Consider the following 54,589-nt stretch of genomic DNA (forward strand, 5'->3'; position numbering starts at 1 on the left):
ACTTGCTGGAAGTTTTTTTTTTATGAAAACCGCTCTAGAGTAGATATGAGGCCATTCTATGTGAGGAACAAAAAAGAAAAAAAATTATAGGTCAAAATCTAGCCAACACTAAGTGTCCTCTCCTACCAAGAAAACAGCAATTCTTCTTCCTTTTTCAGAAACATCACACATGGAATGTGTGCAGTCACACACGCACACGCTCACATAAACAAACGTTTATTCATTTCAATTCCCCTCCCCCCGCGCATTTTGCACAAAAATAAGTTCTTCTAGCAGCGGCATAATTTCAAATATGCCCACACACTTTTTCTCAACAAAAAAAGTAAAATGAACATATTTTTTTTTTTTTTTTTTTTTACACAGTGATCACCACTTATCAAGGCCCGAAAGCCACTCAGGGATAAGGGTTATTGCAAGTACATTACATTAGTGTGGAGATTTGATGAAGTGTTTAATTAAGGGGGCGGTTCATTAGGAATTTGTTAACATTGGACTTGAAGACATCCAAGTTGTAGTCCGGTGGGAAGCAGGCAGACAGAACAGAGTTCCACAGGTGTGCAGTTCTAAGAAAGAAGCCTTGTTCATGGAATCCGCGTTTTGATTTAGGCACAGATATAGAGTGGGGGAAATTTTTCACAGTGGATTCAGCTAGATGGGTGTTTTTCGTGAAAGATTGGCGAGGGGAGGGGGACCAGAGATTGGAGTTCAGACGAGCACCTGCCATGGAAATAACGATAAAACAAGGATAGGCTCGCAACGTCTCTTCTGTGGGAGAGAGGTTACAGGGTAGAGAAAAGGGCACCCCCACTAAGCCACAAAGTCTATTTTGTACTCTGTCAAGGCAGGATAGGCTGTTTTTAGCAGCTCCTGCCCAGATATGGCAACAGTATTCCATCCTTGGATGTACTTGGCTTTTATATAGAAAGAGAATTGCATCAGTAGTGAGATATCTTCTTGAGCGGTAGAAGGATCCCACCATCTTTCCAGCGACCTTGGCAACAGACTTGATGTACGTGTTCCATTTCAGATCAGGAGTAAAGGTCAAAACCAGAAGCTTGTCAAAACACGGGGCCTCACCCAGACGAGAGCCATCCATCACAATTGATGCCAGATGGGGATCAGAGCGTTGATGATGTAAAGATAGGAGTTTGGTTTTGGATGCATTAAAGGTAACCAACCACATCTTCCCCCACTGAACCATGCGCTCGAGATCAGAGGAGAGAGAATCAGAGAGAACTTTGTCGTTTACAGCCTTTGATGTGTTGCCGTACATGGTCGTGTCATCAGCATAGATGCCAACGAATGATTTAAGTATGTGTTTAGGGAGGTCATTGATGTAGATCAGGAAGAGAGTTGGGCCCAGGATTGACCCCTGAGGGACTCCAGCATTTATATTGCCGGCCTCCGATTTTTGTCCATCTACCACTACTCTTATGAGCCTATCGGAGAGAAATGATTTAATGATTGAGAAAACATTTCCAGTTATACCGTAGCTGGAAATCTTGTGAAGTAGACCATTATGCCATACCTTGCCGAAGGCCTTTGATATGTCAAGAGCAATTGCCCTAGAAAGGAAGCCTTCACTAATCCTGTGGGATATAACCGTCAGCACATCTGCGGTAGATCTTGCAGAGCGGAGACCATATTGTGTGTCAATAAAAAAGTTATTCCTGCTGAGGTGGTTGACTATTTCTCTATCTAATATGAATTCCAGGCGGACATAGTTGATGACAGTATCACGTGACACAAGCGACCAAGGAGAAAATTTAGAAGATTTTCTTTTTAACGCTTTTCCAAAAACCAAAATATCAGCAGTAGCAATCTTGTTTTGGAGCTGGTCCAAAATGTATAAAATCACATCAAACATTCATTCTTCCCGTCTCGCTTTGACGTCACACGAGAATATGCCTCTCGTTTTCATAACGTCGTCGCTGTCAAAACCATGATTACACATGTCACGTGGGCACTCAAAAATTACACTTATACACACTCATACCCATTCTGTGCATTTTCTAATTAATAATAACGAATTACTTTACTCACAATTTACTTTCCTCGTAGGACTTTTAAATAAGGCAAACTTCGCTAGTTAAAACACCAATGGATAAGGACATTATTCTCATTATTTTCACACAAGACTTTTACCTTCTAATCTTATTAATTCCACGAAGGACTTTCATCTAACATTCTAATCATAATGACTTCACAAGAACTTTCACTGATCGGACCGTTACTTATTCATCTTGTTTTTGTTAAAAAATAAATGCGGTGCATTTTAAACCAGGAGGTGTCATTTTATTTTATTCCTTTTTTTATATTATTTTGTTTGGGGCAAACAGATTTAATTTCACTTAAACTTCTTTTCCCCAACAAATGTGAGGACTGTTTCATTTTTGGAAAAGTGATATGACATTAGCGAAAAGGGAGGACAATCCAAAATTAATGTTTTTTTTTGTCCTAAATATCTTACAATGACTAAAAGTGCATATACCATATACTGGATAGGGCAGGCAAAGCCAGAGCTGTAGCCCTTGATATATCCAAGGCCTTTGACACAAAGTCTGGCACAAAGGGCTGCTAATGAAAATTAAATTGTATGGTATAAACTGGATGAATACTGAATATAATTAGAAACTTCTTAAACAATAGGAACATCCAGGTTCTCATTGATGGACATACACCCATAATAATGCAGGAGTCGATCTATGGACCACTATTATTCCTGATATTCAGAAACGACCTCCCTGATAATATTGTGTCCATGATGGGTATATTTGCTGATGATACAACAATCTATAACATGTATGAAGGAAGAACGTATGTACATAAATCCAAAACAATGGCTGAATCCTTAGAAAATGAACGTAGTGGAATGGGGCCACAAATGGATGGTAACATTTAATGCTAGTAAGACCAAGCTGAACTCCTTTTACAATTACCAGATGCTTTTCAAACCACAAATATCCATGACAAATAACCTGAGAATTCTTCCTTCAAACTCCTCAGCTTCGCATTCACAGGCAATATGAACTGGAACAAATATATTGAGGACATTGTGAAGGCTGCTGCACAGAAAGTGAGTTCCCTCTATCGAGCTAGAAGACAACTCACACCTAAGAGTATTCTGTACCTCTACAAGGCCACCATTTACCCATTCCTGGAGTATTGTTGCCACATCTGGGCTGGTGCATCTACCACTAGCAGAAGAGCAAGAAGAATGTTAGTACTGGCCAAATATGAATAACATTAGAGACTGTTTCAAAATGCCCTAGATGTAGAAAATAACAGGTAGCCAATTTGGCAGAGCCCTTACTGGTCTATGAGATTCCTTCGAGACCTTGAGCAAAAGTAGAAGTAGATCTCTTCTAGTTTGCAGATAGGGACTATCTTTGCACAGTTGCTTACATGAGCAACTTCTGGGAAATTGATCATCATCCAACTACACAGGCAAAGATGTTGATCACTAAACTTTCACACCATTTTGCACAACATAAGATACCAGATCAGGTGGTCACTGATAATTGACCCCAGTTCAGTAGCTAGAGATTTCCCATCTTTGCAAGAAAATGGTGTTTTACACACACGTTAGTCCTTACAATAGCAAGGCAAATAGAAAAGTGGAATCGGCAGTAAAAATGGCAAAATAACCTCTTCTGGAAAGCGACGGATGATAAGGTTGATCCATACCTAGTGATGCTGGATTACAGAAATATGCTAGCTAGAGGTCTCTTATCACCAGCACAGAAACTGATGTCCAGAAGAACAAAAACACTACTTCAAACCAGAGTATCTATTTAAACTCAAATTACCCTAACATTTAAACAAGATGGTTAAATGAGGGAGAAGAAAGCAAGCGCATTACTTCAATTACAAAGTAAAAACACTTTCACCATTGTACTCTGGAGATGTGTTTTTTTTTTTTACACAATGGTCACCACTTATCAAGGCCCGGAAGCCACTCAGGGATAAGGGTTATTGCAAGTACATTACGTTAGTGTGGAGATTTGATGAAGTGTTTACTTAAGGGGGCGGTTCATTAGGAATTTGTTAACGTTGGACTTGAACACATCCAAGTTGTAGTCCGGTGGGAAGCAGGCAGATGGGACAGAGTTCCACAGGCGTGTATTTCTAAGAAAGAAGCTTTGTTCATGGAATCCACGTTTTGATTTAGGCACAGATAAACAGTGGGGGAAATTTTTCACAGTGGATTCAGCTAGACGGGTGTTTTTTGTGAAAGATTGGCGAGGGGGGGGGACCAGAGATTGGAGTTCAGACGAGCACCTGCCATGGAAATAACGATAAAACAAGGATAGGCCCGCAACATCTCTTCTGTGGGAGAGAGATTGCAGGGTAGAGAAAAGGGCATCCCCCACTAAGCCACAAAGTCTATTTTGTACTCTGTCAAGGCAGGATAGGCTATTTTTAGCAGCTCCTGCCCAGATATGGCAGCAGTATTCTATCCTTGTTGCAGATGAAAGTATACATAAAAGGTCAGAAAAAGTGGAAGTAAACCATTGTTTGGCAGAGACTGGATGAGAGATCATACCATATCAAAGTTAATAATGGAGAGCTGCATCAACAGAATACGGTGAAGTTGAAAAAAAAAAAAACAGAAACACCTACATTACCATAACTACCAGCTATATAAATTGCATAGTGAATGTGAGACTAGGTACAGAAGAAACTTGTAACTTTCAAATGTCTCAAGGAAGTGATAGAAAAGAGTGAACCGAAAACCATCTCCAACAAAACTAAACCCAGAAAATATGATGACACAATCAAGAAGACTAGTAAGAAATCCTGCTAGATTCAAGGACTATACATCTTAAATGGGATCAAAAGTGAAAAGTGCAGAATAATTCCTGTTAAGCAAGAAGGTAGTTCAGCTCTATGAATGCAAAGATCATTATTTTATTTTTGTGTGTTGCCTTTTATTAGATTTTTTTTCTTACTTTTGTTTTTTCAGAAAAGGGAAGATGTTGCATGAGGAACTAATTAGGGTTTATATCACCTTTAGCAGTATCACTGTATTTTCCTTGCCATGTGTTGTCTTATCCATTGCCATCCACGTATAAGTGTTAATGAAACATTGGGTTGAGGATGTTGATTTTTTTTTTTAGGAATGGGTCTTAATGCTTATAAATCTGATTACTTTTAAAAACCTTCTTTATGTCATTTTTATAGTTTGTATGTTTCTTTCTACAAGTCTGTTTGCTTGTGGCTGATTCAGACTCGTAATATGCTTACAATCCCATTCTTTGATAAATTGCTTGAATTTTGAAGCAATTATCACAAATTACTATTTGTGGAACATCCAGCCAAGGGAAAATGTTTTATTTTGTTAATCAATGTGTGTGATTCAAGATTATCCAGTTTATCGATATCAAAATATCTGGGTGTGTATAATTATTACATATGCCTTATGATACAGATGAAATATATCTGTTACCTTAGTTCAGTGTTTTGGTTTCGATGGTCGATGCAATATCCGCATGTGAATATCATTTCTTTGATCCATTTGTCTTTATTAGGCCAATGTCTTCTTTTGGACTGGCAATGCATTTTTCTATCTGTAAATGTCTATTGTGGATTTTTTGTAGAACCGCTTTTAAGTTTTGAATCACTATTTGTATGACTTAGTAGTCCTTTCACAACTGAGAACTAATCATGATTGCAATTGAGGGTGGAAAGCCTTCATTGTTTTCTGGCCAATTTTGATGCTGCATACTTAATGTTGGGCTTCTTGTTTTTTTTTTTCTTGTATATGTCGAGTTTGTAGTCACTCATTGGATACTACTTCAAAATTATATGGATATATTTGTCTATTTATGCATCTGATATCTCTTGTATATTATCTGTTAGATATGCACATGATACTATATCTGCAGTTACTGACTCGTGACCTGGGATATATGTCATTTCAAACTCCTTTTTTTTGCAGTGCTAATAAGAATCTGTATTCTTATGGGAGGCTTTTCATAATTGATTTTTTGAAAATTTGTCTGAAGGGATCATAATCATTTTCAATAAGAAAATGTCTACCATAAATGAATTGGTGAAATGTAGTACAAGCGAATACAATACTGACCATTTTCAATTCAACTGGACAAGAATTTTGCTCTGCAAAAGTTGCTGAATGCGATACATACGATACAGGTAATCACATACAAAAATCATTATTACAAAAAGAAAGCATTTATGATTAAAAATAACAATAAATGAAAAGCAAGAGGTTTATTTTTTATTCATTTCATATTTTACAAAACTGACTTTATAAAAACGAGTCATTATATTGAAAATGAAGATGTTTTGAAATAAAAGTTTGTTACATATCATTTTAATGATGGAAAAATGTTTTAGTTGTCAGTGATGTGACTTTTAACGAATATTAATAAGACAACATAATAAATTCAAAAGTTCAGACACCCAAAAATGTTTTAAAAGAATTTAAGAAACAATGAAAAAAAAAAAAAAAAAATTAGAGCCTATTTATGTGTTAAATATTGTATGGGAATTCATTAAAAAGGTTTAAAATTTTCTATCTTAGAATAAATCCAAAAAATCTTTATCATAGTAAGTTTTAAATTTTCATTTAATTCATTTAGATAATTCAGATAATATTCAAAAATAATGTTCACTGAAAAATAGTATGAGAAACATCAATTATGATCCTCTCATACCTACAGAATTTAATAATTTACACGTAGTAAGCTGCTAGATAGATACATATTTCTATCAAGAACAATTAATACAATTAAGAATACTCTCCTAGAACTTATATATTAGAACCCTATGTAAGTAAGTAGAAATTATTGGCATGAATTTCAGCAAAAGATTACATAAATACATGTCAGAATAACCTAGTGGCAAACAAAAAGACCCACCCGCTGCTGGCATGATAGAAGGAGCTTAAGGGTTACCTCCCTAGACAAAACATGCTAGAAATGCAGGTGTTGAACATTGTTACATAGAAATGATGTAACATGTTCAGGGGACAAAACAGTTTCTAGTCAGTCGAAGTTAGGAAGTGAGAAAGGTGACATGCATCTGAAAAATTTTTAACAGCAGTCATATAACACATGCACATGATCAAGCCGGTGTGTGATGTGACGTCACAGCAGAGGAAGAGAAAAAAAGGTGGAGAAAAAATGCATCACATTGCAATGGCGAGAACAAAGTATGTGCTGATATGAGATGGACATGAAGGTTTTGTTAACTATGTAGCAGATGAGATGAACAAAAAAAACTTTTAAAGCAAGAGGCAATATGTTAATTTTTGTTTGATTCCTTATGACAGACTCAGACACGTTGGTTCAGAGTGTTCAAATGTAACAACTATGTCACAAAAGTAAGAAGGAATCAATTTTAGCCTAGGGTGTGTCTCCCTCTCGTGAAAAAATTTTCTCTCTCCAATAAAACCTTTAAAATATCTGCAAGTCTCCATTGTGTTTCCATGCATAAGTAGATTTATCTTGAGATAAAAAGAAAATCACAACTCAAGGGGATCACGGCTCACACGTGGAAAAGCAATGATCAGTACCTGCACAATGTATGTATCAATGATTGTTTTGTTTTGTAGTCTTTTGATCGCTCATGGGTGAAAATATGTGCAAACAGTTTGCGTAATGTTAAAATGTTACAAAACATTTTGAAAATATAATTTATTACCAAATTAAAAAGAAAATTTTTTTTTTTAATTTCTTTATCATTCTTGCAAAACAGCAGAATATGGGAATCAACACGGACTTAAAAAAAAAAACGAACTTGAAATCTCATGGTCGAGAAAAGTATCTGGTTGTTTTCACAGAACAGGAAATACAAAAAAAAACCCAAAAAAACAAAAAGAAAAGAAAAAAAAAATTCTTGTGAAATATGTTTCTCTTTGTTAAAGAAATCAGATTTACTGTAGCACATAATAAGAGGTCATGCAATCAAGAGGCAAAGTGAATTTTGGATATAGACCTAAGTAATGAAATCAAGCAAGAGAATGATAAAAGGATGATACCAGAAAGAACAGCCGAACTAAGTCATACACCATCCACAATGACTGCGTAATTCCTACAGCTACAATATAGGAAACGGGGCTATTAAACCTTAGCGACCCTAATTGAAGTCAGTGTGCCTAATGATGATGCCTTAAACAGAGCTGAGAGGGAGAAAACAAAATACCATAATTCCAGTAATTATGAGCAACCAAATTAAATAAACATTTCTAAACTACCTGAGATATATATACCTGGTGAACCAAGTGCAGAAGAAATGCAAACAATTGGATGGTTATAATTTTAAACAGCTATCTTGGTTTGAGTGTCTGAAATAGTGCATCACCGTTTGGCACCAAATAGGATGTCCCTACCACAGCAAAACAAAAGAAAATTAAAAAAACAAAACGAAACATGGCATTGACAATGTCTATAATTTCTGGATAAAGCAATTGACTGAACTACATAACCATGACAATGACTGTTAAAGGGTAGTATAGACACACTTGCATAATTCACCAAAAGGGGACATAAGCCTCATTCCAAAGCCCAAATATATCGAATGTTGTTTCAGTACCATCTACAAACTCTTTACTGGACTGATAGTTGGCAGCTCTATGAACTACTGAAAAAAAAAAAAAGCAATGTTTCACTATCAGAAACGTGAAAATAGCATGAACTGATTATAAAGCCTATGATAGCATATCCTAACTCATAGCTACTGCAATGTTTTGAGCTCTATAAAATCAATCCAATAATAAGACCAATGTTCATATACAAATGTGGATGAGGAATAATGATGGCCGAGTTCCTTAACCTTCTGACGGCATAGGAGTACTGTATGCATCTCGTTTTAACAGAACTCAAGGGAACTATGAAAGAGAATAAAAATAGTACTTGGAAAATATTCCTGGAGAATCAAGTCCCGAAGAAATCCAAATTATTGGACTTTAAAGCACAACAAGAATCCTCAGTTGGAGACTGTTTGGCATTTGAAGTAATGTTTAATCCATGTACCAATGAAAAAAGAAACAAGAAAATTTCTAGAAAAGAGAGAAATCATATTCTGGTAAAGTTTGTGGTTCTTCTACACAGAAGTCGCATTTGTTGTAGCATATTCAAACACATATGTGGAAGCTATATTTGTGAAGTATGTGGCTCTTCTTTTTTCAACAAAACATACCAAAGTTGCCATGATGAGCAAATGTTGGGTGAAATTTTAATTAATATTTATAATTGATTGTAATTAGACTATTTTACTGTTACCCATACTTGTATTTCAATAAATATTTATTGATTATGGGAAGTTTTTCTTGTTTTGGGGTTGCTAACAGAAAAAACCTTTTATCTAAGTTTCTGGAATAGCTGTATCAACACAGCAGATCTTCAACATAACATGAACATGGAATAATGGAACATCTAGTTGGAATGTGTGCGATCCTCATAGCATATTTAATGCAGAGTAACACAGAAAAAATACTGGGTGATTCTTCATACTTTTCAAACACATAAGGAAACAAAATGTGTTGCAACATATGCGAACTCATACGTAAAATAAAACATGAACACAGATGAGAAAAGATATTTTTTGTGAAGTATGCAATTCTTTTTAAGGAACCCAAATTTGTTGTGTCATATGCGAACACATATGAGAAAGAATATTCTTGGGAAATATGCAGCTCTTTGTTAACAAAACAAAACCGGTTGTGACATATGTGAACACAAGAATTTTAAAAATATTTTTGTGACCTATGTGGCTCTTTTGTAAAGAAGCAAAATGTGTTGCAGCATATGCGAAAATATGCAAGAAAGAATAGGCTTGTGAAGCAACTCCTTTTCAAAGAAACAATATGTTGCAACATGTAAAAATAGATTCTAGCAAAGTATGTTCTTTTTCAAGTAAACAAAAAATATTGCAACATATATGAACATGTTTGAGAAATGCTTTTGTGACTTTTTAAGGAAGTGAAATTTGTTGCATCATATGCAAACACATGAGGAAGAACATTTTTTGTGAAATATGGCAATCTTTTTTGAGAAAATAAAACTTGTGAACACATGAGAAAAAGTATTAAAAATAATCTTGCAATGTATGTGGCTTTTTGTAAGGAAGCAAAATGCATTGTGGCATATGCAAAAACCAATTGTGATGTACGTGGTTGCTTTTGTAAAAAGCACTACATATTACGACATATGCGAATACATGAGAAAATATTCTTGAAATATTTTTTTTTAAATAAAGCTGCGAACACATATGAGAAAAGTTATCAAAAATATTCTTGCAACGTATGTGGCTTTTTGTAAGGAAGCAAAAGGGGTGAACACATGAGAAAAAAATCTTGAAAATATTCTTGCGATGCAAGAAAGTAAAAGGTGTTGCGGCATATGCCACAAACAAATTGTAAAGTATGTGGCTGCTTTTTTAAGAAAGCACAACATGTTGCGACATATGCGAACACATGAGAAAATATGTTACTCTTTCTCAAGTAAATGAAACATGTTGCAAGATACGAGCAAATACAAGAAAAATTATTTCTTGCTAAATATGTAACATTTTTAAAGAAGCAAAATTTGTAACGTCATCTGCAAGGACATAAAAAAAAAATTATTAAAAATATTCTTGTAAAGTATGTGACTCTTCTCCAAGCAAAATATGTGACATGCAGACTCATATAAGAAAGAGTATTTCTACAAAGTATGTAGCTCAAGTTTTCAAGGAAGCAAAATATATGTATGTGAACGCATAGGGAAACGAAACCATATTCTTGTGTTCATTTTCAGAAATAAAATTTGCTATTTATATATTATTTAATTAGAATTCATTTATTGAGATGAGTATTATTTATTAATTTATTATCCTCATCTTTTTAGTTGTTGTTTCATGACATCATGAAATAACTAAAAAAAAAGATGAGGATAATAGTCCGCAATAAATATATTAATAAAATTTTTGATATGAAATATGAAAACATACTAGCGATAAATAAGATTTCAGATGAGATATAAGACAAAGTATGAAGTTGACAATATTAAAAACCAAAATATGAAAATCTAGTTTTAAATATAACTAAAATAAATACATGTTGCAGAACATTTCATTTAAAAAGTAGACTTAAAAATTTATAGTCTTTAATTATAAATAAAATTTGATTACTACTATTAGTAATTAACATTAGATATAAATATATCGGCCCTAAAAATACATAACATGGAAGTTGCAGCTTTTGCTAATAAATTAATTTGTTACATGATAAGGGCTGTCCCCTTTTCATGTAAGTATAAGAATAGAGAGATTTAGTTAAAATGAAAATGAAATAGCATAGACGAAATTCGAACCTCGTAATTTAGGTTAAGAAATAGATTACGAGAGAGAATTAGCAATAGAATGTGAAAACAAACCATTGTTTAGCTTAGAGATAAAATAGTTTCAAGAAAAGAATGTGCGATGTCAATTCTGTTATCAAAAATTCAATTGAGGAATGCAACTACAAGATAATTTAATAAACATGTTTTTAACATATTGGTAATATAGGTTACTGGGAATATAGGTTAAAATTCCTTTTGTAAACAAAGGAAAAAGTTTTGGACACACATTTCCAGAACACGTGAAAGAAGACACATGTTTTAACATGTGTATGGCGTCATGGAAAATGGGAAGTTCTCGATATAGTTAGAAACTTTAGAGAACTGGGGGAGAGACGGAGAGGAAGTTTGAGGATGACAGATGATAGTCTGCAGTTGGGATTCGAATGTCTAGGAGCGAGACGGTCACTTTTGAAAATTAGAATGTGAAGCTTTGAATTCTTGATGATGAAAACCACGGCTGGTCAGGAGAAGAAATAAACCCATCATGTGTTTTTATAAACGTCGTCTTTGTGTTGTATTTCTACCAAAAGGTAAAGTGAAAATTGTTATATATGTCTTATATATATGATGTGGTTTAAAATGTCTTTACATACATATCTTACATACACAATATGAACACTAAGACTGTCTCAATACTATCTCCTCACTCAAAGAGCTTCTACACTTCTAAGTATGAACTTTTATAAATATGAATCTCATTATAACACGAACAATCTCTCTTACAACAACATCCCTCTTAATAAAACTCTCTCTCAATAAGACTCTCTAACATGCACTTATAATAACAACAACAAGAAAAGAATAATCATAATAATAATGAAATATAACAAATTTGCATATTTAGTTTCATACCAATATGCATTTAATATTGGTTGAAAATTAATTTGCATATTGACAGTGAATGTATAACAAGTATTTTCTGTTACTTTAATATGGAAAGTTAGAAAAAATTAACACATAATTTCCTAAGAAAGAAATATTTTTTGTTACAAATAGTTGTTTGTAATTTTATAACTCAAAAATGTTATTCCTGGGTTAAATCAATTTGAAAATATGCTTTATTTATGATTAAAAAGACAAAGTTTTTGCGTGATGCAAAATTTACATTTCTTGCCAGCAAAATTGAGATTCAGAATTTACAGTTGGTCCTCAAGTTTTCTGTAACATATTTCTAATATAGTACTTAATTTTTAACTGCAATTCAGAATATACATATCAATATTTTACTATTTTTAGACAATAAAATGTTTGGATTTAAAATTATCCTTTATGGACGGACATCATTGTAAAAGGGACATAATTGACATTTTTCTCAAGCTTCAGTGAAAATTTTTTTATACATCTTATCTAATTGAGCTTTAAATCTTATATAAAGATCACAATAATAGAGATTCTTAGGATTTGGTTCAATATAATTGTAAAAATTTTTAATGGGGACTTCTTCAAAACACATATTTCTAGTCTTTAAGTTTTTACCATTAGTATGATGCAAAAAAGTTTTTCACGTATATTGGCTGTCTGAACTTTTGCGTTTATCAAAGAGTCCATGAGTATGTTAGTATTTTGCACCTCACTAGGGACAGGTATTCTGACTAGTCTAGTAGGTTGGTTAAAAAATAATGTCGTTTTTTGACTTAAAGTTGAATGTCGAAAAACAACATTATTTTTACACCAACCCAATACTAAATATGGCTGGAAAAAAAGAAACTTTCTCATGTTTATAAAGTTTGACTTGATAAAAAAGAAGATTCACACAGTGCATAAGAATATGGAATTGAATCAGAGAATTTACATCAAGAAAGTTCCAAATATTTTTCCTCATGAGATATTCATATTTCAAGTCACCAAGAGAATAAGGATCAATTCAAACCCAATAACGGATTTATTTTCATTGCTGGAAATTCTGCAAATATAAAATTAATTTTAAAACATACATTTGTGTAAAATTCTTTTTTTTTTAATATCAAGCAGGTGTAGACATCTATTTTGAAAGTACAATGGTCATTCCAAAAGTAATAGCTTCTGTTTTTTTTTTAATTAAAAAACTAAAACATTGAAGAGCTATGAAGATGGAAAAATAAGCAATCTTTAGTGCTCCAGAAATTTTTTATTTTCTACATAGTTTACACCATTCCTAATGCAATTTTGTCAACCTCTTATGATATCTCGGTCGTAAAAGTATGAAATGCACTTTGTCATAACACTGAAAGTGACAAACCCATCTGTGCTGATATCAACTACATCGACTTCATAAACGTTCAACAAGTGCCGGTGAACATTGATCAGTTCAATTTTTTTCTGTATAGAGAAATTCAGTGATGCATCTTTGCGTCTGAAGCATGTTTATGAAAGGGGGTTGCTTTCTTAGAGTCTCACACTGTCAATATCTGCAACAGAGAGTAAACATTCAGATCATGAGTACATAAGTTCAGTCATCATAACAGTGCAATTTGCAATACTGTGATCTATTCAAGTGATATAAAAACAAGACATTACTTTTGGAACGTCCCTTTTTTTTTTATCTAAAACAGAAATCAATTTCTTCAGATATTTAAAAAATACATATTAAAAAAATGTTATACCAACACAGATGGCTTTCCAAGTTGTCTAATAAACCAATTAATTCATTTCTATTGCTCATATTTATTTTAACTCATGAATTGAACTAAAAATTTCTGATTAGCCAGATTTTGTTAAACAAAAGTATCTGATTAGCAAGATTTAGACCATGAGTTTGTCAAACATTATTTGTTTCTTTATAAATAGTTGAAGGTATTAAGAATATGGATAAACACTTTTACCAAAATTACCTACAATCAATTGAAATATCATGAAATATTCATCTTTTTTATCTATTTTCGGCATAAATTGTTAAACTGTGTTTCTGAACTTTTGAAATTATAATTTATAATTAGTATTATTTTTATTATTCGGGCTACTGTTCTCATCTTATGTATTATTTTGACAATGTTTTATTTTCCTTTCTGAAATGTGTGCTGCATTTTCAAGAAGGGATTTATTTGTTTACTGCAAAATATATGTAAATCGTTGGTGTGATTTCATGTTTAACATGTCTGTACTTTTGCCAGACATGTAGTCAGTTGCATTTTCTGTGTATATTTTAAGCATCTGACCACCATGTTCTTCCAACTCATGCATTTATTGTGGGTATTTGAGAAGTTATGACAGATAAGGTGAAGTGTAACCAGATTGTTACCCTCAAGAACCAAAAGTATAATCAACCAGCTCCAGATATGCCATAAAAGTTAACAACACTTAGAAATAACATGAACAAGGCACAGTAAACCAATTAAAAATAGAATTCACACCAAAAGTCTGATTTCTGCAGTGAAGAAGCAAACTGACCAAAATCCATAAAGAAATGCCAGAAAAATTGCTAAAACATAAGTATTTCAGTCTTAAATGCAAAGACCAATGAAGGAGGATTTAAAGTTTCCATATAAAAAGTAATCCACACAACCAATTTCAAGGAAGAAACGGTTAGACAGAAGCTTATTTTGCAAGAAATCAGACATTCCCCCCATGCTGCAGGAAAAATCCTTTGGTTAAACAAATCATTTGAAACCAATTTCCTAATGTGATTCAAACATGGTGCCACTTTCAGGGCTACTCCTAAGTTCTGACATCAATCCTATGAATTACACAATCTGGTTCATCTAAGCACCAAAGTTTCAACTCATTCATACCCCAATCTGGACTCCTTGAAGGAAGACATTCATTCTGCTTAAACCAAAGTTGGACAAAGAAATGGTGTGGCATTCATGTGATTCAGTGATAAACCGTGTTTAGAAAATCAAAGCGAAAGGTGGCGATTTTAAACTTTGATGTGTTATTTTGGTTCTGATTACCTCTAAACGATTTCCTTGATGCATTTTCTTATTTTCTTTAGATTAAATTTGTTTCCAAAAGGTAAATACTTTGGGGTCATCCTGTAGTAATAATTTTCTTTTTAAGCTAAAATCAATTTTGCCCATAGAAGAAAAAACTATTTACTAGATGATAACATTTAAAAAATAGTGTTTACTTCTTGATAACAGTAAATGAATGAATCTTTACTGGAGTTATACTTACCCTAGATTATTTTAGCAAAGTCTGTAAACTGCAGAAAGACAAGTTTTCTTTTTTTTTTTTAACTTTGCTTTGTTTCTGGTTTCTTTTAATCCTAAAAGCTAAAAACTAAATAATAATGGGGTCGCCATTAGCTGAAATCAAAACTAAAACATTGAGAACTTAAGTATTTCATTTTAATAACCGAGATAATTGGAAGAAGCATCAAAATAATTAGAAATTAACATAAAGGAAAAATGTATGCATACACAGATGAAACTCCTTAATGAAACACACAATGAGACATTTGACCTCCCAACCAATTATTTACTGTTACTACTGCAAAGAATTAATCATTTTTGTTACATTTTAGCTAAAATACATGCAGAGCAATGCCAATAAAAATATATAATTTTGTGTTTATTTCAGATTTTTAAAGTTTAAGCTGGACACACAACATAGAAACACACAATTTTTATTATTGGTGATTTTTTTATCTTTTGTCTGACAAACTCAATTTAAGTATAAAATAAAAAATATCTCTTAAAATTTAAATTATATTTTTATTTTAAAATAAATTCTGATAGATTAAAGGGAATTTAATAAAAATGATTACAATTAGAAAAAGCAACAATTACTAGAAAAACTGATGTTATCAGTTAATTTACCAATTAATATACTCAAGAGCATTGGGTAAAACAGATGTCATCTACTTATTTTAATTATCTTTTTTTTTGTTGCATATATTGTTGCCTTTTTTATATGAATGTCTAAATCATTAAAACAAAATTTCAGTTGTATATGTTGTTTTTTTATATATGAAGATCAACACATTTTTTAGTTGGATTTGTTTTTACCTTTTTATGTAAATATCTAAACCAAAATTTTAAAAGTATATCGGAGAAAATAATCTAACCAAAAAAATATCATTGAAAAATTATGGAATTATAAAGAAATGAAAACTGATAGCCAGTTAAAAAAAATTGAGCAAAATTAGGTGAACATTGTACTTACATCTTTATATACATTTTTGGTTCAGCTGAAAAAGAAAAAAAGAAACAAAGTTGGTGCTAAATGAAGGCAACTTTTTACAGTGAATTATCTTCAAAATTTTCTAATTCATTAAGAAAAAAATAGGTAAAAACAAGAATCTATTTAAATATAAACAAAGTTCAGTTGGGTTCCCATTTAATTATAATTTATTGTAACTTTTGTTAGTAATGTAAAGCTTAAAATAAAGGAATGAATTGCAACATCAATTTTGACAACGAGTGGCTTGATCCATTCTATCGATTCAGTGGTAGGATTCTTAGTTGAATTCTTTGTCAAATGATTCTCCATCGGTGTACCGGTGGCTGACACCATCCCTGGCAGAAGGTAAAAAAAAAATCCGGCACCAATAAACAATGGTTTATTGGTGCCGGATTTTTTTTTTAGATGTTGGGGAAGAAGAAAGAAAGCAACAACAACAAACTTAATAAATGATAATAATAACAGAATATATAACAATAAAATTTAACAATAATAATGAGCAGAGATAATCAAACAAAACAAACCTGATAATTAACGGGGTATACTCCCTCAAAGTTGGGAGATTCTATTGATAAACACTGCCAATAGGAACTCCCGAATCAAATTAATTCACATTCTGTTATCAACAAATCAGACATGAGATGAGAGTCTATCTCTAGTAATGTGAGAAGCCTTGGATGATGGCTGCAAAGCATTGAACATATAAGAGAGCATTATTTATCGAAAGAAAAACCCAAAATTATCTCTTTACATATTGAATTAACATCTCCAAAACATGCGGAAGCTGAGACGATTACAGATTATATTATAAGGGCTAAAACAGCAAATTCATTAAAAATGTCTGGAAAAGTTATTAGCGACAGTCTGTTAATCTCCATGGTCCTTAAAGGGTTACTGAGTGATTTTAAGCCATTCACCATCATTATAACCCAGAAGAAAACCCCATGATTTTTAGTCAATTCAAGGTGGCACTCAGGAGTTATGAGGAAACTGAGAAAATGATCACAGAAAAATAAACCGAATCTACAAATATCATGAAATTTTAAAATGCCCACTTAAAAACAAAATTATACCTTTACCTTTAATAAAAACTGTAACTTTTCCAAGAACAATTTTTCTCCTAAGAAAAGGACAAACATTATTTGCTACAATTGTGGACAACCCAATCATAAGAGTTTCCAATGCAGATACAAAAATTTCAAAGGGACTCCATTAAAAATGTGGAGAGCAACGTTTGTGAACATACATTTTTATTTTCATGTATGTTTGACACTTCAACAAACAGTAACAACTTTCTTGTTGATTGTGGTGCAACGACACATGTAATTATGTAGGAATTGGATTTTATCAATTTTGATCCCAACTTTTCAGAGTCACTTTGTACAGCTATATTTTCTGTACAAACCGCCACTAAACAAGGAGCAAATGTAAACTTTAGTCCCAATAAATCAAAACTGGTGTACTCGAATGGAACTGTATTTGATACTAAAGAAAATGGAAAACTATATTATTTAAACAGTGTAGTCCCATCAAAAACTGCCTGCCATGATTTACACAGACATGGTATAAAATTCTTGGGCACTGCAATATTCCAAATATCAAAAAGTTGCCTAATGTGATTGACAGAATGAAAATAAAAACTTAAAAAAACTTGACAAACTGCAAAGTTTGTACACAATGTAAAATGGCAAAGTACTAAAACAAGATGCCAGACAAGAAGGCCACAAAAATCCTATCACTAGTACATTGTGACTTGAACAGTCCTGTGGAACCGATGGCCAGAGAAAACTTCAGGTATGGATTAAATTTTGAAAACGATTATTCCGGTTTAATGATGGTCTATTTCTTAAAGAACAAATTTGGTACCTTGTTAACAACTAAAAAATACTTAGTTGACATGGTCCCCTACAGTGCAATAAAGTGTATTCGCTTTGACAATGGTACAGAATTCACTAATAAAGACTTTGAACTTTTATTAATTAACCATTGTATCAAATATAAAGAATCAGGCCCCTAATTCACCTCACTAAAATGGAACTGCAAAAAGATCATGGCGGACACTTTTTGAAATGGCAAGATGTCTACTCATTGAATCAAAACTCTCCAAAAACTTCTGGATATACGCACTTATGGCGGCTGCCTATATACGCAACAGGTGCTTTAACAAAACACTATCTAAAATCCTGTATGAAGCTTTCTGCGGTAGAAAACCAAATTTAAGCAGAATGCATATATTTAGTTCAACTTGCTTCGCATATATAAAAAGTAAATTAAATATTAAAACCGATAAAGGTATATTTCTTGGATACAATAAAAAATAGTCCAGTCAATTTAGTATAAAATTCACAGACACGTTTAATTTTTCTTCTGTAATAAAATTTGGCTTCCAATTCCCAAATGAAGTTCTACTTAAATCCTGAAGCTAAAAACAATTGCATTTGAATAACATTTTTAGTAATTAATTTATAAAGAAAAACTTTAAATAAATAATAATCTACGTAATACATCTGAAGTGTTTTGAGCAAATGAAGTAATAAAATTCTAAACACGATTAAATGGCTAATTTTGTAATTTTTTTTTTACAAATTCATTATTTTAAAGTTCATTATCACTTCTTTATAAAGAATTTTATCATTTTACACCCTAATTCCAGCAGATTATCAAAATGACAGCTTGACTCTTGTTGGTTTATTAACATGTAGCAGCTGTTTGTTAGTTCTCCTTTTTCTTGTAGTAAAAACTTATTCAAAAAGAATACAGACAATCAATATTCATCTAAAAAATTCAGAAACCTAAAATTCCATGCGATAAAAAATTTGCAATGGAAAAATACATTCATATGGCTTAGCATTTTTTTTGTGTACAAATCTTATGGATGTAACATCTTATGAAATGTGAGTTTGCAATATTTTCAAGCAGGTAATTTTAAAAATACATTTGTTATTTTCAAAGTTAAGCAAACTTATTTTTAAAAAAAATTATTTTTGTTGTCATTTTCATCAGGAATTTTTATTCATTTCTAATTAAATCCTGAAATAATACAATTTCATTTGAATAATGTTTTTAGTAGTTAATTTATAAACAAAAACTTTTAATGAAATCTGCTCTGACGAACTCGAAGCACTTGTCTCTCTTCAATGTAAATACTTCCGACTAACCCGAATAGCAGCAAAATCCCACCCCTACATTGTAGAGATCTCTAGATGCTGAAACATCTTCTCAAACTACTTGACTTTGGAATTTCCTCCTGGTTCTCGTTTTTACTAACATGTAGGAATTTAAATGTAATATAAACAGATATTTCACTGTTCAACTCCTTACATAGTGTCTCTGTAGAATTGGTCCCAAATAGTAGCCCCTTAGATCCAAGTGGCACTGTCTTGTTTGGGGTAAATAACAGTAAAAAAAATAAATAAATATTGTATGTGTGTGGTAGTCCTGCTTCTTTTCTTCCCTCCTGTTTGCATGCACCCCATATGCTAGCACTCACCAAGGCGGTGAGTATAACTGAATTTTTTTTATTAACATTTATTATTATATATCAATTCCTGTGTCATTACTGCTGTATTTATCTTTCTTTAGTGATTGTTGAATGTAATCTGAGCATAATTTGAGTCTGTCTGACCTTTGGAATGGATTAATTCCGTTTCTTTTAATTCAAATGGAAATAATTATTTTGAGATACGATTTTTTCAAGATATGTTGGTGGTAATGGAACAAATTAAATTTGTATTTCAAGGTATATATATATATATATAATCTACTAGCAGACCGCCTGTCATTGCCTGGTCATAAAATATGCTTAAATATGATATTTTGATTAATGCAGATTTTGTATTTATTATTATATTGGATCCAATATATAGTAATAGTTTAAAAAGTAAAAAAAAAGACTTGTGCGCCACCGAGAATCAAACTCAAAATATTTAGCTTATGATTTACTTTTTCCTTTTGACGTTAATGCCTGACCTATGAAGACATGTTTGCTGCAAGGCTAAAAATTAAAACATGAACCAATAGCTATTACATTAAGCATGCATATTTGTAATGCTGTTGTTTGACAGTCACCTGGCAAATTTCATTTTTTTTAATTTTCACACTTTTGCACCGATTTTCTTTGGCTAAAACCAAATATTAAGTTTCGCATGGGTTCAAATACCCTATACATTAAGATTTTTGTCTGTAGATTAAAAACTGACAGGAGTTTGGTAGGCAAATTTTCAAAAAATATATATAGAAAGAACTTTGTGTTTACTAATCATGTAGAATATCCGCATGTAATAGTTAACTAAAGATGATCAAATGTTTAAAAGAATTTGCAAATTAGCTAGATCTTTTGCAGTTGAATGCAACTCCATGACCCATATATAACAAAGTTGTATTTTCTTTTTAAATAAGTAAAAGAAGGTTTTTTTAAATATTAATGTCAATATACAAATACACTCAAAAAAAGTATATATTTTGGTACTTATGCACTTTTGTTATCATGCTGAAATAATGACATTATTTAGAAAGCCACTAACATGGGGAGGGGAGGGTGTTTTCTAACTATTCTCTACTTTCACTCAACAATTTAATATAAAAGATGTCATAAAACCTGAATTTAACTTGAAAATACTGTTTTAAAAATAGCGCAGCAACAAAAGTGCATAAGCACCAATATTTTGCTTGTTCCTTCCTTTCTTCCTTACTCCTTATGTTATACTTTGAAATAGGTTAAATACAATTTTTGAGGGCCAAACTCAAATTTGGCTTCATAAAGTCCAATCTGGCAACACTGGACAAGAATATGATTTAGCCTTGTTTTCGAATATCATTGTAACGATATATGATCATTGTCGTGATAATGTGAGAAAGAAACTCATAGTAATTTTGACATGCAGTAATTCTTCAAAGTAGTCAGAAAAACATTATGTAAAAAAGGGAACATTTGAAAGAAACAGAGAAAAGAGAACATTATCTGCTAAGAGGTGCTGAGTGAGGAGTAAATTAAAGATTGTCTCTTACAATGTGATTTTATTATTTGTATTGAACTATGTAGCACAATATTACTTTCTAAGTATTTATTAGTGCTTATTAATTTACCTTATTTGGGTCAGTTTCATGTTTAAAATACACTGAACACTATTTTCATAAAAATGCTAATAAACTCATATTTGCTGCATGTTATTGGGTTTTATGTTCAAAAAGTAATTTTTTTGCACTATTCAGAAAAATATCAGCTTCATGAAAATATATTTGCTGATTCAATATATTTCTTATTTTGTGGAATTTCTACAGCTCCAGCTAGTTTAAAATATTTTACATGACCGAAATAAGAATTAATCTTAGATTTAATATATGTAAACTATGAAATTACCCAGTTCAATTTTTAAAATGTCTCTAAATGTGACATACAAATTTTTTTTTTTAATGTTTCTTAGTCTTTTGATAATTTTTAAATAAATTTGTTTTCAAATAGGGGTATCACAGTTCATGGATTATATGTTAACCAACAAAATCTGGCACTTACCTTTTTCTTCAAAATTCAGTTTCAATTCAAATTCCGTGATGATAAAAACAAATTTATGTTGGAAATTTGTTTGTTCTTTGGAATTTATCAATTCGTAGAAATGTGGAATTTGTTAAAAATCTGAAAAATAAAAGAAATTCTTAAAACTATTTCATGTGTGAAAGGAAATGTGTAAAACATCATTTGGTTCTTTTCATTTAAAATTACTTTGAGCTCAACAGTGTCAATAATTTCAAAATCACATGTTTAATTTTGGTTGGTTTACAGCATATTAATTCTTTACCAGATTTAATGTATAAGATCATATGCTTGTCCCTTAACTATCAACCTCAAAATGTGTGGTTCATGATTTTCTCTTAGTCTTCATTTTCTCATTCTAATTTTGGTTGTGGTTCTCATATTGGCAAACACTAAGTGCACAAACACTGATTTACAAGTAATATTCAAAGCAAAGCAACAGACTCACATTACATAAATGACTTGGTAATTGATTTGTGGTAATTTTTGTACATATCCAATGCAATGGCAAAAAAGCTTAGAGAATGACCTTCAGACTGTAGTGGAATCGAGCCATGGGTGGAAGGTAACATTAAATCCCACTAAAACTTCTTTCCTTTAACAATTACAAGAAACTTCCTCAACCAGCAATTACCATGACTAATAACAATTTACTCGAGAACTCATTAGTCAAATAATTCAGTTTAACATTCACAGGCAACATGAATTGGAACAACTACATTGCAAAAAAGGTGAACCCTTTTTATCGTGCTAATAAATTACTAATATCTGAAAGGATCCTATACTATCCAGTCACCCATGCATAGAATATTGTTACAACATCTCGGCTGTTTCATCTAACACTCGTCTCTTTCGTTAAGACAGGATCCAAAAAAAAACGTCTACAATCAAAAATCAAATCAGTTTCTCTTCAGATTTCCTCAGCTCGATCTGCAGCTAAAAGACTCTGTCCATGCAGGACGTTAAATTATGAAACAGGATTTCATGCATGTCATTGGAGATCTTCACTATTAACATCCACATCTGAATTAGTTTCAAGGCATTCAAATACAGAATCTCAGCTTAGGATTAACCGAAATTCTTTGCCTGTTAAAATAAGTCATTGTCCATAGAAAATTACTACTTGTCATTGCATGCTAAACCTGATTGAAATCTTTGCTGAAGTTTATATCAACCTGCTGCAAGCTGAATTTTGATTCCTCAATATATTTTGCTTTGTGTTTGTAAATAAATTATTTTTCATTTTTTTCTCAATGTTTATAAAAATATTAAAAAAGAAAAGTCATTTAATTGTTTTATACTTTTTTCATGAATTTTTAATTTAGGTTTGCAATTTTTGTGTATTCAATTTTGGCTTGGCTCGTTTTTCATTTCAGTTTAACTCGGTTTGTCTTTTTGATCGTGAATATCAAGGCTGTTATTTTCAAAAAGAATTTTTTAAAATAGGCGATTATCAAAATTATTTGATAACATTAGAAGACTGAAATATTGGCCATAACTTCTTTATAATAATGTTGCTAGCGCTGACATATCAGTCATGCAGGGTTGGAAGGAGTAATAATAATAGGCAAATGATACCTTAAAACTCTCCAAAAAACACAATGGTTCATAAATTGCAGAAATACAAAATAAAATAAAAATCTTGTAAAATAAATATTTAAAAAAATTTATTTTTATAATTAACTACAAGTCTACTTTGTTTTGTTTTGGCATTCTTTCCAATTCAACTTTCGGATGAACTATTTTTATTAGTTACTTATGCATTTATGTTACTGCACTGGAATAATATTATTTAGAAAGCTATTCTTTAGGTATGTACAATTTAATGGCTGACTTAGTAGGAGACATGGTTTTGAACACCAGCTGATCATAATATTTGTTTAAATTTTTTATTACTTTTTGATTATGAAAGATTATAGCCTAAAGTTAATCTCTCAAAGAAAAATGTGCGTGAAATAAAAAAGTACATAGAAATATCTTATCACAATTCTGAAAAATCCTACATTTCATGTAAAAAATGCGTTATGAAAAAGATGGCATTTAAATTTTTCTGGCAAGATAAATATACGTTTTCTGGAATAATTTCCAAGTAAATAATAAAGTTAAAGTCTTGAGATAATGAATTAATAAAATAAAAGTACTGAACTTTTGCTAAACAAAATAATCATTCAAAAATGCACCAGCTGTAGCAACGACGTTTATTTATTAATGAAAAATAAAACATGGCGGTAAAATTCCAAAAAGCATGGAAGCACATAAAATTTTTTACAGGCGTATCTGAAAATGACGTCAGGTGGTTGGAGGGAGAGAAGGGGAGAGCAAAACCGACTGGTTTTCTTTTCTTTTTTTTCAGAACTGTGCATCCATACACACCTATAGTAAAGGTTTGTATAATTTTTACTATTTTTTTTAATTCAATTTTCTGTGTTCCTGCTTTTAAATTTTACTTTTCAAGATTATATAAAAATTATGTTATGCCAATAATTACATAATCATCCATGCAATGAAAATATTAGAATCTTACAAATAAAAATTACGCTAACACTGTAAAACCTAAAAATAATTTTTGCAATTATAACTTTTTTGTGTGAAAATATTAAATAAACATTGCTTAATTCAATGGTGATATTATTAGTTCGAAAAATTAATTTTTCTTTGAGTTATATCAATTTTGTTAATACGGACTTTAGGGGCTTTTTTCATAATGTTCCTGAAAAAAATAATTTTATTTTCATAAAAAAGCAAAAGTAAATTCATTCGTTTTTGTTTTTACTACTGAAAATCATAACTTTTGTAAAGGTATTTTTTGTTTAAACAAAATAATACATTTCCACTAAGAATCAAATAAAAATAATGGGTTCATTATATTCCATGATCATTATTTGATAAATACTGAAAATTTCATTACAATTGGTTAATTTCCTGATTTTTGGTGGATTTTTAAGCTAAGAGAGGGGTCAAAATGTTTATACATTTTGAGCATCGACCGTTCATTTTGCGTGTAGCTACCATTCTTAACATAGGGAAGATGCAACTATATTGTACTTCCACCTAACAATTTAAAAAAAATATCGTCAAATTTGAATTTAACTAAAAAAATATTATTAAAAAATAGTGTGGTAACAGGTACATAAGCACATTTTATAATTTTTGAAATCAAACAATCGTTCTTATTCCTTTTTTTAATTGCTTACCTTTATCTTTTGTAACTTTGTGATTTTATTGATCTTAAAATTAGGACAGAAATAAAAGAAAAAGTAAAAATCAGTTTTAAGTCGTTTACCAGATATGAAAACATATGATATTCAACATAAAAAGATAATGTAATTCCTGGCAGCCATTTTGTTTTCACAACCAAGCAGTTAGTAATGCGCATGTGTGTAACTGAAACAGACAAAAAAACAAATTCCACCCCCAAAAAATTGGAGTGTTTACTTTGAAAGCTGTTCTTAAGATGAGGAGGCTGGGAATGTTTATTCCAAAATTACTTAACATTGGGAGTGTTTATTCCGAAAGCCGTAAGAAAGAATGAATTTTTTTTTGTATTATCTGCTTAGAATAGATTGTTGATTTTATTTTTTTATTAATAAGCAGGCGCATTACTAATTCCTCGGTTGTGAAAAAAATGGCTGCCAGGGATTACATTAGCTTTTACATTGGATTGGATAACAAATGTTTTCATATTTGGTAACTACTTAGCCCCAAATTTAATTGTGATATTTGTTGATATTTTGAATGTTGGAGCTCATTAGGCACTGCCAAACGAATGTGAAGAAAGGAACGCATGATCCCGTGATGTCAGACTTGTGTTAACTATACAAACTATGGAAAAGCAGAAGTAACTTAATGATTTTTTTAAAAACCTTTGTTTATCTTCTTCAAACTGCAATTAATGATTAATCTTTGTTATAATTTTGTTAGGTTTTAAGATTTACACAGTTTAATGATTAATAATATTATAAACATTTGTAAATTGAATATCAAATACGGTTTTACTAAATATGTATGAGTGTTCGCTTGGTTAATTACCGGCTTCCATATTTTTGTTTGGTAAAAAGAGACTAAGAAAATATGAGAGTGGTCTACAAAATTTTTATTTGTGCAATAATATTTTTAAATCGGTTTTAATCTGACGATAAAAAGCTGGCAAGAGTAATGTTTATATTAAAACTTAATATTAAAAAAAAATTTAAACACAATAAAAAAATCTGTTGTAAGGGAACATTTTGAAATAATGGAATTTTAATTATTTTAATCTTTTAAAAAGTTAATTAATTTTTAGGAAGTTTCTTTTTCTTGGACATTAAACTGATTATATTAGAAAAAATGCTGTTTAAAAAACAATAATATTAAATTGATATCAATTTTTTAATTGAAACTTCAAGGTAAGTTTTTGTTCAATACATGTATTTAAATTTAAAAAAAATAAATATTTTTTACTTATTTGAACTCTTCTTTCATAATACAAAGAAATTTCGATCGAATTTCAAATTTTGAAAATATAAATAGGGGGGGGGGGCATGCACTAAAAAATATTTTCCGCCGTATATTTTACAGAAACTACATTTTATATGTAATTTCATGAAAATCTGATCATTAGTTCATTTTTGCTACATTTATTAAACACAGGTATGTTTTCATGTTCGGAATGTCTACTACATGGGAACGTTATTTTAAAGTGCCAATTATGTAAACAAGATGTTTTGTGTTGCAATTTCATTATTTTCGTATGATGAAAAATGTTTTTAATTATTACTAGTTTATTTTGCCCTTCTTTTAAATGGTGCAAAAGTTATACTGATAATATTAACTTATAATAAAGTTACATCGTTCTTTTACATATAAGGGTTTTAATTGTGGTGAATTTTGGAGGTGCCTAGAGCTCATGTAAAAAATACATTTCTTTTTCAATGAACAATAAATCTGACTCATGCTGGTTATAGCCAGGTTAATTGTGAATTTACTAATTTAATGCTATGCTATGCTCTTGATGTCATCTAATATTACATAAACTCAATTTTCTAAAGAGAGAAATTTAGAGCATCTTTGATACGCTAGCATTGTTTTGTGTTGTTTTTATTAAATGAGGAATTATTTCGAATTAAAATTCCTGCACCCACACACAAAAGTTTTTAACATTACCGATAAATAAATGCAACATGTTTATAACAAATTCTGCTAAAACCACAGTTGAGTGGCCTAAACATAATGCGATTTACTGTATGTTTTTTAAGCTGAATAAACATGTTACATTAAATAAAAACACTAAAAACTTATCCATTTAGGTAGAAAAGTAACTTATTTTGCCTTTGATAACATTTATTTGTTATATATTTGTTTTTTTGACAACTTTTTTGAATCTATGTGTACAGTCATACAAACCCGAAAATACATTTGTATATTTTCAGGTAATAATACACATCCCATAGTCATATTTTTTTTGTTATTTATTTTATGCTTTGGTCGTAGTTTTAAATATCGATTTCTCCCTCTTTTGACGATAAGTGCCCGAAAAAAAAAAAAATGTCGCTTCCATTTTCGGCGATAAATTGCAGTAGTACCAATTTTTTTATGAGAACTTAATTCCATAACGGGTACATACAATTTTTTTTTCTTTCAATATCTTAATTTTTAATGTCTTGATTAAACTAAACAAGTACGCCGAAAATAACTCCTTATTTATTATTTAACAAAAAGAATTGTTTTTAATTTGTATACAGATTTTTTTTTTTTTGTGTGTTCTACTTTAGCTCCGATCTTTAACGATTATTATATTAAATAAAAAAAGATAAAACTATGTATCAACTATAGAAATTTTCATCGCATTATGTTTAGGCCACTCAACTGCAGTTTTAGCAAAAGCTTTTATATAAACATGTTGCATTTATTTATCGGTAATGGTAAAAACTTTTGTGTGTGTGTGTGCATGTAAACTTCAACTTAACGCTCCCTTTGTTTACAAAGGCTTTCTTCGGAGCTGTCAGTGGTAAAGTGAACTAATCTTTTTTTTTTTTCTCAAATCATACTTTTTAAAATAAGTAAACGAACAAAAGAATGGAGTTATCAAAATTTCTGGCCAGATTTGCCGTTTAGTTGTCGGCTGCAAAACAAAACTTTTATATTTATTATTATTATTTTTCTTTTTCAAATTGTATTTTTGAAATAAGCAAACGAACAGAAATTGGCAGATTTGCCGTTTAGTTGTACAAATATTCTCAAACCATGTAATCACTAAAAGGGACTCTTAAAGGTTGACACCGCCATTGAGCAGAAGTTTGTTTACAAACTTTAAATTGGTACGATATAATCACATAATTATTTAAAATGTAATCATGTGATTAAAATTTTATTTAACAAATAAAAAAAATAATGCAAGATGAAGTTTTAAAATCATTAAATATGTTTTATTTTATAATTTAAAATTAAAAACATTGAACAATAAAAATAAAATTTTGAGTACTTATGTATTTTTAGTATCCTGCTGAAATAATGTTATTATTTTGAAAGCCATTCTTAACATGAGGAGGGTGTTTTGTAACTATTCCGTGCTTCCATCTTACAATTGAAAAAAAAAGGAGATATTGTGAAACTTTAATTTAACCTGAAAAATCTATTTAAAAATAGCGTGGTACCAAAAATGCATAATCACCAAATTTTGGTTTTATTCTACAGTAGATATTGTTCTTGCATATGATGGCAGATGGTACCGTGCTATATATATATATATATATATATATATATATATATATATATATATATATTCAGTTTAAATTCAAGTTTCATTATATATATTTTTTTAAATTGTAAGGTGGAAGCACATAATAGTTCTAAAACATCCTTCTCCTCAAATTAAGTGTTATATAGGAGTTTCATTAAAAGAAAGTCTTATTATAAGTGATGCTTAGAAAGAGTCTTATTAGAGTGTTTGTCGTTTCTGTTATGAAGACATTGTTCGTTTTATGAAGATTCATATTTATATTAAATGTTCATTACTTAGAAGTGTTGATATGAGAAGCTCTTAGAGTGAGGAGATAGTGTTCAGACAGTCTTAGTGTAGATTATGAGATGTAGAGTTCACATTGTAGATATGAGATGTGTATGTTATGACATTTTATAACACAGACATATAGACATATAACAATTTAATTTACCTTTTGCTGGAATCACAACACAAAGACGACGTTTACAAAAACACCTGATAGGTTTATTTCTTCTCACGACCGGCTGTGGTTTTCATCATCAAGAATTCAAAGCTTCACATATTAAGTTACAAAAGTGACCGTCTCACTTCTAGAGGTTCGAAAGACAAACTGGACTGTCGTCTGTCGACCTCAGACTCTCTCTGAGTTTCTCCCAGTTTCTCCTTTCTTTTCTCTAAAGTTTTTCTAACTATCTCTAGAACTTTCTATTTTCCATGACGTCATACACACGTGTTCTGGACATACGTGTACAAAACTTTTCCTTTTTTTACAAAAGGAATTTTAACCTATACTCAGTAACCTATATTTCCAATATGTTAAAAACATGTTTATTAAATTATCTTGTAGCTGCATTCTTTCAATTAAATTTTCATAACAAAATTGACAGTGCACATTCTTTTCTTGAAACTATTTTATCTCTATTCTAAACAAATCGTTTGCTTTACATTCCATTCTCTAATTCTCACACGTAATCTATTTCTAAACCTAAATTACGAGGTTCGAATTTCGTCTATTGCTATTTCATTTTCATTTTAACTAAATCTCTCTATTTTTATACTTACATGAAAAGGAGACAGCCCTTATCATGTAACATAAGAATGGCTTTCAAAATAATAACGTTATCTCAGCACTGCACAAAAATATATAAGTACCCAAAATTTCATTTATATTAGCCAATAAAACATATTTAATCATTTTAAAACTTCATCTTACATTATATTTTTTAATTTGTTAAATATCGTGGTTAATTTAAATTACATTTTAATCACATGATCACATTTTCAATAATTATGTGATTTCATTTTAAGTTTATAAAACATGTAAACAAACTTCTGCTTGATACCAGTGTCGACTTTTAAGTGATTATATGGTTCAAGGATTCTTGTACAACTAAATGGCAAATCTGCCAATTTCTGTTCGTTTGCTTATTTCAAAAATACAATTTGAAAAAAAAAAAAAATAATAATAATAAGTATAAAAGTTTCGTTTTGCAGCCGACACCTTTGCAAAAAGCCTTTGTTAACTTAAAAAAAAAAATGAGGGTGTTTGTATATATCGATTTTTTTTTAATAAGATTGCATAAATAAAAGACATAACTGCTTATTTTAGAAAATATTTTAGATTTTAAACTTACTTTCATTTTTTTTTCACTGAAATAATAACATTATTTAAAAAGCCATTCTTAACATGGGAGGGAAGGGTGTTTTTAAACTGATTTATCTCCCTTGTTTGATCTGTCCGGTTTTTTTTTTTTTTTTGTAAAAGCACAAAAAAATAAAATAAAATAAATGAATAAATAAAAAAAAGTTTTCAACAATGTTTTTAATTAATATTTTAACTTTCTTACTTAAAAAAATTAGATGCTATTTTGCCAATTCTGGAAAAAAAAATGGCACTTCTACAGAATTGGGACGATATTTTGTAGTCGATAAACAAAGTTTTCAGATAAAAAAATGGTTTCAACTGATTTTCTTTGTCAATTCTAGTAAGTTACAATGGTAGCTTCCAAATTATTCAGCCCAAAGTACCTGAATATTACTGAATTATTAAAAAAAAATAACTTTGTGTTAGCAGGTTAAAGTTTTTGGTCATTTTGTTTAAATCAAAACGGAAAATTACCTCCCTTTTGAACTCTATGTCTTACAATCGTTTTCATCAAATTCTATTTTTTTTTCTTTAATAAATAATTTTCTACCTAATTGATTTTCGTAATTTTTTGATAAAATCATCTTAAAAACACAAGGAATACATAGATACCATTGTTTTCATGTAAAATTCAGTATTATGATTTCCGAAATATCGTCCCATTAGTGTAGAAGTGCCAAAACTGTTATGCTTTTTTTTTGTTGCTTTTTTTACTGGTGCTGATAAAAGGTTATTTCTCGGTAAATATTTTTATTATTAATGTTAATAAGCCAGATTTAGAAAACAGATTTAATACAAGTTTATTTATTATTTTTAAGACAATTTTGAATTCTTACTACTACCGAATGTTAACGCATTAAAACAATTTGTTTAAAATAAAATAATAAAAAAACGTATGTCTCAGATTATTCAGGTATAACAGTTTTTGCAAATCAAAAATTAAGCGGACCTGAGGAATCTTGCCCTACCCTCTCTATATTTTTATTTTTGTCTATTTTTTTTCAATTTTTAAAATAAATTATTATTGAATGGACACTAATCTACCATATTATAAAAAAATAAATGGATAAATAAAAATGAAAAGTCAATATTTAAATATTTGTAGGGGTGCTCAGTTTCTAATGCAACGTTCTAGTAAATCAACCACCAATTATAGAACCACTCAATGCTTTTAAACCAAATTTTGCGAATTTAACTCTTTTAAAAAGTTGTTTAGTATTTTTTAATTTCGTCTTTTAAAATAATCTCAAAAAAGGCTAAACAAAAAAATTTGCGAAATTTGGTTTAAAACGTCGAGTTGTTCTAAAATGGATGAATGATTTACTAGAATGTTGCCTTAGAAACTGAGCATCCATTACAAATATTTAAATATTGACATTCTTTTTAATATAATTTGGGAGACTAGTGTCCATTCGATAATAATCCATTGTAAACTTTTTTGTAAATATGAAAAAAAAAAAAAAAAAAAAAAAGAAGAAAAATGAAGGTGGGGGCAAGATTCTTCAAGTTCGCCCAAAATTTACCCACTGAAAACGGTCACAGAATCCACCTTGACAAATTCTGCCTAACAGTGGCCACACACCCACTGTGCTGCCAATTTTACAGCCCCATACACATGTTCCACAGCTTTCTAAGTTAGAACCAAATAATGATCACAGAATATAATGAACATATTATTTTTACTTAAATCTTAGTGGAAATGTATTATTTTGATTAAAGAAAAAGTACCTTTACTAAAATTATGGTTTTTAATAGTAAAAAAAAAAAATGCATGAATTTATTTTTGCTTTTATGAAAATAAAGCATTGTAAATTGTAACAATTGAAAAAAGATTACAGGAACATTAAAAAAAAAAGTCCGTATTAACAAATTCGATATAACTTTAAGAAAAATTGATTTCTCAAACTACTGACATTATCATAGCATTGCAAAAAAATATTTCTACTTTTTTTTTAATTACAGGTTTCCTTGCTTGCATGAATGTGAAACTTTTGGCGCAACATAATTTTTATATAATCTTGAAAATAAAACTTTTTTAAATTTAAAAGCGGGAACATAGAAAAATAATTAAATTTTAAAAATGGTAAATTAAACAAACGTTCACGCTAGGAATGTACGGATGCACATCTGGGAAAAAAAGAAGAAAAAAACGAAAAACAGCACCTCCTACCTCCCTTTAACTACATGACGTCAGACAGGCTTTTGAGTCTCTGAAATTTTGAGCTTCCATATAATTCATGTGACGAGGAATTTATTTTCTTTCGGTTGAACAAAAGCAAGAATCTATCGCTTTTGGGAGCTTATTAAGCTATTTTTTTGTACAAACATGGTGTTTTTTGTTATTTTATTTAATTCAATATCTTAGGACTTGACGCTAGTGTACTTATTGATCCACGCTATTTTTTAAATAGTATTTATAAAGTTTAATTAAAGTTGTATGATATCTGTTTTTATTAAATTGTATGGTTAAAGTATAGAATAGGTACAAAACACCCTATGTTAAGAAAGGCTTTTTAAATAATTACGTTATTATTTCAGCACTAATCAATAAGTGCACTACTGCACTAGTACCTAGGACTTTACTAATTATCTTTGTAATGGACCCATAAAACTAATATTTATCTTTCTAAGGATTTTTACAATGAATTTATTTAACTTCAAAATTTAGCTGAATTAGTTACCTTGCTGTGAAAATATTTTTCATAATTTTTTATTTTTTTTATTTTCCATGTGTACAAGTAGTTTTCCTTTTGGAAATTAATTTTAGTCTTTCAAATACAATTAAAAAAAAAAAAAAAACACTGGTCGAAAACCTACAAAAAAAATATATGATTAAACTATGTCCTCCTATCTTTATTTAACCATTTTGATCAAAATATCCGCGAACTAATAAATTGAAACAGCGGACCAGCAAAATCAACTAAAAAGCATGTTTGGTTATTTTGCCGTGACCGGCAACCTAGCCGATTTAAAAAAAAAGACAGAGAAACGAAAAAGACACAAATAAAAGAAAAGGGAAAGAAAAAAAGATAAGGGAAAGGAAAAAGAAAAGTAAAAGGAAAGAAAAGAAAATAAAAAAGAAAAAAAAAGAAAAAAGAAAAGGAAAAAGAAAAAGAAAAGGAAAAAGAAAAGAAAAGAAAAGGAAAAAGAAAAGAAAAGAAAAGGAAAAAGAAAAGAAAAGGAAAAAGAAAAGGAAAAAGAAAAGAAAAGGAAAAAGAAAAGGAAAAAGAAAAGGAAAAAGAAAAGAAAAGGAAAAAGAAAAGAAAAGAAAAAAGGAAAAGAAAAGAAAAAGGAAAAGAAAAGGAAAAGGAAAGAAAAAGGAAAGAAAAAGGAAAGAAAAAGGAAAGAAAAAAGAAAAAAGGAAAGAAAAAAGAAAAGAAAAAGGAAAGAAAAGAAAAAGGAAAGAAAAGAAAAAGGAAAGAAAAAAAGGAAAGAAAAGAAAAAGGAAAGAAAAGAAAAAGAAAAGAAAAGAAAAAGAAAAGAAAAAGAAAAGAAAAGGAAAGAAAAAGGAAAGAAAAGAAAAAAGAAAAAGGAAAGAAAAAGAAAAAGGAAAGAAAAAAGAAAAAGGAAAGAAAAAAGAAAAAGAAAAAAGAAAGGAAAAAAAGAAAAAAGAAAAAGAAAAAAAAGAAAAGGGAAGAAAAAAGAAAAAAATAAATTTTTGCCGTAAAAATTAATTCTTTTTCACGTTTTCTCTCCCCTCCCCCAGTGCATATTAGCAAGAAATTTTTATTTTAAGTTTAATGACTTAACTTTCTATTAAATCGATTCCCCACTTTGCGGTCGTTATGCTTATAAATGTTAAAAGTCATTAAATAAACTTTAAAAAAAAAAGTTATCCTGCTAATATGAAACTTAAGTCTGTTATCGACGATAATCCGTAGAAAAAATAAAAGGTGAAAGGGAATCATTCTTACGCCAGGAGGGAACTCGTTCACTCGTTCAGTCGTTCAGGTCCGCCAAATATGATGCTTATGCACTTTTGTTACCGTACTATTTTTTAATAGTATTTTCAAGTTAAATTCAGGTTTTACGATATCTGGCGCGTTTTTATTAAATTGTTAGATGAAAGTACACAATTAAGACACCCTCTACATGTTAGAATGGCTTTCTAAATAACGTTATTTCAGCACGGTAATAAAAGTGCATAAGTACCATAAATATTTTCAATTCCCTTGCTTCTATTGTCGCATTTTCTTCCTTTTTTTTCTGTTAATAACAGCCTCATATTTTTATTTTTATTTTTTTAAATAAAAAGTATAATTTCCCTAAATTATGTCGGTTTCAACGTCCCAAATTCTTTTTGAAAAAAAAAAAAAATGACTAAATTACATACCCTATTTAGCTAAGACCTTTTTAGGCAAAAAGCACCAGAGTAGCTATCAGTATTTGCAAAAGAAATATTTTTTTAATAAATAAAAAGAAATCCACAAAAATTAGAAAACAAATTAATATTTGGTCAAATTTACCCTGTCAAAAGCAGATAAAACTAATCAAATTAAATATGTCAGACTTCTTGGAGGGAGGGTGGCACTGTTTACCCCAAAATGGGAACATTGGCTCATTTTAAACATGCATATCCAAACTGAAAGTTCGGATGTGCTCCTGCAGTTAAAAAAAAAAGAAAAAAAAAAGAACCCTAAAATGCAATTGAATACAAGTACTACTTACTTTTCGTTTTATCGTCTGCTTTTGCATAAGTTTTCAAAAAAGAAAACGCGTTTTAACAAAAAATTAAAACGTGACGTGATTGAAGTTAGTATTCAATATGGTGACCGGAAGAGTAGATTCGTAAAAATTAAAGAGGAGGAAAATGAAAAGAACGATTTAAAAATGTAATTTCTTTGATGTAGAAATTATTATTTTATTTATCGCAATATTTTATATTTAGTTAAATTCGGTGCTAAATTTCATGGCTGCTTATTGCAAAGTAGACCAGTAGCAGGTATAAACCTTTTCTTATTTTTTTAAGAATATATATATATATATATATATATATATATATATATATATATATATATATATATAATATTCATATGTATTTTTTTCTTTTTTGCAAATAAATGAAAAATGTTTTGCTTTATATATATATATATATATATATATATATATATATATATATATATATATATATATAATCACACGAAATAATAGTCTGTATTTTAGGTGCTCGTTTGGAATAATAACAAAAATTGAATTCCAACTAAAAAACAATGTTATGTAGAAATGAGTAAAGTATTCAAAAATCATGAAAAATTATAAAAGTATTAATTATTAATTAAAATTGCTTTCGAAGACATTTACAAGTTTTGCTTAACAAACAGAAGATAGCGGGGGGGGCTAAGTGCAGTAATGGTCGTGGCGGGATCTCTGGATGGTGAAAGTATGTTTATGTAAAATGCAGTAATATGTTACTAATTTCGACACGACAATTAAATAGATGACATTGTTTTTAGGTGAAATTCAATGTTTCGATTTTCGTTGTTATTCTGAAAAAGGTTGCTTTTTTTTAAATTTCAGAATTTGTTATAATAGAAGTATATTTTAAGATTATTTAACAAATAATCAAATGAACTAGTCTTCAGAATCTTTTAAAGAAATTATTAGTTCTTTTCAAACACGACGGTTGCTGCGGGCCTGTCAGAGTAAGCGGTGAAGACTTAATAATCCCTTCTATTTTTATTATAAAACTTTTGCATTACGAAACACTAAACATGTTTTTGTAAATCACTTATGAAAACTTAATTTTTTAGATCAATTAAAAAGCATTAAACATAACAGTGTTACGTCGTAACACACACACACACACACACACACACACACACACACACACACACACACACACACACAAATGAACCACAGATTTTTTTAAACTTGTTATTTCAAATGTCTACTAAAGATTCCTCCGAGATGTGATAAGTCAGTTCACTATAAGAAAACACTACTGAAGGCGGTGAAAAATGGCGCAAAGTAGTCCTCCAGGACGGGTTCTGCTAGTTTTAGCTGTTATGAAAAAATATGCAAGAGGCTGTAGTTGTTGTTGTTATTGTTGGTACTACTGATGTACCTATTTACTGTGCCTCCCCACTGGACAGAGTTAGACACCAGGGTCGTTTTTTAACGTGGAGAAAAGGTACAAAAATAAAAAAAATTGTCTCAGTCGTGAAGGACTGATCCTCCACCAAAAGAGAACAAGAAATTGAAGTGCTGCAGCATCTGAAGAACAGGGTATTTATTTGCCCCCCCCCACCGAGCAAATTAGGCACAAGGCCGATTTTTAATGTGAGGAGTGAAGGGGAAATGGGGACCAACTCCCCGGGGAGTAGGGGAGCTGGATAGTGACAATTGGTATGAAGAGTTTCCTCTACATTGACCAAGGTCTTATATGTGGGGTTGCCCCAACATATGGTCTTTGTTTGCAGTATCTGCCGGAACACATACTGCACTTTGATCTTGGCCAAAAGGCCAAGGTGCTACTGATGTAGCAGTCACAAATAAAAGCCTATTTTCTCTTGTGACTGAAGTTTGTTCAGTTAATTTTTGGAGACCATAATGATGGATCAGGGCAGCTTTTTTCGAGTGTGCTATTTTTGGCTAGTGAGGTAGTGACACCTCACTCAATAAGTACAAGTCTAACTAATAAACAAAATTCAACTTTGATTCAACGCTTTTTTTTTTAACAATTCCACAGCTTTTTGTAGAACGGTTTATCTTTGATTTCAAAATTTACATTTTGTTCATTTTGATGAACAGAGGGTAGGACAATAATTGTAGCAGGATTGGTTTGGAGGTGATAATTAGTGTTGTCAGTGTTAGGATGGCTGCTATGAAAAATATTATTATTAGTAGTAGTATAGCTGGTTGTATGATTGAAAATAGAGGGGCTGGTGGATTCGTTTGTTGGATTAATAATTATATGAGAGGGAGGGTCGGAGGAAGGATAATTTGGTGGCAAAATGTTATTGTCTATTATGGGAGAATTGCGTGGGAGCTCTAATTGTGCATGAATATATTACATCTTTATGGATGCAATCATTATTGAGTGGGCATAGATGTTTGTTAATACAATTGCAGTTGCGTTTTGGTTGGATTGTGAAAGCGATTTTTTGGGCTGATTTAATTTTTTTGTTATTAGATGCTAAGATTCTTTGTGCTAAATTAGGCATAGTAGAATAAGAAATTCTTATTGAATTTTTATTAAAAATTGAACTATATCTGTGGGGGTATTTGAAAGAGTTTTCTACAATATTGAAGAATTCTTTAGGTATATTGGTTTTAACATTTATGCTACATGGAGGATTAAACCGAATATTTTTCTTTCTCCTAGTGCGACAGTGTGGGGTAGAAGTATTACGATTAGCATGTTGGTTCGGATTATATTTGTGGAGTGGACCATTGCTATTGATAGCAGTAGATCTTGTTATTAGAACTGGTTTCTTGCGAGTCATATATATATATGTGTGTGTGTGTGTGTGTGTGTGTTAAATAGAGAAGTAATCAACCATCTTAGCAAAAATAACCTTCTTATTGACACGCAATATGGTTTCCATTCTGCTAGATCTACAGCAGATGTGCTTACAGTTATATCTCATAGGATTAGCGAATCTCTCGACATAGGCTACCTTTCTAGGGCAATTGCTCTTTACATACCAAAGCCCTTTGATAGAGTATGGCATAAAGGTTTACTTCACAAGATCTCCAGCTACGGTATAGCTGGAAATGTCTTCTCAATTATTAAATCATTTCTATCTGATAGGTTCATAAGAGTAGTGGTTGATGGTCAGAAGTCAGAAGCTCTTAGTATTAATGCTGGAGTTCCTCATGGGTCCATCCTGGGCCTAACTCTCTTCCTGATCTATATTAATGATCTTCCAAATCACATCCTTACATCATTCGTTGACATCTATGCTGACGACACTACTATCTATGGTAGCACATCTAAGACCGTAAACAACCAAGTTTTCTCTGATTCTCTCTCCTCTGATCTTGAACAAGTCGTCCAATGGGGAAAGGAGTGGTTGGTTACTTTTAATGCATCGAAAACCAAGCTTTTATCTTTACATCATCAACACTTTGATCCCCATCTGGCATCAATTGAAATGAATGGCTCTCATATTGGGGAGGCCTCGTGTTTTGACAAGCTTCTTGGCTTGACCATTACTCCTTATCTTAAATGGAACACATACATTAAATCCGTTGCCAAGGTCGCTGGAAAAATGGTGGGGGTCCTTCTATTATCGATCCAGTAGATCCAGTAGATATCTCACTGCTGATGCAATTCTCTATCTATATAAAAGCCAGGTACGTCCAAGGATGGAGTAATGTTGTCACATCTGAGCAGGAGCTGCTAGAAAGGACTTATTCTGCCTTGATAGAGTTCAAAATAGACTTCGTAGCCTTGTAGGGGATGTCCTTTTCTCTTCCCTGCAACCTCTTTCTCACTGAAGAGATGTTGCGAGTTTGTCTCTGCTTTATCGTTATTTTCATGGCAAGTGATCGGCTGAGCTCCACTCTATGATCCCCCCCTCGCCAAATTTTCACAAGAAAACCTGTCTAGAAGAAAACACTATCACTAATTTCCCCCACTCTTTATCTGTGCCTAAACCTAAACGTAGATTCCATGAACAAAGCTTCTTTCTTAGAACTGCACGCCTATGGAATTGTCTTCCGTTTTCCGGCTGGCTACAATATGGTTGTGTTCAAGTCTAACGCAAACAAGTTTTTGATGAGCCGTTCCATATAAGTTAACAAATTTACCGAATCTCCATTACTTACAGTTACTATATTGTCCAATTTCTACTGTACACTCTTTACCCCTTATCCTTGAGTGACCTCTTTGCCTTGATAAGTGGTGATGCCTATGTAATATATATATATATATATATATATATTCGCTATTGATAGTAGTTTCTTTATCAAAGTAATAAATGTACATCCAAAAATGCAGAGACCAAAATCTTGCCTGCTGATCTTTGTGTCTTTGGTCGCTTTAATCTGCTGCTGTCAAGAGTGAAGAGGTGGTACAATTTTTCATCCATTATCACATATTGATAGAACGGCTGCTACAAACTCTTTTTATTTCTTTTACTGAAAGGGTCACATGCAATTCTCTGAATCATTGATGCATTGTTGTTTTTGATCGACTGTGAACAATCACAGTGCTCGCTTTGAACACAGCCTTTTTCATTGACAAATGTTTATGAAAACTGGTGAATACACTACTTTCTCATATCTTTAACTCCTCTGCCATCTCAGGCAACTTCAATTTATAATTATCCAAAACGAGTTTGTGGACATTTTTTTTATGCTTTCTTGGACAACTACTGAGTTTAATACAACCTGTGCATTCAACATCATTTGTATCTGTACGACCACATTGGAGTGAGCATACTACCTCTTAATCATTCTTTCGGATAAAGCAAACTTCAAATAATGTTTTTAGCAAAACATTGCTTTCCATAAAGAGATGACCAATATTTGTTTCTACGAGAAAGAAACGCTTTATCAACACATGCAATTCAGATTTTTCTATCAGAAAAATTGTTTTTTTCAAATTTTCCTATTGTTTTGAAAATTGCAATAGTAGTTTCACGTAACTGTAATTTGAAAAGTAGTAATCCAATTAATCTCAAAGTTTGTCACATGTCATTTAAAGGTCAGGACTATAAAAATGATGTGGATTTTATTTCAGGTCAGAAACTTATTGAATGATGTCTTATAACCTGTAAGAGACGCACGTTTTGAGAATATATCAATAGTTGACTAAGCTATGACATTTTTCTTTCCTTTCTATAACATCGTGGATATTAATAGATTTATGTAGATTAATGCTGGAATCATTATATGTAGTTATATAGTTTATTCACTGTGTGTAGAATAATGAAATGGTTGTCCCAATGTTAAAAATGAAGACAACGAAAAGAAGTCTCATTTTAACAATTAATAAACAACTTTATTTGTCATCTTTGTTAGTAGCATGTACAAGAGAGAAACGGGTTAGTAGCTGGAAGTGTTCTTATGTGTAAGGATAGATTTAATATTATGCTGGCTTATTGAGGAGAAGAATAGTTCTTTATACACTTGTTTAGCCTGTAGTCTAATGAAGGAGGCCGGTTAAAGGAGAAAAAACAAAGTCTTCAGTGGGTTTACGTGTTGTAGTAGGTACTAGTAGTATGTGTTGGTGTATCAACGAGACCAGTTCTGTAGCATGATAAAGAAAGTTCGTGTGGGTACAACACGTGGAAATAAGAAGGTCACCATGTTGGCTTGTTGTACTCACATTAGCCTTGGGTCAAAGGCCCAGGCGAATGTCTGCTGCTAGCGAAAGCCAGGGAGAAAAGAGTAGGAAGAGTTGCCAATTTCGATTTTTATGTACTCGGTCACATGATTGAGAGTTGGCTTGTGATTAGAAAGCCAGAGAGACAGTTGATTTAAATCTTGAGTCGCAATTGCCAGCTATTGTAGCAAGTTTCGACTGCTACAGATTTTTAAATATTTTATGAAATATATATAAAGTGAGGATATTCATTTCTGCTGCTGTATCAACTTTGATTTTTACTCTGTGGGAGCCTAGTAGTTCAGAATTTCACTTCTGGTAGCAGTTTAATACATATCAGCTCAAATATTTCGTCTAAGTACATTGATTCAAATATTTCAAACAGCTTATTATTTTGCTTCTGGCAGGTTCGCAATGATTTTTATTCTGATGTCTGCATGGGTGGTTTCCTTGGAATTGCCTGTGTTTTTGTTAAAATCTAAAATCCTTCCTTGTTGTGTGTTTGTCACTTGCGGTTGCCATATTTGATAGAATTCATTTCTGGTTTTGTTTTAACTCTTGGACTTCAGCTAGTAATAGAAAATTGGTGTCATACTACTATTAATAAATTTCTGAAGTATTAGCTTTTCACCTTTTGTGAACAGTTGGTTCTGTAACTCTGGGAGCTGCATTCTAGAGATGAACACTTACTCTGAGTACTCTTTGGTTTTCTGGACATTTCAGAAATTGCATTTTTTTTTCAGACATAACCTGCATCTAAGTAGAAGGTTATCATTTCTGTGTCTTTTTGCATGTATTGCCACAGGTAAAGTTGCAAAATTCTATTTCAGTCATTTTGTTTTGCTTGGTTGGTGAACATGCGTCTATTGAATTTTGTAAGGTTTTCTTTTCCAGCTGGCAAGAGGATATAGCCAATCTATTTCTTACATGAAAATCCTAATGAATGCAAACTGCACAACAAAAAAAGTTTGTTTGATGTTCTAAGCATTCCTAAAATGTATGCCAAATAACTTTTAGGGCATTTTCGTTGGCTTTGTTCTCCAATGTCCGTGTGTTCAACCTTGTAAATGAACTAATCTGTTTGCCAGTTTGAATATTTTAAACAAGGTACTGAGGTTACAAAATTAAATAAAAATGTAAATGAATGAAGGAAAGTTATGGAAGTCTGATACATAACCAACTTACACGTGTTTCTAACAATTGTAATTATTAGTGTTGCATAAAACAATAGATAATTAAATATACTTGTACAGTTGTTTTCTGAAAGAAAATGCTTGGATAAAAACTCTTTTTGTTTCTAAAATTTCTAGTAAATAATGAAGACAATGAAAGGAAATCTCATTTTAACATTTAATAAACAACTTTATTTGTTATCTTCGTTAGTAGCATTAGTAGAAAAGAAACGGGTTAATATGAGAATTCAGTGTTGTTGTATAAAGATAGAATTAATATATTGCCGGCTTGTTGAGGAGAGTACAGTTCTGTTTACACGTGTGTATAGCTAGTAGCCATCAGGGCGAAGGAAACCAGTTAAAGGAGAAAGAAAGGGCAAAGTCTTCAGTGTATTTACGTATGTAGGAGCATGGGTCGATAGTAGAAACAGAGTAAAGGGCTAGTGCCTCGTGGTAAGAAAGAGTATTGTGTGGAGTGCACGTGGAAGCAAGTAGAAGTTTAAAAGGTCGCCATGTTAGCTTGTAGTACTCACGTTCAGGCTGAGGCCAAAGCCCCAGGCGAAGTCTGCTGCCAGCTTGAGCCAGTGAGAAAGAGAGTTAAGAGTTTCAGATTTTACCTTTTATGTACTCGGTCACATGATTGGACAAGCCAGGGAGAAAATGGATTTCAAATCTCGAGACGCAAGAATTAGCTTCTGTCTGTGATTGTAGCGAGTTTCGGCTGCTACAAATTTTCAGATGAGGAATGATAATTTGTATTATATGGATAATTCTGACTACTTTTTTCTTTTAACTTGAGTGTTATTTTCTAAATGTTTCATCTGATGAATATTCTCAATCAAACTCAGAAATCTTTCTTGTCAAACTCGTGAACCTACACAGAATTTAGAATGGAACTGTTTATTTAATCAACAGGAGTAGTATGTTCTTGCAATTCGATTCTTTATATATATATATATATATATATATATATATATATATATATATATATATATATATATACAGGGTGTCCATAAAGTTCATGTGCACTTTAAAAAAATTATAACTATTTATATTTGCGATAGAAATAATTTGTAAAAATGTTATAAAGTTTCATGTATTTAGTTTTAAGTATAGTTATTGAATAATTTTTCACCACAAAATTCGTAACAATTTTTAGATAAGAAAAAAATATTTTCTTTTGTTTTTCAGAATCAATTTGATCCCACGGCTTCAATTGAGGAAAAAGTAAACTGTGTCCTTTGGTTGGCTGAATTGAAATCTACTATTGCTGTACAAAGAAAGTTTAGAATTGAATACAATAAAAAGCGCCTCATAGGAACACCATTGTTAAATGGATGAAAAAATTTAAAGAGACAGACTCTGGAAGGCCATGTGTCTGTGACGAAAGTGTTGCTTCTATAGAAGAATCCTTTACTGCAAGTCCAAGAAAGTCTGTAAGACAGGCATCATTGGAGATCGGGCTGCCAAAGTTTACTGTGCATAAGATTTTGTGGGCAAAACTTCATATGAAAGCTTACAAAATTCAATTACATCAACAGTTGTTAGAAGAGGATTATTATGCACGGCTAACTTTCTGTCAGCAGTTCAATGAAAAACTTTGCAATGATGATGCATTTGTGAGTAATTTACTGTTTTCTGATGAAGCAACATTTCACATTAGTGGCAAGGTCAACAGGCATAATTGCCGAATTTGGGGAACTGAAAACCTAAATGAAACTGTTGAACATGAAAAGTTAATGTATGGTGTGCTTTAGGAATAAATCGAATCATAGGGTCATATTTTTTTTTTTGAAAATCGTGTTATTAACAGTGACAGCTGCTTAGATATGCTGCAAAATTACTTTATTCCGCAACTTGAACAATTAAACTTGAAAGATGATACAGTGTTTCAACAAGATGGAGCTCCTTGTCACTTTGCTCGGCGTGTTAGACAGTTTCGAAATCAGGAATTTCCTAACAGATGGATTGGAAGGGGTGGACCATTTCATTGGCCTCCACGTTCGCCAGAGTTGACTCCATTAGATTTTTTTATAGGGACATGTGAAAACAATTGTGTATTCAACCAAACCTAGTTCATTGGAAGATTTGAAATCTAGAATAACTAATGTGATTTAAGGCATTACTATAAATCATTTGGCAAATGTTTTTCGTGAACTGCAAAATCGTATTACCCTTTGTATCGCTAATGATGGAGGGCATGTGGAAAGTTAAATAAAATTTCAATAAAAGCTTAAAAAATATAGATTTACTTCTTTCAAATCCATTTTACAGATTATTTCTATTCCAAATACAAATAAAGTTATAAATTTTTTAAAGTGCACACGGACTTTATGGACACCCTGCATATATATATATATATATATATATATATATATATATATATATATACACTTGTGCCCGATATTATTCATACCCCTCGGATCTTTGAGATTTCTATAAGACTATTGCTCAAACCAGAAGGTAGACAATATTAAAGGGATTTCAAACAATAAATCAAGCATAAGCATTTAATTTAAACTCAACAAATAAATAAATTATGCAAGTTTGAAACATTATACAAAGAAAAACAATAATGGCACTAGTTCAAAATTATTCATACCTCTCTTACTAATAGTCAATAGCATGCCCTTTATTCTTAATAACTGCCTGTAACCGTTTTGGATATTTATCAACAAGGTTTTTACAAGCATCAACACTGATTTTTGACCATTCTTCAATGCAGTAGTTCTCCAAATCCCTCAAATTTCTAGGTTTCCGCTTTTTAACCTCAGTTTTCAATATGTGCCAGAGGTTTTCGATAGGGTTCAGATCGGGACTCTGGCTAGGCCATTCCAAAACATTAATTTGATTATCCTCAAACCATTTCTTGACTATTTTGGCAGTATGTTTTGGATCATTATCCTGTTGAAGGACCCAGTTTGGTCCTAAATGGAGCTTCTCCGCATCCTGTCTAATGTTTTTCTGGAGTATCTCCAAATATTGCTCCTTCTTCATGGTTCCATCTATCTTGACCAAACTACCTGGACCACTAGCTGAAAAGGAGCCCAAAACATTAGGCTACCACCACCATATTTGACCGTGGGCATGGTGTTCTTTGGGTTGTAAGCTTCTCCTTTCTTCATCCAAACGTAAGAAGCATCCATATGGCCAAACAATTCAATTTTTGTTTCGTCAGTCCACAAAATACTTGAGAAAACGGACTCTGAAGAGTTCACATGGGTCCTAGCAAACTTTAGACGTGCTGCAAGGTGTTTTCCGGTGTGCAATGGAGTCCTTCTTGGTCTTCTTCCTTTCAGACCATTTTCATGCAGAGTCCTTTGCAATGTTTGCCTTGATATTTTTATGCCAGAAGACTCCAGATTTTCTAAAATGTCCTTAGTAGTGGTGGTTGACACTTCTTACAATATTCCTGGTGGCTCTAGCAGACAGTTTCCTTTTCCTTCCTCTACCAATCAAGTTGTTTGTTGTGTGGTGGCTCTGGAATTTTTTGATGATGCTCTGTACTGTTGCTGTAGGGACCTCAAATTTCTTGGAAATTGACTTGTAACCTAAACCATCCTTATGTGAATTCACAATTTTAGTCCTAAGATCATTACTAAGCTCTTTTTTCTTCCCCATTCTAATAATTTTTATTCTTTTATTGGTTTTCAGTTGATATCATTTTAATTTCTGAAAAATGCAAAAAACGAAATGAAATTAATCAAAGGTTGTATAAAAGCATTCAAAATAAGAATCAAACAGGAAACAAACAGTCAGAAACTCGATTAATACTGAAAAAATAAGGGGGTATGATTATTTTTGAACATTGCAGATTTTATAAATAGCTGTATATTTCTTTTATTACAAGTATCCCGAGATTTTAAAATGACGAAAATGATCAGAAGAGGTTTATTAAGAATATGTATCAATATGGACGTAAACAATAAATTCTTACAAAGTTACACCTAATAAACTCAATTTTCAAGGAGGGTATGAATAATATCGGGCACAAGTGTATATATATATATATATATATATATTGTTTTACATAAGCATTAATATGTCGCTATACATTTGTGAGCATGTTTTGGTCAGCCAGTTGCAAATAACTGAGACCTCTTCAGGCGATATTGCTTATACAAATTTAGTCCATAATGAAAATTATTCAAGGATTCACAATCACAAAAAAAGGAAAAAATTATTAGGAGGTCACATCACGTGTCATTAAGAATAAAAAAAGGTAATGACCTTTTTTCCGTCTTCTTCACATATATGCGGATAAGTAAGGTTTGTATCGAAATAAAAAAAAGAAACAGGGGAAAAAACATAGAGGAAAAAAAAGAAAGAAAAGATGGGAAGAGAAAGAAAAAAGGGAAAGAAAGGGACATAGTACAAATAATAACATTAGTAAATATATACATAAAATATAATATTATATAGATTATATATATACACATACATGCATACATATACATATATATATATATATATACATATATATATATATATACATATATATAGTAAACCACATACAGTACTGTTTCCCTGTATCACAGCTCATCAGTGCGGCTAGGCAAGCAATTACCTTCAGCCAGGATCGAACCTCAACCAGCCAAATGACAGTCGGAGCTTCTAACAGTTGTGCTATTCAGCTGCTGCTATGCAGACAGTGAATTAACAATGTTTTGATATTGTCCAAATGCCTAAGCTCAATTTGTTTACACAAAGAGCATCACATAATTCACTAATGGCAATTTTTTATATCACTCCCCCATAGTCATCCACATGCAGTACTGTTTCGCTGTATCACAGCTCATCAGTGCGGCTAGACAAGCAACTACCTCAAGTCAGTATCGAACCTTGACCGCCCAAACGACAGTCCATACATCTTTAGATGTACAATCTTATTATCACTATGGATCACGACTTATTACTATATATATATATATATATATATATATATATATATATATATATATATATATATAAGAAATAAAAATTACAATAAGTTTACCATATATATATATATATATATATATATATATATATATATATATACATACATATATATATATATAGTAATAAGTCGTGATCTATAGTGATAAGTAATAAGGTTGTACATCTAAAGAAAACAAACATAGGTTTTAGGCTCCCAAAATTCATACTAGAATTGTCTGCAATAACCCATGGTGTAATAGATAAAGTACTTTGGAAAATTCAATTCTAAGTGAAACTCTTCTGGAAGTTCAAGGCTCAATCATCAGTGCAGGTGGTACAAGTGTAAATACTTAAGACTTCTACTGGGTCTATGAGATGAAAGAATGAAAGAATGCTACCCACCATGGTTTGAATAAAGGGTTTTATTTAAAGTTCCATGTAGATTCCCAAGCTTGACAGAAAGATTCTCGAGTTCGACAAGATACATGTGAAGGTCAAAGATTACATCATCTGAAACATTGCAAAAAATAACTCAGGATGTGAACAATCGTTCAATTAATCTCCCAAAAAACATTCTTTATCTTTTTCTTTTTTCAAATTTTTATTGTAATTTTTGGTATCATTCATCAATATGGTGTTTGAAAATAGTCTTTACAATTCAGAGTGTATTTGTGATGTTTTTTTCAGACTTTCTTTTTTATAGCTAAATATTGTCTTATTTAGACATTTTGATTATTCCATTTTTTCTTTGCAAAATGCATCAGTAAAATGCTACCCATCCATGAATGGCATTATTTATTCTACTGTCAGAAAGTTGAAGAACTCACTCAGTACCTTAAGTGCTCGACTAAACTCTAATCTATGGTTTCCCCTTGCTAAACTTTCACAAAAACACTTAACTAGCTACAAACACTATATGTGATTCCCCCATTCTCTATTTGTGTCTAAATCTAAACGCAGATTCCATGAACAAAGCTTCTTTCTCAGAACTGTACGCCTGTGGAACACTGTTCTGTTGGTCTGCTTCCTAGTTGAATACAACATGGTAGCCTTTAAATTCAATGTAAACAAGTTCTTGTTGAGCCGTCCGCATAAATCATCAAATTATAACCAATTTACACCATTAACGATTACTACACTGTCATCTTCGAGTGGCTTCAAACCTTGATAAGTAGTGATTCCCAAGTAAAAACACAGATTCATAAAAGAAAATAAAAATATTCATAAAAGAAAATAAAAACACAGATTCATAAAAGAAAATAAAAATATTCATAAAAAAATGAAAATATTCACGAAATAAAAACTCATATTAACATGCACTTGTGCATACAGTGCACTGGCTGCAATCGTCCCCCTCGTTGTACCAGTATAAAATTGTTGTTCAATCAAGTTATCGCTGAAACAAAGAAATTTTTCCTCCAAAATAAAAATCATAGGCTCAGTTTATAAATCATGTTTTTTTTCATTTACGAGCTCTACTTATTTTTCAAACGTCGAACAACAAGCTTGCAGAATAAGAAACACATAAGTTCTATTAACATTGTTGTTAACCAAAAGACCAAGGGATTAGTCCGCATGAAGAACCAGATTGGCCCAAATGCCTGGCAACACTAAAAACCAACTGTCTGCCTTAAACATCCTGCTCAGATTATCTCTCTGCCTCACCCTTGGACAGCCGGTTCTGACTGCCTCCTCTACCAATCTGAAATTTTTCACTTTTGACTGATTCTGGCCTTTGTTAGGGGTCACCATTCGACTATCAAGAAGTTTATCACTCAAGATATCTACTGGCGATAGCATATATTCAAAAGTGCCTATCTACATATAATCTTGGACATAACTTTTCGCAAACAAGTCGTTCTTAGCACGACACCCATTCAATGAGATACTTATTTTATATAAAAAACATATCTTAGTAAAACTTCAACCAGATATATTTTCAGTTCTCTGTTCTCACCTCTTCCACTGGCCAAGCATCTATGATTAATTTACTCCTATCACAGACAGCTCGTCTCAACTAAACCGCCATTTTGTCAAAGGAAACAACAATAAGCAAAAGAGAGCTCACTCTAAACAGAATTCCTTTTATTTATTGACAAGAAAAGACTACTCAACAGTTTTAACTCAGTTTAACATTACTGGTATCTTCTTGTGAAAACTAGAGACCCCTACCCCCTCCAAATAAAACAACAAAAGCAAAACAAGTCTTCATTGCAACAAGTCTCTCAGAATTTCCAAAGAGGCTCCCAGACAATCAGCAATCTGTTCTCATCCCCTGATCCATTGAGTTTGAATTTCCTTCTTCACCATCATTTTTGTTTAGTCTGGCCATATCAACTTTCAGGCGCAAGTCATTCACAGGATTTCATGACTTTAAAGTCTCTGCCAGATATGAATTGTTTGATTTACAAAAAACTTCAGGCAATCAAGGTAGTCTGAATATCTTCTGAAGCATGGTGACTAGCAATATACTAGCATCAGCTGTTTCACCAAGTGCAAGTTTCTTAGGCTAATGGATTTTTGCTATACAGTCAACTTTTTTTCAAGATTAGTATATAAGAAGCATTTTGTTTATCTTGTCACAAACAAAGATGATAAAACCAATCTATGACGATTCATCCTCCAAACTAGCATAGGTGATGTCTAAATAACAAATGATAATCAGATCTGAAAGGTTTCCTAAGATGAGGAAAAGATACAAAACCTACCCTTGATTTTAATCATATTACTGACTTGTTTGTGCCGAAGAGTAACTTTTCCCATATTATTCATTCTACACACATTAAACAATACATCTGGTCGAGTCTGGGCGGATACTCACATTATTTGACCTGTCAATCTCTTTAGTTCTCTCTTCTCCTCTTGATTTAATTCATTATTTTTCCTTAATGATATTCCTTTCTTTTTATGTTTATTGGAGATTTAGCTGAAACATATACATTTTGATCTATAATAATCATGTTTTTTTTTGTTTGCTTAGCATTCGATTCCTAAAATTTAAATGCTCCACTTTTATATTTTCCAATTTTAAATATCTTTTTCTATTCTCCGATCATATTTTCCTGAAATCGATCTTTTCCACAGATTATGAATCATCTACGTATTGTCAGAATGCCTATCAAGTTACCAGTGGGATCATGCCAAAGAAACAATGCATTATCGTATGCACTCATCATTCCCTTCAAACCAAGTTAATTCATGATTAACTCGCTTGTACCATGGGTGAGATGCATCATTTAAACCATAAATGCATCTTTTCAACTTCCACACCTGTTATTCTGGACACACATCAGGTGGTGGTCTAAGAAATACCTCTTTCTGTTCAACATATTACCTTCTAAAAATGTTGAGGTAAAAATCAAGGTTCTCCATTTTTCACATTGTAACTGAGGTTGTTAACAATATGAGATGCATGGCCTCACAGCTGTATGTTGGAGAAATTGTTTTTTTTTTTTTTTTTTTTTTACATAGGCATCACCACTTATCAAGACCAAGAGGCCACTCGAGGATAAGGGTTAAAAAGTGTACAGTAGATAATTAAACAATATAGTAATCGTTAGTAATGGAAATTCGGTAAATTTGTTAACATGTGGAATGGCTCATCAAAAACTTGTTTACGTTAGACTTGAAGACAACCATATCGTAGTTAGCTGGAAAGCAGGAAAACAGAAGACAATTCCACAAGCGTGTAGTTCTAAGAAAGAAGCTTTGTTCATGGAATCTACGTTTAGGTTTAGGTACAGATAAAGAGTGGTGGGGTGAGGGGGAATTATTGATAGTGTTTTCAGCTAGACGAGTGTTTCTTGTGAAAGTTTGGTGAGAGGGGACCATAGATTGAAGCTCAGTTGAACACTTTCCATGAAAATAACGATATAGCAGAGACAAACTCGCAACATCTCTTCTTTTTTAAGTTATGAAAATTTTCTTTATAATCACATACAACAAGACGAGCTTCATTATTTTTTGTTATTCTACAACAAGCAAAAGGGAGAATCAGAATTCCTTTTATCTTTAGACAAGAGGAGACAACTCAGTCTTGACATCTATCACCTGCAACATCTACCATTCATATGCAGCACTAAAACATGCAGTCCAGTGATGATAATGTAGAAAAAAATATGCCTACATCTAACCATAACTATGGGTAATCGTGGAAAATGCTGGCATGTGACTTGAGGTCATAAGTCTTCTAAAAACTAAAAGAAGTTTTTTTTTCAATAACTACAAGGTGGAACGATAAAATTGTCGCCTTAAAAAAGATGATACGTTTACATTTTTGTTTGATAAAATCTGGATTTCTTTTTCTACTGCAGACCATCTACTAGTTGGTCAGTTGTGTACAAATCCCAAGAGTGATAGGAACTTTCTATCATTTTTTTTTTTTTTTTTTTTTTTTACACAGTGATCACCACTTATCAAGGCCCGGAAGCCACTCAGGGATAAGGGTTATTGCAAGTACATTACGTTAGTGAGGAGATTTGCTGAAATGTTTACTTAAGGGGGCGGTTCATTAGGAATTTGTTAACATTGGACTTGAAGACATCCAAGTTGTAGTCCGGAGGGAAGCAGGCAGACGGAACAGAGTTCCACAGGCGTGCAGTTCTAAGAAAGAAGCTTTGTTCATGGAATCTGCGTTTTGATTTAGGCACAGATATAGAGTGGGGGAAATTTTTCACAGTGGATTCAGCTAGACAGGTGTTTTTCGTGAAAGATTGGCGAGGGGGGACCAGAGATTGGAGTTCAGACGAGCATCTGCCATGGAAATAACGATAAAACAAGGACAGGCTCGCAACGTCTCTTCTGTGGGAGAGAGGTTGCAGGGTAGAGAAAAGGGTATCCCCCACTAAGCCACGAAGTCTATTTTGTACTCTGTCAAGGCAGGATAGGCTGTTTTTAGCAGCTCCTGCCCAGATATGGCAACAGTATTCCATCCTTGGACGTACTTGGCTTTTATATAGATAGAGAATGGCATCAGTAGTGAGATATCTTCTGGAGCGGTAGAAGGATCCCACCATCTTTCCAGCGACCTTGGCAACAGACTTGATGTACGTGTTCGATTTCAGATCAGGAGTAAAGGTCAAACCCAGAAGCTTGTCAAAACACGGGGCCTCACCCAGACGAGAGCCATCCATCACAATTGATGCCAGATGGGGATCAGAGCGTTGATGTAAGGATAGTAGTTTGGTTTTGGATGCATTAAAGGTAACCAGCCACATCTTCCCCCACTGAACCACGCGCTCGAGATCAGAGGAGAGAGAATCAGAGAGAACTTTGTCATTTACAGCCTTTGATGTGTTGCCGTAGATGGTCGTGTCATCAGCATAGATGTCAACGAATGATTTAAGTATGTGTTTAGGGAGGTCATTGATGTAGATCAGGAAGAGAGTTGGGCCCAGGATTGACCCCTGAGGGACTTCAGCATTTATATTGCAGGCCTCCGATTTTTGTCCATCTACCACTACTCTTATGAGCCTATCAGAGAGAAATGATTTAATGATTGAGAAAACATTTCCAGTTATACCATAGCTGGAAATCTTGTGAAGTAGACCCTTATGCCATACCTTGTCGAAGGCCTTTGATATGTCGAGAGCAATTGCCCTAGAAAGGAAGCCTTTGTCAAGAGATTCACTAATCCTGTGGGATATAACCGTCAGCACATCTGCGGTAGATCTTGCAGAGCGGAAACCATATTGTGTGTCACTAAGAAGGTTATTCCTGCTGAGGTGGTTGACTATTTCTCTATTTAATATGGATTCCAGCAACTTACTCATAACACACAGGAGACTTATTGGTCTGTATTGAGAGGGAGATGACTTATCACCTGAATTCTTAAATACAGGGCAAACTGATGAGGTCTTCCAGGGAGTCGGAAAGCACTTCTCCTTAAGGCAGCGCTTAAATAGTTTCGTAAGTATGGGAGCAAGTTCTGGTTGAAGCTTTTTTAACACTATAATTGGGATGCCATCAGGGCCAGTTGCTTTACTGGAATCTAGGTTCTTGATTAGCTTGGCGACCTCATGCACGGATATTTGTATGTTACCTAGCTTGTTCTGTGTTATAGGAGGAAATATGGGGAGTTGATGGCCTTAGTCGCATAGGGTAGAATTAGCTGCAAAGTTCTTTGCAAATAGTTTGGCCTTGTCTGACGCTGACGAGATGACCTCTGGTCCATTGATAATGGTTGGGATAGAACGCACACTTCTGTTCAGGATCCTATTTGTTATTTGCCAAAACTGGTGGGATCCAAGCCGCTGATCAGCTACCTTGGATTTAACAGACTGGGCATATAGCTCTCTTGCATTTTTTATTACTCTTTTACAGTGGTTGCTGGCAGACCTAAAAGCAGCTTTAGTCTCAGTGCATCTATTACGTTGGTAGCTATGGAAAAAGTGATTTCTGTGCGCGATAGCAGCAGCACATTCTGGGGAGAACCATGGCTGGCTGTTAGGTTTTTGTTGGAATTTTTTAGATGGTATGAATTGGTCTATGCCTGCAATTAACCATTCGGTCAGATCTGATACTATAGAGGACACATCCTTTTTAAACATGGAGTGCAGAGGTAAATCAGATATGAATGTACGGAAGCTATCCCAGTCGGCCATAGAGTATCGGTATACAGTACGGTGGAGGGGTACGTCTGGGGGCTTCTTACATTTCGTTTTTATCTTAACTGATACGACGGAGTGGTCGGAGGATCCTAGAGGAGAATGAACGGAATATGAACATAGCTCAGGGGAAGTTGAGAGAAAAAGGTCTAGGAGGCTTGCATATTGACCGGGTGTATCGGGCACACGGGTGGGTTCGCGAACAATCTGAGTGAGATCATAAGCAATGGCAAAATCATGACAAAACCTCCCCTCATCGTCTGTCTTATTTGAATGGGTCAGCCATTCCACGTTATGGACGTTGAAGTCACCACATATGTGGATGTTAGCCGAGGGATGTGAAGACAGTATGTGGTCTATTTTCTCAGATATGCTCTTAAAGATAGTAACTCCGCTGTTGTGGGGCCTATAGAGGGCAAATATAAATGCAGTGGTGTTAGCAAGTGCAACCCTGAAGCACATATAGGGTAAATTAGGATCTTCTCTAGAGATATCCCTGCCACACGGGAAGCCATCCTTAATGTAGGCACATATTCCATGCCCATGGCGATCTTGGGGGTCAGATTTAGCTGTTAAATTTGAGTATCCATTAATTATGAACTCATCTAGGGAAGTGGACGGTCCTATTCCAGTTTCACTTAGAAAGAATATGTCCGGTTTCGTCTCCTGTAATTGGGTTTCAACCTCTGGAAGGTTGGAACGTAGACCCCTGATGTTGGAGAAGGAGACCTGGTAGTAGGGGTCTACGTTGGAAGATGGGGTTCTAGGTTTAATCGAGTTTTTATTCTGGAGATATTTCATGTTGAGGTTTAAGGATTTGTGGAATAGGTCGGCATACTTGGTTAGAGCAGTACAGAGAGGGAAAGTAAGAGAGAAAAAGACAGGAAATTTATTTTTTGTAGCACATGAAAAGGTAAAGCCGTAACAATTACCCACTAGTATGGCATCGAGAGGCCCCACCAGAGACTACTGCATGGTCCAGATCCACTCACCAAATGGCAATACAGCAGTCCCAGTACTTTGCGCCTGCTGATAGGACAGCCTCCTTAGTGGTTAATCCAAGGTTCGGGTCCCTGACTATCAGGCGGATAACGTCAGCCCAGACAAACGTTTACCTCCAGCACCCTTACTAGTGACATGGCCACAAGGACAGATAGAGACAGAAAAATTTCCGACATCTCAGACTACTGGTCACCAAGTACTACCGACCTTTAAGCAGCTTTTTCTTCACCCTTTGTCAGAAAAATCACTCATTGAATGAGGACTGGATGACAAAATAGGAGAAGCGAGAGTTAC

General features: G+C 32.2%; 1 long non-coding RNA gene across 1 annotated transcript; it reads right to left on the reverse strand.

The window, feature by feature from the left end:
* Positions 1-11,706: 11,706 nt before the first annotated feature.
* LOC145270056 (uncharacterized) lies at positions 11,707-35,111 on the reverse strand. The gene is made up of 4 exons (XR_013865299.1): positions 34,992-35,111; positions 21,961-22,080; positions 16,431-16,455; positions 11,707-13,251 (listed from the first exon to the last, which is right to left on the reverse strand). It is a non-coding gene; the product is annotated as an uncharacterized LOC145270056 (long non-coding RNA).
* Positions 35,112-54,589: the final 19,478 nt, after the last annotated feature.

This window comes from Euprymna scolopes, chromosome 4, assembly GCF_053919585.1.
Source record: "Euprymna scolopes isolate OS-2025 chromosome 4, ASM5391958v1, whole genome shotgun sequence".
Classification (NCBI taxonomy): domain Eukaryota; kingdom Metazoa; phylum Mollusca; class Cephalopoda; order Sepiida; family Sepiolidae; genus Euprymna; species Euprymna scolopes.